The sequence below is a fragment of the Meles meles genome, chromosome 2 (assembly GCF_922984935.1).
Source record: "Meles meles chromosome 2, mMelMel3.1 paternal haplotype, whole genome shotgun sequence".
NCBI classification, from domain to species: Eukaryota; Metazoa; Chordata; class Mammalia; order Carnivora; family Mustelidae; genus Meles; species Meles meles.
Genome location: NC_060067.1, coordinates 150669844 through 150738062, shown reverse-complemented (window position 1 = coordinate 150738062; position 68219 = coordinate 150669844). Strand labels below are relative to the sequence as shown.

Below are 68219 nucleotides of genomic sequence, written 5' to 3'. Positions count from 1 at the left end.
ACTATATCATTATCAAGATCCTAGCTGTGGACTTGGAATCCAAAAGGTTGAAAGGATGAGTGGATCAGTAACTTCCCATATAACTTTAGAAAGTTAATCTTAATTTGCTCAGGTGAAAAATGACTATGCTATATCAGAGAGCTTTTATAGCTTCAAGAACTCATGAAGTACTAGGCATAGGGGCACGTGGCTAGCTCAGCTGGTAGAACATGGGACTCTTAATCTTTTTTTTTTTTTAATTTATTTATTTGACAGACAGATCACAAGTAGGCAGAGAGGCAGGCAGAGAGAGAGGAGGAAGCAGGCTCCCTGCTGAGCAGAGAGCCCGATTCGGGGCTCGATCCTAGGACCCTGGGATCATGACCTGAGCCGAAGGCAGAGGCTTTAACCCACTGAGCCACCCAGGTGCCCCGGGACTCTTAATCTTATGGTTGTGAGTTTGAGCCCCATGTTGGGACTTAATTACTTAAAAATGAAATCTTAAAAAAAAAAAAAAGTGCTAGCTGTAAAACAAAAGACTAAAGGATAAAATTGTTAACATGAATCCATGTTTGCATGCTGATAGCAATGGTCCAGCAAACAAGGGGGAAGATATCTACGATATTGGAAAAAGGAAGAATAACTGTAGGAACAGAACAACCTCCTTGACATGGCTACAGATGGAATCCAAAGCCCAAGTAGACTTCAGCAGGAGTGGGGAGACTTCACATAGACATAAACTTATTCAACATTTCTACCTCTATTTCTCCTTTTGTTGGTTTTGGATTTCATATTTTTTCAAGAATTTGTCCATTTCAAATAAAATTTCAAATTTATTGTCAAATGTTCACAATATGCTTTAATCATTTTAATGCCCTGTGGCTCTGTAGTGATGTTCTTTTTTCATTCCTGATATTTTATTGGTGCTTCTTTTCTTGATTGACCTTTTCAAGGATTTATCTATTTTTTTTTAAAGATTTTACTTATTCATTTGTCAGAGAGAGAGAGAGAGAGCACAAGCAAGTGGAGAGGCAGGGCGAGAAGCAGACTTCCCACTGAGCAGGGAGTCTGATAAAGTCTCGATCCCAGGATTCCGGGATCATGTCCTGAGCTGAAGGCAGACTTAACTGACTGAGCCACCCAGGCATCCTGAGGATTTATCTATTTTATCAGTTTTCAAAGAACCAATTTCTAGTAGTGCTGACATGTACTGAACAACTCTTTTCTCTTTCATTAATTCCTAATATTATCTTCATAATACCCTTCCTTTTAGTTGAGTTTAATTTGTTGTTCCTTTCATAACTTATAGAGGTGAATGCTTAGGTTATTGATTTTAGCTTTAGCTATATCCCATGTAAGGGCCTGGTTAGCAAAAGAAGTTACTTAAAACCCCGGATATAGGGACCGGCCAGGCCAGATAGCCGTATTCAGTCAGAGGGGTGTGCATATATTAACTCTGGTAGGTTGAAATCCGATTGGCCACCTGTGTGTGGGCTGGGCTCAGCCACCACTATAAAAGATGGTCTGTGAGGCTGGAGTGGGGAGTTTGTTTTTTTTTTAGCAAGAGCCGTGCATCACCGCGCGAGCAGCACCACCGAGAGCAGCAGCGGCAGCGGCAGCGGCACCACAACGAGCGGCGCCTCCCGTGCACCAGCGCGAGCAGCAGCAGCAGCGGCGCCACAGCGAGCGGCATCGCCCGTGCACCGCCCAGAGCAGCAGCGGCAGCGGCGCCACAGCCGCGGCATTGCCCTGTGCACCGCACCGCCCAGAGCAGCAGCGGCATCGCCCCGTGCACCGCCCAGAGCAGCAGCGGCAGCGGCGCCACCGCGAGCAGCAGCGGCAGCAGCGATGCCGGCGAACGACACCACCCTGAGCCAGAGTATCAGCAGCAGCAACAGCAGCAGTGCTGCGGCAAGCAGCCACGCCGCCTCGGGCAGTGCCGCCATCAGGAGCAGCCTCTCAGGAGCCAACGGTGCAGCCACGCTGGGAGTGGGTCTGTGGTACAGTGAGGGTGAGGCAGGGAGCCTCCAGCGATTGGGAGGCGGTGGTCCCCAGCAAGACTTGGGCACCTACCAGTCAGTTTGGTTTCTAATGCAGTTTGGTTTCTGATGCAGTTTGGTTTCTGATGCATGGCGCGAAATAAAACTTTGCTTAATTTTCGCTTTGTGTCAGTCTCGTTCCTTTGATCACGGACCCTATCATCCCACAATTTTGAAATGTCATATTTTTATTATTATTTAGTTTGAAATATTTTCTAATTTCCATTTTGATTTCTTCACAATTGTATTGATTAATTTCCAAACATGAGAAATTTATAGTATCTTCTTAGCTACTGATTTCTAGCTCAATTTCCCTATGATTGGAAGAAATGGTCTCGTTTCAATTATTTGAAAAAAAAAAGATTTGTTAACATTTGTTTAATGACTCAGCATAGCATTAAATTTAGTAAATGTTCATGGCTCTCGAAAAGATTGCGTATCTGCAGTTGGTAGATGCCATTTTCTTCATATATTAATTAGGTCAAGTTTGTTAATCATATTCACTTATATATCTGTACTGATTTTTTAAAAAAGATTTCATTTATTTATTTGAGAGAGACAGAGAGTGAGCGAAAGAGAGAGAGCATGAGAAGGGGAAGGGTCAGAGGTAGATGCAGACTCCCTGCCAAGCATGGAGCCCGATATGGGACTCTATCTCAGGACTCCAGGATCATGACCTGAGCCAGAAGTCGCGTAACCAGCTGAGCCACCCAGGTGCTCCATACCGATGTTTTTTTAACTGCTTGTTCTATCAGTTTCTAAGAAAATAATGTGAAATATCCCACTTGATTGCAGATTTTCCTAGTTCTCCTTATAATTCTGTAAATTTTTGGTCCTTATATTTTGAGGCTTTGCTATTAGATACATATCAACTTAGAATATTTATATTTTCCTGGTAAGTGACCCTCTTATCATTATGAAGTATTCCTTTTTATTTCTAGTAATGCTTCTTGTTATTATAATGATACCAGTTTTCTTTTGGTCAATATTTGCAAGAACTATCTTTTCCTCTTCATTTTCAGCCTTTGAGTACCCTTATATTTAAGGTTTATCTCTTACAAGCAGCATATAGACTAGTTTTGTTCTTTTATCCAGCTTGATGCTCTTTTTTTTTTTTTTCTAACTGGAATATTTAGTCTCTTTCTTAATATCTGCCTTGGAGCAGAGTCAACATGTCCTTGGGGATATGCTTGGTTTTGAGAATTTCTCTTCTGAGCCTGTATTTTCCCCTCCTTTTTCTTGGGCTTGAATTTTTTCCTTATCAAAGTACTGGGAACACAGCTTCTGCTTCATCAGTTCTTTTTTTTTTTTTTTAAGATTTATTTATTTATTCATTTTATTTGAGAGAGAGCTTGAGCAGGAGGGGCAAAGGGAGAGGGAGAGAGAATCTCAAGCAGACTCTACAATGAGTAGAGCCTGATGTGGGACTTGATCTCATGACCCTGAGATTCATGACCTGAGCTGAAACCAAGAGCTGGATGCTTAACTGACTGAGCCACTCAGGCACCCCTCATCAGTTCTTTCTAAATCTGTGGAGCTGGGGCCATGGACCATTCAGCCTGATTAGACCTCTGCTTCCCAGTGGGGTAGCACATGCTTGCTCCAGCGGCCTATTCTTCTGCCAATAAGAGAGATCCTAACAGCTTGTTGAGGAACTGAGAAAAGGTTTTTCATCTTCAGAAGTAGTCATTTCATATCCTCCTGTCTTTCACTGAAGAGGTGTCAGGGGACAGCCCCAAATTCTAACCCATCAGTCTTCCCCATCCCTGCAACCACAGAAGCCACAGACTCAGGGCAGGCTCACAGGCTTTTCTTTTTTCTTTTTCTTTTCTTTTATTATTATTTTTTTAAGATTTTATTCATTTACTTGACAGAGATCACAAGTAGGCAGAGAGGCAGGGAGGCAGGCAGAGAGAGAGAGAGGAGGAAGCAGGCTCCCTGCAGAGCAGAGAGCCTGATGTGGAGCTCAATCCCAGGACCCTGGGATCATGACCCTATCGGAAGGCAGAGGCTTTAACTCACTGAACCACCCAGGCGCCCCTTTTTCTTTTTTTTTTTTTAAAGCAATACTCAAAAATTTGGTGGTTGGTCGTTTCTAGCCATGTGCTTAGCTCCTGTTTCTCTCTGCCTACAAAAGTAACCCTTACTTACACAAAATAATATCTGATATAGAAAATAAATAATGTAATATTTTGATATAGCATCTTAATAAAATTTTATTTCAATATACTTAAGATCTCTGGCTCACCCTGGGAATGTGTGAAACTTCTAATTATGAAGTATTTTCACCAAACATTTACCCTTTTCTCTGGACAGGTGACATGCACATATTTATATACAAATTTTTAATAGAATTTTGGACACCTGAAAAGTACCTTTTGTTTTCCATTAAAGGGTACCTGCTCCATGTAGAAAACTCATTTTTTTAGTATTTATCTCTAAGTAACATTTTTCTGCTTGATCTCAATTAGTTTTAAAAAAATCACAGTTTCAAAAAAACCCACAGTTTCAAGGCCAGAATTCTACACAAGAGTAAAATTAAACATTGTATTATTGAGTATAGATTAGTGGAGTGTAACATGGGCTCAAAATAACAGTGGCTTACACAAGACAGAAGTTTATTTCTCTCTTATGTAAGTGAAGCATGAAAAACTGCACTCATCGCTCACTTACATGGCCACCCCTGGCTGCAAGGGAAGATGGGAAATACTGTCTTCACTTAGCATGACCATATAAGCAGCTAAAATGAGAGTACTGGAGAATGGTTTTTGGAGAAAATTCTGAGTCTATCCTAACTACACATTTTGAAATGAACTTTCTCAGGCCAAAATAAATAGGAACTACTAGAGGTACTAACCTTTTCATTTCTTTTAGAATTAACCTTCCCTTGTGAAAAAAAATATATCTTTCATACTATTTATTTCTCTTTTTACTACAAGAAACCTCATGCTGTACATATATGGAAGGATAACCTAAATAACATTTTGTCAGCATTACCATTAAACAGAAGCACACTACTATTAGCAGAACTAAGATAAATTAGGTGACATCTTTTTCCTCTTAAGAGACTAAGTATACAAACTGATAAAATACGATAATGGGATTCTGACCCACAAGCTCTATAGCAATCAGCTGGAGAAGCTAAACCACGACTTCTACAGCAATCTGCCCAGAACGGTCAGGACTTGGTCCATGACTGACAACTTCCCTATTTTTTTGCCTCAAACTCAGGACCAACCAGAGAAAGCCAAATATTCTCTCCAATCGTATAAGATGTCCTGCTTCTAGTTAGTCCACCTCCAGCTTTGCCACACTGACAGTTTCTGATCAAAACATACCACTGTAAAGCTTTCCCACTCCCCACTCTGCCAATTTTCCACCGTGCCAAGAGAAAGTGATGGTACCTAACTCCCTTGGTAGAGTGAGCTGAATAGATAGCCTCCGGGTGTTCTCATCTGGGCGGCCTTCATTTATGTCCCCATTCATAATAAGCTACCAGCCCTGAGCAACAGGTTCCATCTTTTCCTCTTATGAAATCTGGTCCAATTAATCTGCCATATCACACATTGTACCACTGGTGGTATAATGCTCTGCAAGCCACTCTGCCTTCTGTCTGTTTCTCTTTCTGCAATATGGTGACAAGTATTATCCATTTCACAAGGATTAATGTGAGGTCCAAATAAGCCAGTGCATGTAAAACACCCAGAGCTCTATGTTTGTTGTCATCAGCATCAAAGTCCAAGTCTTGTTTCATTTAATTTTTTTTTACTCTGAGTACGTTGGGTTTTTATGAATCCAAATACAGATTCAATGATAAGTTTATGTTTTACTTTTGGGCCCTGAAGATTGTGTAGTGTGTGTGTAGTGTGTATGTAGTATGTGTGTGTACAAAAGCAGTTGAAATTTGTCCACTAAATTGGGAGACAAATTTGCTAAAAGTACATATTGTTTCCTTTCCAAAACATGTCATATATATTTGTTGGTGCCTGGAAGGAGGAAGAAGTTCTTTTTCCTTCTACCTCCCACGTTCTCTGGATGGAGCCTTGCAAAAGAGAGATTGACAAGAGAAAACCAAATAATTTATCAACATGCACGGTGCACGTAGTGCAGGAGAAACCCCAATGAAGAGTAAACTCGAAGCAGTGGCTAGAACTTGGGCTTATATCACATCTTAACAAAAGAACAATGTATTTGTAGAAAGTGACAAGACAAAGAAAAAGGTTTTCAGGCTCTTAAGGGTGGTAAGTTGAGAAGGTTAATATAGGGGGGAAACCAGTGGAGGAAGGCTTTGTGCAGATTCATCTGGATGCTGACTTTCAGTTTTATTTATATTCATAACACTTTCCCTGGGAGAGGAGATTTGTGGCACTCCTTATTTTTCAGAAGTTTCTGCTTTAGTCAGACAAGAGAAGCCCCCATGGCTTTTTTCTGCATCTCTTGAGTCATATTTACCTTTAGCTCAAAATAATCTTCAGGGCAAAGTTGCATATTTCAGAGTGACAGATTCTGGCCCCCTAAACCACCATGAATCTGTGACCTCAGCTCTGCTATGGTAACCCCAGGCTCTGCCCCTGTGGGTCCATCTGCAACCCCTCCATCCTCTGCTCACCATCAGCTCCCCTCCAAAAAAAAAAAAGAACATCAACCCTGTGTTCCCCTGTGTTCTTCTTAGGGCACACTTCTTCTGGGGTGTCCCAGCAGACAGTGGTACTGGAACAGGAACATTACCATAGGACACGGGACTAATCTGCAGGAGACAATGGCTGGAGGTCTCCACATAGGTACATAGCTTTTTTAGAGCTCTGCTGTAAATTGGGATTCCTCCTTCCCAGCCCTTCATCTTTTTTTTTAAGATTTTATTTTTATTTACTTATTTTACAGAGAGAGAGAGAGAGAGTGAGTGAGCATGGAGAGAGAAAGAGAGAGAGAGAGGGTGCACATAAGAGTAGGGGGAGGGGAAGAAGGAGAGGGGGAGGGAGAGAGAATCTGAAGCAGGCTCCCTGCTGAACACAGAGCCCAAGGTGGGGCTCGATCCCAAGACCCTGAGATCATGACCTGAGCCAATACCAAGAGTCGGAGGCAGAATCAACTAAGCCCCCTAGGAGCGCCTGGCCCTCCATCTTTACCCTCTTTATCCTCCTCTTCAGGAGGAGCTCGACATCTCCTCTTGAAGGAGCTCTCTGCCTGCTCCCACTTCCTCCTGTTATCCTTAGCAGGCTTTTCCTCACCAATAAATCTTTTGCTTGTTTGGCCCTGTCATGGTATCTGCTTCTGTGAGGACATGGACACATTATGTAAACAAAATGCCAACCAGCTGTAAGGTACCATCACTATCACACTTTCCACCTTAAGATTTTGATTCGGAATCTAAATGCCTAGGATTTACTGGTTTAGAGTAGGAAATTACAGCATCATAAATAACTACTTTCTTGTGACTTTAACTAAAATCCAGAATTAAACTTCAGTCTATTTCCAAATATACTGACACATCAGTTCAGAGTACTGAATGCGGGAGAAGAAAAGTCAATGGTAAAAGAACTTAGATTTTAAATGGTCATCGAAAGGAGTGACTAAAGTAATAAGCAGGAGCATCCTACAAAGATTACAAAGAGTTACAAAGTTCTTACTGCCAAGGTCCCTGTTCTATGATTCCAACTCTCTTGCAAAACAGTTAGTGGAAGCCTCCTTTGACTTCCCTCCTTCTCTTTTATTTCTGAATGTGCAACTTACACAATCTGCACTTCCTTCCACTAGCTAGGCTCTGAGGTGGCCCCATCTTCTTAGGGTAGGACCTAAAGTTGTGCTATTTTCTTAAGAATGCAACTCAGTGGGTCTCCTGGCTGATAACAGAGACTTACAGAATATTTCCACTTACATGCATTCTGGAACATTTACTATAGACAAAAGAAGAAGTTCAACACTTATGAAGAGCTTCTATTTTTTTTTTTTTTGGTAAAGATTTATTTTATTTATTTATTTATTTATTTATTTATTTATCAAAGAGAGAGATGAACTGGGGGAGCAAGAGGCAGAGGGAAAAGCAGGCTCCCTGCTGAGCAAGGAGCAGAGATGTGGGACTTGATCCCAGGTCTCTGCGGTCACGACCAGAGCCAAAGGCAGACACTTTAACTGATTGAGCCACCTAGGCATCCCGAAGAGCTTGTATTTTGAGACGTGTTAAAAACCAGAAAGATTTTTTTCAGAATTTATAATATACTAAGTTCTTATCTTCTTTCATAATGAGTTATTATAGAATAATTACTTCATACCTAAAAAGGTAAGAATCAAATTTTTCTAGTGAGTGAAATTATCCTCTCTAGCTCTCACAAAAATATATTTCAAATACAATTTAGCTGAATGTATTTCAAGCATAATTCAGCTTAGAGTTGATACCTTTGATGAAATTGAAACTGTGAATAAAAATTAAAAAGTGCTATGTAGTGTACACACACACACACACACACACACACTGAAATATTACTAAGCCATAAAAAAAAAAAAAGATCTTGCCATTTGCAGCAACATGGGTGGACCTAGAGGATATTATGCCAAGTGAAAGAAGTCAGTCAGAGAAAGACAAATACCATATGATTTCACTCATATGTGGAATTTAAGAAACAAAACAAAAGAACAAACAGAAAAAAAAAGACAAACAGAAAAACATTCTTAAATACAGAGAGCAAACTGGTGTTTGCTAGAAGGGAGGTGAATGGTGGGGGGAGGTGGAGGATGGAGATTAAGAGTACACTTATCATGATGAGCACTGAGTACTGTATAGAATTGTTGAATTGTTATATTGTACACCTGAAACTGATACAACATTGTGTGTTAATTATACTTCAACTGAAAAAAAGAAAAATAAATAAATAAAAGTTTATGTAAAAAAAAAATTACAAGGCTGGGAACATTAATAGATTTTTCTATAAAAAATAATTTACTTTCTGTAGCATTGACCATAAACATATATTTAGTCAATGCTTTCTGTCCACCAGTCTTCTTTTTAAGAGAAACTGCTTCCCATCCTGGCTCCTGGTCAAGAGGTTTGTACCCAGTGGTCTTGCCCCATATTAACACCTATGAATCTAAGATGGGCACTTGTTCTGAACTGGACTAATCTGTATCCTAACACTAGGAATTTGAAATTCAAATAGGGATAGTAATTTATGAGGTACTATAATGCATGACCAGTTGGAATTGGGGTTGACCAAACACAATGCACTTTAACAGGGGACAGAGAAATCAAGAGAAAGTAGAGAAAGCTATTCTAGACAGACATGAAGAATGACAAAAAAAATATGTACTAGAGTGGTTACCAGCATGGATTTAGATTTCAGTTCTTCCATTTAGTGCAAAAAAGAAGAATTAACCAGTAAGGAGACTACTTAATAGTCCAAGTGAAAATTATTTGTAATAATCTAGGGCAATGGTGTGTAGGGAAAATGTGCTTCAGTGAAAATTAGAAATTATCTAGAGCATAGAGCATACCACTCTGGTATACTGATTTGCAATTCTAAATTACAAATAACTGATACAAGTACAAAATAATTTTTGTGTATAGAAATGCAAATGTTGTCCTATTCAGTAGAGAGTAAATGGACTTCCTTTTCCTACTGTGGAAACCCCATTTGCACGTTCCTTTCAACATTCTTTTACTCCATATAAATTTGTGCTTTCTTGACTTCTCCTTTGAACTGGTTCAAACAACTTATTAATTTCTTCATTGATGAGTTAAACAAAGCATGCATCTAACATGAATTCTTTTCCATGAGAGTTCATTATTTTATTTATTTTTAAATGTTTTTAACAGTTTCAGAAGTTTCTAATATCTAATGGAACGGAATAGAACCAGAGAAGTGCATCTCATGGGTAGTTGAAGCCCATATCTCTTTTCTTGGCCCTTAGAGGTGAATCCAAAGCAGAAAATTTGTGATGTTGTTTTTTTCTATTTTAAATTTTCCTCTCTACTAATTTTGTGCTTTGTTTTTGGTTCTTCTATATCGATCAATTATTTTCCATTGGTGGCAGCAATGACTGACCATTTGGTTTTATGGTCTGATCACGTGATGATTTCTCTTAAAGAATTAGGGTTTTATAGAGACCTAGTCTCTGCTGGGTGAAAGACAACAGAGTATTAGTTTTGTTGTTGTATTTTTGTCTATAAAACAGTGTATTTTATCTGTAGTGTTCATTTAGCTATTTTGAGCTCAAATCAATTAAGAATTTACTGTAGGAAAAATAGCTCTTTGTTATCTGGACCAGAGACTTAGTGTTATGTTGTGTTTACTCTTGCTTTCCTTGTGGCTGAAATTTTATTTATTTTTCTTATTTTTTTTATAAACATATAATGTATTTTTATCCCCAGGGGTACAGGTCTGTGAATCGCCAGGTTTACACACTTCACAGCACTCACCATAGCACACACCCTCCCCAATGTCCATAACCCCCTCCCCCTCTCCCAACCCCACCTCCCCCCAGCAACCCCCAGTTTGTTTTGTGAGATTAAGAGTCACTTATGGTTTGTCTCCCTCCCAATCCCATCTTGTTTCATTTATTCTTCTCCTATCCCCCAACCCCCCATGTTACATCTCCACGTCCTCATATCAGGGAGATCATATGATATTTGTCTTTCTCTGATTGACTTATTTCACTAAGCATGATACCCTCTAGTTCCATCCACGTCGTCGCAAATGGCAAGATTTCATTTCTTTTGATGGCTGCATAGTATTCCATTGTATATATATACCACATCTTCTTTATCCATTCATCTGTTGATGGACATCTAGGTTCTTTCCATAGTTTGGCTAGAATTGAAACTGTAAGGGCTCTCTATTTATGTTTATAATTCAGAAAGATTTTTACTTTTCATTGTGTGAGTATGTAATGCTCTTTTCCATCTCAGGATGCTATTGTCAGATTAGATTATAAATTCTTAAGCAGTCCTGTTCTGATTGGCTGATAGGGTAAATAAGCACTAACCTGGATTGAATATTCCTAAAATTCCCAGAAAACAATGAACTAATACTTTCAATGTGCTAGAATCTAAAAGGAAAGAAAAATATTCTTAGCAAAACTAACAGGTAACTTTTGAAGACAAATTCAGAACATTTAAGTGCATCTTTAGCAAACAAGACTAGTTCAATATTATTGGTTTAATAAGACTAGCTACGTCTTCTCTGTTTTATCAGTGTTAAGTGTAATGGAAGCTTATATCTTATTCTGGTTGGGAATGTTCTTCCTAAATTTACACTAGTTTATTAATCAAATAAATTAACATTACTTCCACTTAATGTTTAAAATTATTAAAAATATGAATTTGTGTTTACCCACATTGAATCCGTTTCATTTTCAATAGTAGTTACATTTTACAGTATGTTGGCTTGAAGATAATTTCTCTAGGTGACCTTGAACGTACATTAATTTCCAGATATTTCATTGGATGTTGAAATCATTTCTACATATGATATGGTGCTGCAACATTGATTACTAAGTATAATTTCAGATTGTAGGCTTTTATTTTGTATTTTAAATGCTACAAACAGGCAATCACTGCGGGCCTATTAATAAACGTGCTTATTTTCACTATTTTGAGAAATCATATAAAGGATGTGTTCGGCTGTAAAACATTGTGTTATGTGTATTGATGGGTTTTGCTAGTCTGCTAAAATGGCAGTGTATGACATGTAGTTTACAATTGCTTGCCCTCTAGTTTTGTGTGACATAATAGTTACTTTGGTTAAAAGTTACAATTAATACAAATGACTGAGACTATACTTAGGAGCAACAGTTTCAGAGAAATAAAATTGTGCAGATGCTTTTGCTTTTTGAGGAAAAGTGTAGTCTTTTTTGAAAACAGCCGTTCTCAGTGTTTTTTAATCTATAAACTCTATAATACATTTCCACCAGCGATGTCTGAATCAGTGTCTCTCTATCCTCACCAGCATTTGGCGTTGTCATTATTTTTTATTTTGGCCATTTTGTCGGGTGTGAAGTGATATCTCACTGTGGTTTTAATCTGCATTTTTCTAATGCCCAATGATGATGAATATCTTCTCATGTGCTGATTTGCCAACTGTATATCTTCTTCAGTGAAATGTCTCTTCATTTTTCCCCATGTGTTCTAAATAGACTCTTTGCTTTTTTACTTGTTGAATTTTGAGGGTTCTTTATGTATTGTAGATATTCATCCTTTGTCTGATATGTGTTTTGCAAATAGGTTCTTCTACAATTGGCCTGTCTTCTCATTTTCTTCACAGTTTTTCACAAGAGCAGGTATTTTTAATTTTGTGATTCAGTTGGTCAGTTTTTCCTTTCACTAATCATGGTTTGGTTTCAAAGGTCAGGAACTCTATGCTTCGTTCTATATCCTTAACATTTTTCACCTATTTTTTTTCCTAAAAGTTTAATAGTTTTTCTGTTTTACATTGAGTTTATCATCCATTTTGAGCTGGTTTTTGTACAAATTGTAAAACCTCCTTCAAGGTATTTTGTTTTTTGTTGTTTGTTTTTTGTTTTTTGCCTATACATGTTTCTCCAGAACCATTTGTTGAAAAGTCTATTTGCATTGAGTCCACAAGTTCATTCCTAATTTATAGAAATACAGTTGATTTTTGAATGTTTATTTTGTATCTTAAACCTTGCATAATTCACTTATTAAGCATTAAGATGTTTTATGTAGATTTCTTGGGATTTTCTATGTAAATAATCATGTTATCTGCAAATAGGAACAGTTTTAGTTTTCCTTTCCAGCTTCATATTGAATATCAGTGATGTGAGAATTCTTGCCTATTTCTGATCTTAGAGGGAAAACATTGTCTCATTAAGTGTAATGTTAGCTGTAATACTGTCAATGTTCTTTACCAAGTAAGTGGTTATTCTTGGTAGATTGACATTTCTTGGTAAATTGACGTGCTCTCTTTGTAATTTTCTTTACTCTGATGTCTACTTTCCCTGATAATGACAGAGCCACTCCTGCTTTCTTTTGAATTATGTTTGAGGCATATATTTTTCCATCTTCTTAATTTCAATCTCTTGAGCAAAGGAACCCCAAATTTCTTCACCATAGCTTTGGCCATAGCTAACTCTTTTGAAAGTATTCCAGGAGTGGTGGTAGTTAAAATTTAAATTTGGATTATAATGTTTGGATTCCTAGGAGTATTTTACCTAGAACCAATTCAATAAAGAAGAAAATGTTTTTCAGGAGTGGGAAGGAAAGGCACAGAGAATTTGAATTTTTGACTTGTATATATTAAAGAAAAGGCAACTTTAAATGATTACATAAAAACATGTATAAACATCCAATAGATACAAAGTCACATGCTGATGTGAGTTGGTGACCAAATGTAAGGGGAATATTTTTAAACCTCTTTTTTATTAAGAGCTTGGTTAATGATTTTGTTTACTTGCAATGCTCTTACATGGCAAATGACCCATGTAGGAGAATTCTGAAAATGATACATACAAGATGTGATCACTGGTATCTACTGTTGGAAATCTCCATTCACAGATACTCACGAACTCTACACTCCTGTATTATTGTCATGTAGTTACAGACTATTTTCCTAGGCTTTCACAAGATAAAATAAATATGTGCTGAAGAGAGACTCCGCATTCCTCCTATGTTCTTGATAAACTTAATTAACTCCCTCTCTTATCATTCCAGGATAAAATGCTGTGGGCATCCTTTGTCCTCTGGCGACCTCTGGCAATGTCTGTTCCGTCTACTCTCCAGCAGAGCATATGCTGTTCTGGCACACTATACCTAACAGGAAATTTTAAGTGTAAACAATATGTATTTGCATATTTGAGATAGAATACTAATATGTTTTTACATTGTAACGTTCTATTTCTGGGAACATGGTTAAAACAGGAAATTTTTTCTAGCATTTTCTTGACATGATTCTCCTTACCTTCCTCTTTATTAAAACAACAACAACAACAACATTAGATTATCCTTCCTCCAACTGGACTGATGATCCTTCCTCCAGCTGGTTTATGATTCTTTAGGATTAGAATATCTAATACTTGAACCCAGAGCTCACTCCATGTCAGACACTATATTAAACACACTACATGCACCATCTCCTTGATTTTTTTGATGTCATTATAAGAATATTAGCCCCAAATAAAATTGAGATCATAATAAAAAGACACGAAAATGGATTTCAAAGAAGTTCTTGAGCCTGCCCTGAAATCTATGTTTGCCTGAATCTTGGGTTACTCTCCTACCACTACACTAATCCTAATTATACTATCAATTCCAGAACTAGCTATTATTGTAACCTATTAGTCTTTGAAGAAAAATAGGTCTTTGTGATTTGGCCACCACGTAAGTATTTATATGCCTAACTTAGCTACTATCCCTATAGTTCAGTTGCCAGGCATCCTGTGTTTTCTGTAGTTTCTCCTCTTTCTCTCTGCTTCTAGACCCTGCTCAAAATTTCTTTATCCTTAATGTCAATGAGAGGATTCAAACATTCTGTCTTCTCTTCCTCCTTTCTTCTAAGTATCTTCCCTCTACAATTTTTAAGATTCCCATACAGGTTTCATATGCTCACATGAGAAACAGTATAAATGCATACGTTAAGACAATTGTCATTTTAAAGACAATTTTATTTCTTGCTTCTCTTGCTATTTATTGCTTTCCTTAAACAGTTCTCAGACTTAAGACCTTTCCATTTATATACTTACATATATTTTTAGGGTTTCCAAACCAGGACCCATCACTATAAAGTGGTGAAGTATTCTGAATATTAAATAAATGTTATATTCTATTTAACAATGTCAATATTAAATAAATTTTTCTCAAATAACTATTGGAGTATCTATACGTTAGACACCACTCTAGACACTACCTTTTACCCTTCCACCCAAACTTTTTTAGGTAGAAGAATATTTTTTAATATTAAAAATAACTTTTATCATATAATAATATACAAATTCATTTTAGAAAAATTAAAAATACAGGCAAAAGAATTAGGAAACAAACACTAGCAAGACTTTCAATATTTTCATGAATCCTTCCAATTTTTTTCTTAAGATTTTTAAGATTTTATTTATTTATTTGACAGAGAGAGAGCACAAGCATGCAGAGCGACAGGCAGAGAAAGAAGAATCCGGGACTTGATCCCAGGATTGAGCAGAAGGCAGATGCTTAACCGACTGAGCTACCCAGGTGCCCCAATATCCTTGCAAATTTTATATATATTTTTGAACTGTTATATTTTTTTCAATTAACACTATGTAATAAACATTCTTCTACATTAATGGTTGTTAAAAGGCTAATAATAGTTCATTTTGTGGGTGTACAATAATTTTAAAATCATTCGTTCGATGTTGGATTCAGCCCATTGGTAGCTTTTCGAGTTACATGTGAAGACCATGTTGAATGTCATTGCAGGTGTTTTTCTAATGTAGCCTTAGGCAATTTCTTAGTCTCCGAAATAGCATTTCTAATGGGCTGATGGACGTTTTCCAGATCTCAAAGAATTATCATTTGATTTGTTAAACGTTTGTATTCTATACATTCTAAGGAGATCCTTTGTGTATGAAATTCAGCATAATTAAATAGTTAGCTCAGGGACGTCTGGGTGGCTCAGTTGGTTAAGCGGCTGCCTTCGCCTCAGGTCATGATCCCAGCGTCTTGGGATCGAGTCCTACATCCCACTCCTTGCTTGGCAGGGAGCCTGCTTCTCTCTCTGTCTCTGCCTGCCACTCTGTCTGCATGTGCTTGCTCTCTCTCTCACAAATAAACAACAACAACAAAAATCTTAAAAAAAAAAAGTTAGCTCAAACCTTTACTTAGCTCTTGAAAAGTGTGTCTCCTTTATTGAATAAACATTGATAGAATAACTGACATTGGATGCAAAGATGAGTAAGAGCTTGTGCAGTGCAGATAACAATTTGCTGTAATATTCAGATTTGTTATCAAACAGCAAACAACGTGCTTAAATTCCGCAGTAAACGGATGCACGTGACCCTTAAGCTGCGTTGAAGAAAGCCCAAGGCAGTGCACAAAACAGTGATTACTTGCCACATATCTTACGGAGAAAAGTACTTTTTATTTAATATTTAGTGGTTGAGAAAAGATACAACCCACCGTGTCTCTTCCTTGATTACTCATGTTTCTCACTCACATGGCCGGCTGCAGTTTGCTTACTTTTAGTATATAAACCTGGAGGAAATACAGTCTAGCTTTGTATCGAAGTAGAAAAATTTAGAAACGACTAATACAGCTAACATGAGAAGACAAAAGAAAAAAAAATCACACTAACGGAAACTTGTTCTGAGACGACCAAAAAAAGACGTCACTTGGGCTAACCATAACGTCAAAGCTTAATGGCATCACCCCTATAAGCGGAGGTGGTAAAGTGTTAAGGTCAGCATAGGCCTCCATATTTCAGTAGGCGGCGCAAAACCTGGGCGAGTTTTCAGGTGGTGCCAGCGAACCCCTCCCGCCCCAGAAGACAGGAGCGACAACCACAGCCGTTAGGAACCGCGGTCGCGTCACGCCTGAGAGCGGACGCACAAGCCTACGTCCCCAAGCACTCCCCTGAGGCCCCGCCCACTCCTCGCCCCAGAGCCCACTAAGGGCCCGGGGGGCGTGGCCAAGGGCGAGGCGAGGAGAACGCGCAAGCGCACCAGAACCCAGTCAATTAGCCAACTATTAATCTCGCGAGGGTTGAAAGTCGGTGGCGTAGGTGGTTGTCCTGGATGCTGGCGAGATAGGTGATTCCTCCCAGAGGAAGAAAAGGAGGCGGCGAAGCTGGTTCCTGCCGTCGGTCTCTCTTTCGCTTTCCTTTCCCCTAACTCCAACTCTCCGCCCTCCCGTAAATCAACCCGCCTTCCCTGACCTCAGTGACCCAGGTGGCCCCGCCCACTCTCGTGGACGTGATTCCCGCCGTGAGGTAAGCGCCGGTCGAATCCCGAGCCCGGCGGAAGAGGAGGCTGACGAAAGGGGGAGGCTACTGGGCCGGCTGAGGCTCGTAGCGGAGCCGCAGCGCCGGGGGGCATTCGGGTGGTCCTCTCGCTCCTCCGTCAGTCAGCTCGTGGCGACGTAACCACCGAGGCCTAGGCCTCCTCATCTCTGCCGAGCCGGGCCTCAGGCAGCAGCGGGTGACGCAGACGGAACATCATGTCGTCCGCGGCCGAGCCTCCGCCACCCCCGCCTCCCGAGAGCGCGCCTTCTAAGCCCGCAGCCTCGGCCGCCAGCGGCGTGAGCAACAGCAGCAACAAAGGCGGCCCGGAGGGCGTCGCGGCCCAGGCGGCTTCCTCTGCGGCTGGCTCCGGCCCCGCGGACTCCGAGATGGAGGTGAGGGTGGCTTATGGCGCGGGGAGAGGGCGCAGTGGGGAGGAGGAGCTGGTTCCCTCGCCCGGATTTTAGTGCTCAGACGCAGAGCCGTACTCTACCCCTCCAGCATCCAAACTCGGCCTCAGACCCTTAGGATCAGGAATGATTCACTCTTGCGTCCTTGTGCTTATCCCTACCCACGCCGACTCCCATGGATTTCTGGCACTTCACATTTACATTATTTGTCTCTTCGGCGAATCTTGCCAAATCTTCTAGCGCTATTATTAAACAGATGTTATTGATTACTGAGGCCGAGCGGGACGTACCCGGTTTTGTGTGTGTGTGTGTGTCTGGTAGACTCCCATAATTCCCTCACCCATCTCTGATTCTAGCTTTTAGTTTCCACTAAACTTGCGGGAAGGGAGAAGGAGATGCCCCTTAGTAGGGAGGGAAGGATGCGCGGGGTGGGGAGGGCATTTAAAAGCTGCGCGTCGGGGGACTCAGGCCTCCTTTTCTTCATCCCGGTCCTTGCGGGGGCGGTATCTGTTCTGGGCAGAAACAATGGCTAGAGCTGGATGGCCGAATGCGCAGTGGGGATAAGCGGGGCGCAGCTGCTCCAGTGAAGGGAGAGGAGGCTCCTCCCAGGCACTGTTCCTTAGGGAGGAAAGCGACCAGCGCAGCAGCAGCTGTCTTGTCTTGGGCCCCCATCTAATTTGGGTAGGGGAATGGATGAGTGAAAGGATGAATTAGTGAGTCTGGGGCGGTTGGCTTTCAGTCTAGCGCAATTCCTCTTTTTGGGCCTTCGCCTTTTTTTTTTTTTTTTTTTTTTTTTTTTTTTTTTTTTGAAAATTGGTACTGCTCGCTTGCCGATCCTGCCTTCAAGGGCTGGGGTTGGCCAGAGGATGGTGACAGTGATGCGGGGGTGGAAAGTTTGGGGAGCTGCCAGGCGGGTCTCTTGGGTGTGCTCCAAGACTTTGCGAGGTCTGGGAACAAAGTGATTGCTTGCTCCTTCCAAATTTTATTCTTGGCCTTCGATCTGTTTTGAGATATTTTATAGTCGCAGCCCAAAGACTTCTGGGATTTTTCCATCCTTAGCTAGAAGGGGTGAAGGTAATACTGCTCTAAAAAAGGATCCTTGATGCAGAATTAACACAATAAGTTAATGGAAGTGCAGTTTAACATTGAAGCGTTTGTCGCACCAAAGTTTTACTTGGGCACCAGAGGTCTAACCTAGCGTGATCTAACATTATGCTAATAGCTTATAAGAGAATTTTTTGGTGATGGTAGGTTTTAGTGCAGTAGGACATTGATGTTCTGTACTGTTACACTTAACAGTACTGATTTTTATTTCACATTCTTCTCTAGTGTTGCCTATTTTTCTTAAGGTTTTAAATGGCTCTTTTGGATTACCATGGCTGTTTAACTTGAATTCCTGCTCCCTGGTTTAAGGGGGTTTGAAAATCTTTGGCACTGAAAGCAATTGTGTGTAAATGGACAATTCTCTGCAAAATGCCTTCCGTAGTTTTTATCAGCTTTTTAAAAGGGTCTGTCATTCAAATTTTGGAATAGTAATCACTGTCTCAGTAGAGATGTTATTTAAATATCAAAGAGTAAAGCCTAAGCTGGCTTTCAGTTGCTATTTTTAAATATAAATTTAAAATTTAAATATAAAAAAATACTTAAATATAAATAAAACATAATTTTAAATATAAATATATAAATATAAATATGCTTATACTTAAAAATGGATGTTGATGTATGGATGTATGATGTATGGATGTTGATGTAATAACGAGTACCAAATGAAGTCCACACCATATTTATTTGCCAGATGAAGAAATTGAATCTTTTGGTAAGAAGAATCTGTGATAGGACCCAGGTCTGTGTCTGAAACTGACCCATTTCCCACATTTCTACCATGTCGTATACTTAGAGGAAGGATGTTTTACAATTTTATTCCGTGAATAAACTAAGAATGACTTAGTTATACTTTTTTGGTATAGGAACATGAGTAATTTCATCTTTTATCAATTTCTTCACTGACTAGTTTTAGTTTTGATTGTTTTTTCCTTCATGTTATGATTGATTTAAAAAAATTTTTAAGGTAAATGTACATTTAGTCTTTTTTTTCATAACTGAATTGGGAAATCATTGAGGTTCACTGATAAATACTGGGTTTAAGAGTGTATATGTAATACATCTGACAATCTTAAATGCGATTTTCTTGTTTGAAAGTTGAATTTGAGTTAGGTATTTTGAAAATTAGAAGATAAATGAAAGCTTGTATTCACAAATTGTTTCTGACAGGACAGACCTTCCCAGAGATATTAGTTAGTTTTCTAATGTGTTCAGCTAAATTTTCATTTTCTTATTTGAAAGTAGAATTTAAGTTGGGTATTCTGAAAATTAGAAAATAAATGAAAGCTGCATTCACAAATTGTTTCTGACAGGGCGGACCGTCCCAGAGATACTAGCTAGCTTTCCTATGTGTTCGGTTAAATTTTCATTTTTGCTTGGTACTGATAAGGGAGTAATTTCATTTTTTTGTTTATTATGATTTTTTTTTAGCAACGTTGATGGAACCTGAATTTTTGTCTTTCACTGTTGATTAGACTAATAGGTGACTATATGCCAACAGAGTAGACTGATAGATAGGCACACTGTGCCTATAGGATAATCATAGGACCTCTGTCCTGGAGTCCAAATCCTTTTTTTTTTTTTTTTCTAACTGTGAAAGAAATAATGACTACTGTTGTTTATTATGGCATATTTTGACCTTTTATGATATCTGGTACCATTTCGTGAAGTAGGCTAGTAGGTGGCTTTATCATTTTTATTTGTGAACGCCAGAGATTGGCGATGAGCTTGAAGGTAACACAGATGCCTGAAGATCTTAGCAATGAAGTTAGATTAGAATTTAGGTAATTTGACCCTTCAGTTCTGGTACTGTACCAACTCTAGTCCCCCAATTTTTAAATCATAGATAACTTTATAATAGTACATATTGCCGAAGCACGGATTTGTACATTGTTAATGAAAATTATACTTTTACCAACTGTTTTTTAGTTGTTTTTTTGACAGATGAGTAGAAATTAGCAGAGTAGTTGTTGCTGTTTTTGTTTGTGGCATTTTGAATGTCAGAGTGAATAAATTTGCAAGAAAGGATATTTGTTACTAATATGTAGTTAAGAAGTATTAGATTTAGGATGCATGATAAATTTTTTGTATTGTTCCAGAAGATGGAAATCAGGGTGACTAATGATGGTAATTTCTAGGTGTATATTTATGTAGAAGCACAGCAGATACTGAAGTTTTATGATTAAAAGGAAACATGATTTCTTCACATTATATACTGTTTAATTTGGTTTCATAATATTTACTGAATAGAAAAGAAACAGATTTGTTGAAAGTTATTCTATTCTAGGATGATGTAGCTAATAGTCTTGTGCTTTACTCTTGGCCAAAGCCATGCAGTTTATATATTTGGGTTAAATAGGTTGTTATCATGGCATTTAGTTTTATCAAAATACTCTGCCAGATTAGATTCTAGCCATTTAAGTATCTAGCAAGTTTGGTATAGAAATGTATTACTTAGAATGTGGTTTGAGCAGAAACTAGTTTAATGATGGTGTGTTAACTATTTTTGAAGAACAATCCATGATTTTTCCCTCCTACCAGGAAGTATTTGATGACGCATCTCCTGGAAAGCAAAAAGAAATTCAAGAACCAGATCCTACCTATGAAGAAAAAATGGTATGCTCTAGGTATATAAATAGAGTCTGTAACAACTTTTATTTAGGTGATTGAATGGACCAAACTTCTGCATTTAATTTTTATAGTTGAATCACAAATATCCAATGGAAATATGTGTAACATGGGATATTATAATTTTTGTTACTTGCCTATGTAAAGCAAATAGAGAAATATTACATGAACATACATAGTAGTATTATATAAATGTATGGGGTATGTTACTCCCCTTTATTTTAAGATTTAGTGTCAGGGAGTGAGGAGAGTAAAAGACCATACAGGTAGTTATTCAAGTTGTATTCTGCCTCTGTCCTTCTAGTACAAAGGGTACAAAGACGATAATATATGCTCCTTGCCCACAGCTTTTTTACAATATGGGTGAGATCTTTTCAAAAAAAGCACATGATGGTGTTATACTTAAATCCTCAAAGACCCAGCTCACATTTCATACCTTAGGAAACTTTTTTTTACCATGACTTAACCATAACCTATGAAGAGTTTTAAACTTAAATTCAGATTCAGTAATCATAATGGCTAATAGCAAATGCTTACTATGTACTAGGCCCTGTTCTGAGTGCTTTATGTGCATTAAACTCATTTAATTGTACTGAAATCTAAAAAGTTAAAATAACATGTTAAATAATAATATCACTGCAATATAACTGGTGTGCTCTTTAAGAGTAAAAAGTGTCTTTATCTATCTTTATCTAGATCAATATCTGATATCTAATATATTTTATCCAGTATTTTTTGAAACTTGCTTTCTTATCAACCTTTGATCTTCTCTTCAAGATCAGTAGATATTTTTGAATCTCTTACATAGTTTCAAAATCCTAAAAATATATGCATTTTTGAACACATGATATGTATATGCATACGTAATGTGCCTGATAAACATAGTAATATGTAAAATATAAATGTCACTATTTTTATTTTTTATTTTAATTCCAGTGTAATTATTGTATAGTGTCATATTAGCTTCAGGTGTACAATACAATTACTCACTAATTCTGTACTAATTACTTAGTTCTTATCAACTATTTCACTCCCTCTGGTAACCGCCAGTTCTGTATTTTTAAGAGTCTGTTTTTTTCTCTTCTGTTTCTTAAATTCACATACAAGTGAAATCATAGGGTATTTGTCTTTCTCTGACGGTTTATTTCACTTAGTATTACACCTTCTAGATCCCATTCATGTGGCAAGATTTCATTAAATGACATTATATAGGATTTCTTTTATATTTTATATATGTATATATCTGTAATTGTCCTATATCTTTTTTTTGCTCTCAGACTTACTTAAGAAAAAGATGTATTTGCCAGCTCCACTTTTCCCATCATTTCCTCATACCCTTCACAATTTATGTTCTGTTGTTACCACTGTATTAGTGGATCTAATTTCCAATTTATAGCTTAATTTTACTTTCATTTTTCATCTCAGTTGTGTCTAATATTGTCGACCACTCCTCAGAATTTTCACTTTCCTTGAGAGATCTTTTTTTCCTTGATGGTACCTTATTTACTTGACTGTTCCCTTGTTCTCCTTCATCATATCCTAAACATTTCTTCTCAGACAGTTCAATCCTTGTCATTGGCTTTCTTTTTCCCTTTTTTTTTTAAGATTTTATTTTTGAGTAACATGGGGTTCAGATTCAACTCCAAGATCAAGAGTCACGTGCTTCGGGGCACCTGAGTGGCTCAGTGGGTTAAGCTGCTGCCTTCGGCTCAGGTCATGATCTCAGGGTCCTGGGATGGAGCCCCACATCAGGCTCTCTGCTCAGCAGGGAGCCTGCTTCCCCCTCTCTCTCTGCCTTCCTCTCTGCCTACTTGTGATCTCTCTTTCTCTGTCAAATAAATAAATAAAATCTTTAAAAAAAAAAAAAAGAGTCACATGCTTCACTGGCTGAACCAGCCAGGTGACTCTGTCATTGGTTTTCTTTAAACTGAAGCCTTCTCAGTATTCATCTCTGGCCCAGATGCTTCCAGCCATTGTATTACTAACATTTGTTTGTTGGACATTTAAGTCCTTTTGGTATTTCTTAGGAATATCCAAAATTGAATTTATTTTCTCTACTTCACATATGTACTTAGTGTTTTCTCGGTCAGTGTTAATATATACCCAAGCTGTCCATGATGGTACTTCATAATATTAGTAGTCTTGCAAGTTCAACCTCATAAATACTTCCTCCCCCCCACCTCCCATTGCCCTATTCAGTATTCTTTAATTGCATGGGTTATTTTGTTGGCTTCTATATTTGTTTCCTTTTTAATGATCTGGCCTCTTCCAAATCTCTTCATATATCTCTTCCAAGTTTTTCAGTTTCCTAGTTATTTCCTTTTTCACCAGTCATGATCTTGATTACTTTTCTTTTAAGCAAGTTGCCCTGTCATCTGCTAGTTTCAAACCATAGGTAAGTCTCAGTATCCACTTTTCATTCTTAAACCAAGGATGCTGAGTACTACTTGAGAAAACGAAATAATAGTGCTAATTGGTACCAGAATAAATTTATGGTTTTTATACTCCTAGGCTTTCAGTATTTATTTTGCAACAATCCATTTAGCTATTTAAAAACGTTACTACTCTGGATAAACTTGTTATTCCATTTCTGCCACCCTTATTTTCAGGCTTCTTCCACAAATAATTATAGGCCTATCTTCAGTTTATTTCCTATTTCTGAATATGTATGGCCTATACCTGGCCTGTGTCATTTTCTCCTGTCTCAGAGAAAGAAGCTGGTTTTAAGCTATTGATTTTAATCTTTCATTTGATTTTATGATTTATGTCCTTCAGGTTCCTAATCTTATTCTATTGTTTCTACTTTTTAAGGATCTGTTAGTTTTCTCCTTTCTCTTTAAGATCTCGGATCATTTTTATTTTAATATTCTTATTCTAAACCAGGTCTTTGCCTGTTTTTCCTTCAACCTTTGCCACAATTCTACTGAGAGCTTATTCTTTAAATGTTCTGAACTCCTTGGTTCTTTCCAACTAGTTTATAATCCCACTACCATTTGGATGAACCATTGGTGAGAATTTTGAAATCATTGACAGTTGCGTAGAACTGTGGTGAAAGTATACTTAATTCCTTAAGGCAGTAGTTCAAAACTTGATCGTGTAGAAGGTCTTGGATATTTTGTTTTGATGGGTCATGAAGTGCAGTTTGAAAATCCTAGAACATCAAGAGCCATTAAAGGTTTTTGAAAATTAGAGACATGTGATAAGATCTAACAATGGGGGCTAGGGGGCACCCCTTCTCTGTTGAAACATCATGTCTTGGGATTTTTCTGGTCATCCCTATTAAAATTTTAGTGCCATTCCAGTTCCTTTTACCCTGCTTTATCTTCTGAGCATTTATTACCTTTGACACAATCTCAAATAATCCCTAAGGTTTATTTTTGATATTGGACTGTAGTAGAAAAAATGTGCCTTTTCTGGTAGGTACACAAAAGTAGTTGTTGAATTAACAGCTATTTAAGAAGATATTTATTGAAAACTTTTGAAAGAAGTGAAGAATACTTAGTGACTTTTGATACTGCAGAATAGGTTTTGCCTTAAAATGTCTAGCTCTGACCTGTCTGAGTTAATTTCTAGCGCTTACTTATTTTGATCCCAAACATAATTATAATAATTGAATAGACTTTTTTAACCCCAATATCTTATAGTTGTATGTTCTTGGCTTTCTTATTATATATGCATTAAGAAATGAAATTCTGCAAAATACATGTAGGTATCTTAGTACTTTAAAAAAGTTTGTAATCTTCAAAAACAAAAAACTGAAGCATGTCTTCAGGAAATTATCATGGAGAAGCATGTTGATTTCAAGGATCTTAAGTTTTTTTTTGATTCATATTCCATTCTTTCAGTGTGATAATAGGGAACATTTCAAAGTGGCAGATGTTAGACGTGAAAGGAAGGAATAGTATTAACTGCATTGGGTTAATGAATATTTCATGAACTTAATAGATCTTTTTAAAGATTTTATTATTAGAGAAAGCACGAGGGAAGGGAGAGGTAGAAGCAGACTCTGATGTGGGGCTCAGTCCCAGGACCCCGAGATTATGACCTGAGCCGAAGGCAGTTGCTTAACCAGCTGAGCCACCCAGGTGCCCCCCCACTGTTTTTTAAGTAAGCCCAGTGCCTGATGTGGATCTTGAACTCCAAAGCTCTGATATTGAGAGTCATGTGCTGTACCACTGAGCCATCCAGGTACCCCTTAATAAATGTGTTTTAACCTGATACCTTTTTAATATTTAGCACAGCTGAACTGATAAATGATCAGTGCAATTTCCCCATTTCTGAATAACTTCACTTTTATTGAACAATGTCTTAATTTTTTGATATTTTGTGGCCCACTATATTGATGTATAATTGACATATGACAGTTTCAAGTTTAAATCAGTGAGTTTTGGCAGATTCATGCCATCAGCCACCTTATAGTCATGATGTGGAACAGTTCTGTTATTCCCTAAAAAGTTTGCTCTTGTTTTTATCCCCTTGACACTTCAGATCTGCTTCTATCACTAGCTATAATTTTGTGTAAGTGGAATCATAGTATGTAGTCTTTCTCTGGCTTCTTTAACTTAGTATGATTCTGTGTTGTTTTTATAATGCTTTTGCAACTCATCTGTGTTGTTGCATGTCTCAGTAATTTGTTCCTTTTTATTGCTGAGTTCATTGTATAGAGGCATGTTGAAACTTTGATTTCTGAAGTTGTATTAATATTCTGATAAAACATGTCTTAATACTTTTTTGCAGCAAACTGACCGAGCAAATAGATTTGAATATTTATTAAAGCAGACAGAGCTGTTTGCACATTTCATCCAACCTGCTGCTCAGAAGACTCCAACCTCACCTTTGAAGATGAAACCAGGGCGCCCACGAATAAAAAAGGATGAAAAACAAAACTTGTTATCGGTTGGCGAGTGAGTAATAGTTTATACTTCATAGTTGTAACATTTATTTTTGATAATCTTCATTAGAGGCATAAGATCACTTCATTAAAAAAATCGTTTTAGGGGCGCCTGGGTGGCTCAGTGGGTTAAAGCCTCTGCCTTCGGCTCAGGTCATGATCCCAAGATCCTGGATTGAGCCCCGCATTGGGCTCTCTGCTCAGCAGGGAGCCTGCTTCCCTTCCTCTCTCTCTCTCTGCCTGCTTCTCTGCCTACTTGTGATCTCTGTCTGTCAAATAAATAAATAAAATCTTTAAAAAAAAATCGTTTTATTTGGCCCCAGTTGGCTTAACAGGACGTAGCCATACGTGTATAAATAAGAATAATGTGTAATGCTTTAGCTTTTATGGCATTATCCTGTTTATGGAATTCAGGTGTTATCTATTCCTTGGAGAGGAAACAAATGTAGAGGTGAAGCAGCCTGCTTAATATCACACAGAAGTAATCAGAATAATCCAAGCTTCACTTCAGGTCTGATTTGGGGTATTCTGTAGGCATAAACCACATACATGCATCAAGGGGATTGCTTTTATCTGAAGTCCGCTTGTGTATGGAATGTTGTAATGATTTATGCCATGGCAGTTGTTTAAAATTTTTTTAAAAGATTTTGTTTCTTTGACAGAGAGAGACACAGTGAGGGAAGGAACACAAGCAGGGGGAGTGGGGGAAAGAGAAGCAGGCTTCCAGCCGAGCAGGGAGCCTGACGTGGGGCTTGATCCCAGGACCCTGGGATCATGACCTGAGCCGAAGGCAGCTGCTTAACGACTGAGCCACCCAGGCATCCCTAAAATTTTTATTACTTAATTGTCCTTCTACAAATTGAAGTGTCAAGTTGTATGCTGCCCTTAGGTGGTTGTTTAAAACATATAAAATAACTCTTACATGTTCAGTTTATAAATACTTTTTTGGAATTTTTGTGTTGGTTGGGTAATTAAAATGTTTAGTTATAACTGAAAGATTTGATATTAATAGCTGAGGGTAATTTCAATTCCCTGGAATGACCATGTAATTCCCAAAGTGAAAAATGCAAAATAATCAGTAATTAAATCCACTAGATTATCTAAAAGAGGTTATTACAAACTGCTCGCAACAACGTTAAATTTACTATATAGTTTACGGAAACACAGAAGCATGAGCTGTACCTTGAAGGGATTTTCATCAGAAAGCATGAGTATACCTTAATTTTTTTTTTTTTTTAAGATTTTATTTGCTTGTCAGAGAGAGCACAAATGGGGAGCGTCAGGCAGAGGGAGAAGCAGACTCCCTGCCGAGCAGGGAGCCCCATCTGGACTCTATCCCAGAACCCTGGGATCCTGGCCAGAGCTGAAGGCAGACACTTAACTGACTGAGCTACTCAGGCGTCCCATAATACCTTAATCTTAATCTTAATCTTATATGGGGTATTCCACTCATGTGGAATATATTTTATATATTTTATGCTTTATCCATTGTGTATAACCAGAGTGCTTTCGTTTTAATACTTAGGGAATTCTTAAAAGGGACACTTGCACTTCAGATGTATTTAAATTGTTCAGACTTGAGAAGTTTGGTGCTATTTGTTTATATTTTTATTTTTTACTTAAAAATTAAAAAATTTTTCTTGAGAGAGTGGAAGCAGGGGGAGGGGCAGAGGGAAGGAGAGAGAGAGAGAATCTCAATTAGGTTCCATGCCCAGTAGGGAGCTGGATGCGAGGCTCTATCTCAAGACCCCGAGATCATGACCTGAACCAAAATCAAGTCAGCTAAACCACTGGGCACCCCTTGCAGCTATTTAAATGGCATCTGGTCTCCTGCTCTAGAAATGCCAAGTACTGTAGTGGATATTTTTATGATACAGGTAGTTAATTGGATTCCATGAAGAGAAACAGCTTTAAGATTATGTAAGAGAAAGGTATTCTATAGAAAATATATAATAAATTGTTCAGCTTGTTCTTACTGGTGTTATTGGGGGGAAAGGAGTCTTGGTTAGCAGATTTTTTTCTCTATCCTTTAAGCCATCCGAAGTGTAAAGTTAGCTTATGCAAAGTAATTAGGGTGATGGTACTGTCCTTAAGTATAAGAACTATATGTTTTTCTGTTCCTTCTACCATTCAGTGAACCCTGAATTTGAGACAATAAGCTCACTCCAGCCTTTATCTTCAGTTTTATAATCATAATAATACCATCTTGATAATAGACTGTGAGATTTTATTTAACAAAAAAGTTAAAGTTCTTTCCTAGTTTGGGGAGAATAAATGAGAATTGAGGGTCATCTTTATACTAAGTTTCACATTGTTAGAATGTAGAGAAGTATGAGAAATAACATACTAAGACATTCTAATTTGAAGCATATAAAATAAGCAAGAATATTCTTGCATTTATTTACTGTCTTGGTCTGAGTTTCTGAGGAGTGCTTTTTTTGAGATGACTGATTATCCTCTTCCATCAAGCATGTAGTTTTGGTAGAAATCAAGCTATAAATTAGACTTACTCTTTTCTAATTTAAATGAAAATATTTGTTGAAATAATGAAGGTACAAAATTGGAAGCTTCAGAATTGGAGAGTAAGTACTTTTTACTAACCTGAGCCCTTTAGAGATTAAGAAATTTGGGAGTATTAGAACTGCAGAAAATTAATTTTTAAGGGGGAATGTCCCAACTCTCTTGGGATGAAGAATCTGAGCATTTCCAAAAAGCTTTGAGTAATTCTGATAAATCTCTGGCTTAAGAGTCATTGCTTGAAGATGACAGTCCTGCCATTCTGTAGAAAGAGCAGTCCAAAGGACATCTGAGGTAGGGAAGCTGGGCAGCATGTTTAAGCACCTGGATCTAGCCATGCCTGAAGCTGTGAATTCCTAGACTTTCCAGTAACATGAACCAATACATCCCCTCTTATGTAACTGTAAGCTGACTTGAGTGGATTTTCTGCCCCTTAAGAAAGTATCCTGTCTAAATTCCCCGAAGGAATAAATTCTCCCTAGGAAGTCTGTGGTAACTATCTGAGGATGCTTGTAAATTGATTTCTTGGGGCGCTTGGACGGCTCAGTCAGTTAAGCGTCTACTTTCAGCTCAGGTCATGATCCCAGGGTCCTGGGATGGAGCCCCATGTTGGGTTCCCTGCTTGTGGGAAGCCTGCTTTTCCATCTCTTCCCCGCTCATGCTCTCTCTCTCAAATAAAATCTTAAAAACAAAACAAACAAAAATAAAAAAGAATCATTGCTTAAGCATTAAGTATTCTGCATGTTCTGCAGCTTTTGGTGAAAGTTGTAGTTTTTACTCATTTTAAAACACAATACATTCTTAATAGAAGCATGGTTGACACTCAATGTTACGTTAGTTTCAGGGGTACAACAGTGATTCCACAGCTCTATACATTATGCTATATGTTTATCATAGTGAAAGTTTTTCTTTTTTAATTTTTGAGTATAGATGACGTGAAGAGTTACATTAGTTTTAGGTGTACAGCTTAGTGTGATTTTACAAGTTTATACATTCTGCTATGCTCATCACAGGTGTAGCTACCATCTGTTCTGTTACATTGCTGTTACAACATTATTTATACTATTCCTGTCTTCTGCTTTTTATTCCTATGACTTACTCATTCCATAACTGGAGGGTTGTATCTCTCTCTCCCCATTTGCTCAGTGCCTCCCTGCTGCTTCCCTCGGGTAGTCATCAGCTGTCTGTGTTTATAGTTCTGATTTTTCTTTTTGTTAATTCCTTTTTTATTTTACATTTCATATATGAGTGATGTCATCTATTTCTCATTCTCATTCTGACTTATTTCACTTAGCATAATACCCTCTAGGTCCCTCTAGGTCCATCCATGTTGTCTCCCGTGGCACAGTCTCATCCTTTTTAAAGTTGTAGTTCTTAAGAGTTACCTAGATGGCGCAGTGGGTTGAGTGTCCTGTTCTTGGGTTTCTGTTCAGGTGTGATCTCAGGGTTTTTAGATGGAGCCCTGCATTGGACTCTGAGCTTAGTGTGGAGTCTGCTTTTTTTCTTCTCTCTCCCTTTGCCCCTACACTCTGCACTTGCTCTCAGAAAAAAGTTTCGGTTTTTAAAATGTGATTTCTGGAGCTATTTTCTGGCAAAAATACTTAAAAAGGTAACTTTAAATTAGAGATTATGAGATTTTTCTAACTGTAGTTCCTTGAAATGAGATTATTCCATTACCTCAGGTGTTACTCTATTTTAACAATTGTATCTATATCTTAACCATGTAAAATGTTTCAGGTTTAACTTTACTAATAATTTGTACTGTTTCACTTTTCTAGCCTTAATTTAAATGCCTCTTAAACTAGAGGGTATCATGCTTAGTGAAATAAGTCAATCGGAGAAAGACAAATATCATATGATCTCCCTGATATGAGGACATGGAGAAGCAACATGGGGGGTTAGGGGGATAGGAGAAGAATAAATGAAACAAGATGGGATTGGGAGGGAGACAAACCATAAATGACTCTTAATCTCACAAAACAAACTGGGGGTTGCTGGGGGGAGGTGGGGTTGGGAGAGGTGGGGTTGGGAGAGGGGGAGGGGGTTATGGACATTGGGGAGGGTATGTGCTATCGTGAGTGCTGTGGAGTGTGTAAACCTGGCGATTCACAGACCTGTACCCCTGGGGATAAAAATACATTATATGTTTATAAAAAAAAAAATTCGAAGGGGAGGCGAACCATAAGAGACTTTGGACTCTGAAAAACAACCTGAGGGTTTTGAAGGGTCAGGGGTGGGAGGTTGGGGGAACAGGTGGTGGGTAATAGGGAGGGCACATTTTGCATGGAGCACTGGGTGTTGTGCAAAAACAATGAATACTGTTACACTGAAAAAATAAATAAATTAAATGCCTCTTAAAAATTATTGTGGAATCTTGGTCAGCCACTTGACTATTTTGTTGAAATAGTAATTGTAGTTAAAGTTTAAAGTGCTAATCAGTTGATTTCATTTTGAACTTGACAGCTACCGACATCGTAGAACAGAACAAGAGGAAGATGAAGAACTTTTAACAGAAAGCTCTAAAGCAACCAATGTTTGCACTCGATTTGAAGATTCTCCATCATGTATGTTGTATACATATTTATACCTATTTGATTTTTTAAAAATCCCCTTTTGAGACATCCTTTGGTTAAAGTTTTATTTGTCTTGGCTGTAATTTATAAAGGGAACTTTTAGTAATCTTGAAATTTATTGATTGTGAAACCAGATTTTTTTTTTATGGAAATGGTAGTATAATTAGTATTATAGCGGTGCTGTATTTCAAAGGGACATAAAATGCCTTTGTATTTTTATTGTTGCCTGAATGTATATGTAAAACTAGTAATAGTTTTTGCCTTATATTTGCCCCTGATTAAAAAAAAGTAATGTTTAAAAAAAGCATTTCATGAAGACTTCTGTTAACTGATGTCAAGATTTTGTATTAGTTTGTTTTAAATTTTTTTCTGAAATATTTGTTATTAATGGTTTTCCAAAAGAATACCTGAGTAACCAGGTTTTTGAGTTTTACTTCTGTATAATCTTGATAGTCTGGCAGCACATTTGTCTTTACTGCAGCCTAGCATTTTTTCCCTAATTTTCCTCTTTCTTACTTGGGATTTGATTTGTGTGATCGAAGTGGTTGTGAACAACAGAAATTTAGAAAGGTCAATATAGGACATACAATTTCAACTTGTTTAATTAACTGTAACTTTAACTCTTAACAAGTTGAACTTCAGGCAAGACAGTATCTTGGTTAGAAATTCAGCAGTCTGTTTAAAGTATTTATCTTCAGATGTTTTTTGGTTATGGGATACCCAGTTTCCATTTCCTTCATGAAGTTAGAGACTAAAGCCAGGTATATGGTACAAAGGAAGAAGGAAGTTTGAATTGTTTGGATTACCTTTTTCTCACATTCCTACATTGTAACTATTTTTCCTAGTATTGGTTACCTTTTCATTTTAAAGCAGTGTTTTTTGAAGGGTGATGGGGTTGGGGTATAGGCGTGCATGTTAAAAAAAATCTGGTGATTGTGATGTATATACTTAGTAATTATTCTGAGGTGGGAAGTGTATAGTAATTCCAAAAGAGATACTGTTTCTCTTTACAGGACCTGTTGAACTTAGAAAAGTAAGTAATTAAGTTCTAGTTCTACCAAGTTCTTAGTAACTTAGAGAAGGTAATGGAAAAACAGTCTCTATATATCCTGTCTTATTTCGCCTTTGTTAGGAGGAAGACTAAATCCCCAGAGAATGTCTCTTTGGATTATCATGGAAGGTGGAAACACTTGGTTTAGAACCACTTGGTGGGGTGCTGGGTGGCTCAGTCAGTTAAGCATTTGCCTTTGGCTCAGGTCATTCTCCCAGGGTCCTGGGATGAAGGCCCATGTTGGGCTCCCTGCTCAGTGGCGAGTCTACTCCCTCTCTCTCTGCCCTGCTCCTGCTCTCATTCTATCTCTCAGTAAATTACAGTCTTAAAAAGAAACTTGTGATAACATTAAAAAAGGATACAAAGAGGTGAGACTCTTGGACCAGTGTATGGGTAACATAGGAACCGAGTGATTGGGGTGGGTAGTCTGATGCTTTATAATTGTGGGTTCCCCCCGCCCCTTCAGTTGGTTATTGTCCCTATCTGTTCACTTCTTCCCTGCTCCAGATCACAGCAGTTGCCTCTAATGACTTGGAAATTGAAGACAGAAAGGTCAGAGTAAACCTGTGTAGGTCCAAGTTAAAACTGCAATTATCAAATGAAGGGGACTGCCTTTCTGTATTTCTTACGTCTTTAAAATGTGCATTGTGTTTTTTCTTTTATTCTTAGATGTTAAATGGGGTAAACTGAGAGATTATCAGGTCCGAGGATTAAATTGGCTCATTTCTTTATATGAGAATGGAATCAATGGTATCCTTGCAGATGAAATGGTATGTTTGGTAGTTTTTTAGAAGGCCATATTTTGTAGTTTAAAGTATTTTGTACCATGAAATTTATAAAAGTTAAGATTTGATTATAATCCAGAACTGTTAGCAAACTAATCTTCTGTCAAACCTGCTTTAGTTGCAGAAGCAGAATCTGTACTTCAGTTGTAAGGAATTTATTTATGAAAGTGTGATAAATTTAAAAGTAATAAATACATTTTGAGAAACATACTTTTGGTAGACTCTCATAATACACTGTTTTGGCCATTTCCCTTCACTTTTATAAAAGACAGGAGAGATTAATTGATTTTTCATCAGTGATTATAGTTCTGTCTCAAAATATTTGTCTTTGTTTACTGTTCAGCAAATATGTAGTCAGTGTTACAAATTTCGATATAGCTGAAGTGCTAAAATACTTAGTTGCTTGAAAAAAGTATGGAGTCAAAAGAAATGGGTCTTAATTTTAGCCCTGCTTCATGACTTTGGGAAATTCAAACTTCTGGGCCTTATGGATATGGTTAGTAGTACCTGTTTGTAGACATGGGAAGATTAAAAAGTATAACACAGCTAAACTTGAAACATAACAAGTTTTTGCCATTTGTTAGCTATCATAAACCATGTAGGTGTTTTTTAAAATGTTTTTATGTATCAGGAGAAAACACAAATATGGGTGTCTATTTTGTTTTGATTTTCATTGTTTTGTGATTCTTCTTTCAGGGCCTGGGAAAGACTCTTCAAACAATTTCTCTTCTTGGGTACATGAAACACTATAGAAACATTCCTGGTCCTCATATGGTTTTGGTTCCTAAGTCTACTTTACACAACTGGATGAGTGAATTCAAGAGATGGGTACCAACACTTAGATCTGTTTGTTTGATAGGTGATAAAGAACAAAGAGTAAGCTTCTCCTGTTTTGTTACATTTTTTTATATTAAAGAATTTGAATTTAGCTGAGGAGGTATAAAAGAGGAGCCCAGTAATAATCTTTGTCTTCACAAACACTAGTAATTTACAAATGTAATATTGTCTTAGTGGTGAAGAATCCTGGAGAAAGGAGTTACAGACTGTAGGATGCCATACAAGTGTATAGTTTGTTTCTTTTACTTTGGAATTGGTTGTATAAACTCAAAGGCTATATTCTCATTCTGGAAGCAGCATTTTTGTTCTTAAAAGAAGTTTTGAGTGTATGAATTGGTTGGAAAATTGAGGAGCCAGATTTTTTAGATTGATGTTGCATAATGCTAATTAATAGCGTAATTTTTAAAGATGGACTGGGTCGGTTGCAATATTTTGGTGAGTTGGTATGGTATTTATTGAAATAAATTAAAATGGTCATGACATTTTTGGGAAGGAAATAATGAAAATAATAATACTTTTGAAAATACAAAGTTCAGATTTTAAAGTGTAATATATTGAAGAATAATGTATTTAATTTTGTTTTTTTATTTAGCTATCATTGCTTTTCTCCTTTTACAGTAACTTTGTGTACTTTAAGTTACTAAGTTGCTTTTTATGTTTTTGAGCCCAATTTAAACCACTTTTTGCTTTAGTTTCTTTACTTGTAAAATAAGAGTAATAATAACAAAGTTTTATTAGATATGTAAACATGAAAGGAATGAAAATGCTTAACTGCAAACCATCTTTGAGTTTTCACTGTATGGCAGAAACCACCCTCTCTTTCTAAACCTGTTTCCTGAGAATTTCAGCACCTGGTAGAAATGAAGAGAAGACATTTAAGAGATAGTTTACTGAACTGTACACTGATCAGTTTTGTCGCTTGTTTTTTATTAAATGGCTTTGACACTTAGAAATGATTAGTGAAGTTAGTTTGAGCTGGTTCTAGATGCTTACATAGTATAGAAGAGTATCCCTTTTTAATATTTTCCATCCCATTTTTTGTGTTAGATTGCTTGTCATCAATGTGTTTAATGTGTAGTTCCTTTCTGCATGATGTAATTTTTTTCTCTTGCTACCTACACAGGCTGCTTTTGTCAGAGATGTTTTATTACCAGGAGAATGGGATGTATGTGTAACATCTTATGAAATGCTTATAAAAGAGAAGTCTGTTTTCAAAAAATTTAATTGGAGGTACTTAGTTATAGATGAAGCTCACAGGATCAAAAATGAAAAATCGAAGGTAATTTGATATTTGGAAGTAAAAATCATTTGTGCCTTCATTTAGAATTTGATCATTGTGTAGAATATTCTAATGATGACTATGGTTCTTTTAGTTGTCAGAAATAGTGAGGGAATTCAAGACTACAAATCGACTATTATTAACTGGAACACCTCTTCAAAACAACTTGCATGAGCTCTGGTCACTTCTTAATTTTTTGTTGCCAGATGTCTTTAATTCAGCAGATGTAAGTATGTCTTACTGTTTTCTGGTTGGAATATTAATGTTTCTGTTTAATGCTATACATTTTTGTAATAAAATTGGCCTCTCAGCACTGCTTGAGATAATTGTTAATTTTTTACTTTTAAGTATCCTGATGTAATGTACCAAGTTTTTTATGTATCCTGAGAGTTTACTTTTTTGCCTTTTGATTTCAATATCATTTTATGAATCAGTTGTTTTCTGTCTCTGGAATGTCATAGACTCACATACCAAATAGGTAGTCACATTGGCCTGAATTTCAGCAGCTGTACGTGGATTGCTTGTGTCCTTACGGTATTGCTCAAGTTATTTCCTAAGTGACTTTGTTGTGAACTTCACATAGCCTGTGTTTCCCCAGGATGGTCTTCAAATTTGCTAAAGTCTGTCTAGCCATCTTTTTTTTTTTTTTTTTAAAGATTTGATTTATTTATTTATTTGACAGCGAGAGAGAGAGATCACAAGTAGGCAGAGAGGCAGGCAGAGAGAGAGAGAGAGGGAAGCAGGCTCCCCGCCGAGCAGAGAGCCCAATGTGGGACTCGATCCCAGGACCCTGAGATCATGACCTGAGCCAAAGGCAGCGGCTTAACCCACTGAGCCACCCAGGCGCCCTAGCATCTTTTTTTTTTATGGCCTAACAAACGTAGAATCTAATCTTTACCTTTTAATAGATTATTTGTACTGATAAAAATGGCTGAGTAGATATTCAAACTATTGGTTATTCCTAAGCACATAATATATATATTAATGTCTGTTACCGGTAATGAGAATTTTTTGCGGAACCAGCATTCATTTTTGAACTTTGTTTCCATGGGTGGAGAGAGAGAAATGTAAGAGCCTGTGAATGTGTGTGGCTTTTGAAGAGCTCAGTAAGTTCCAAAAGGGTTAATTTTGGGTTGTTGTGTTAAGGATCATTGTAAAAGAATAGACATTTGCGTTCTTGGAAGACATTTAATCAATCCACTTTAGTTCAGCTTTTGTGTATTTTGATGTTTTTGTTTTAGAGATTTTTTTTACTGCATTGTCACTCCAATTTGTTTAGTGATCTGTGAAAGCTTTGTTGTAGTTAACATAATTAATTCTAAGATAATGTTTACTAACAAAGCACAAATACAAACCAGATGTGCTGAGGAGGTAAGAATATGGAAGTTATCCTTGTTCAGATCCTACCAAATACTAATGAAATGCTGGTAATTTAGTAAGTTTAATTAAAATTCACACTGCTCTGGAAATTTCATGTTTGAGTAATCTGAGTAGCCTTGGAGAACAAACTAAAGTGATTTTTTGCAGCTCTTCTAAAAAAAGATTTTTCAAGAATATTAATTTTCACATTCTATAGAACAACTTTCCAACTATTCATTATGAAACTTGTCATCTTGATGTTTTTAATCTAATTCTCAAGGTAGTTCTAATGAATTGTTAACAATGACACATGAAAAATACAGAATTGAACCAAATGATTTTTGAAGTTCACAGCTCAAATACTAATTCATTGTTACATCTAACATAAATAGGGTTTTTATGTTTAATGCCTGTAGTTAATATTTCTGATCTTTATTTCTTGTTTTTTTTAACCAGGACTTTGATTCATGGTTTGATACAAACAATTGCCTTGGGGATCAAAAACTAGTTGAGAGGCTTCATATGGTAAGTGTTTTTGAATAAGGTTAAAGCAGGGACCCCTGGGTGGCTCAGTCAGTTAAGCGTCTGCTTTTGGCTTGGGTCATGATCCCAGGGTGCTGGGATCAAGTCCCACATCAGGCTCCTTGCTCAGTGGGGAGCCTGCTTCTCCCTTTGCCTGATGCTCCCCCTGCTTGTGCTCTCTGACAAATAAAATCTTAAAAAAAAAAAAGATTAAAGCATATTTCTAATGGGAAAAATGATAGAGGGTTAAATTAGTGAATTATTTTTTTGTTAAAAAAAAACATTGACAAGAATTAGATCTATTTGAATCCTGTTACTTAATTATTAACCTTATACTGGGGGCTGGGGGTTGTGGAGTGTGCTTTTAGTATTAGAACCTAAGATGAAATCCTAACTTAGTGAGTGGAAAAAGTAATCTAAATCTAAGAGATTTGGTTTTCAAAGGCTAAAGGGGTCCATCTTTTGCTCTTAAATCCTGCAGCTATGTATAAGCAACTGGTAGTAGTGCATTGTGAGCAGAGTTGCTAAGTTCTTGCTGTGATACATAGCTTTTTTTACTTCTTAATGAAGATTCACAAGTGAAAGTTGGTTGGTAGATAAATTTCCCAAACAGAATCCAGAATATGATAGTCTGACTAGCAGAATAAATCCAGATCTTGTAAGCATGGCATATAAGGCTTTTCATGACCTAACGCAAAGGTTCTTAACTTTTGACATTTTGGTTTAGATGATTTTGAAGGGCACAGGGAAGGTGGTTTTCCTGTTTAGCAGCATTCTTGACACCTCTACCCACTACATGCCAGTAATATGTCCCGTTTGTGACAACCAGATATGTTGCTGGGCATTGCAGTTGTCCACTGGGGTGTCAGTCTCTTCCCTAACCCTCATGATTTAACTTTTCTGACATTATCTAACTTTTGTTTCACTTCTTAAATCAATGCAGTTTATTAGAATTTCTGACCCTATTAATTTTCTGTAAACATTGAACTAATTTCAGTCTCTTTGTGCTGATCCTTTCTGCCACATCTGGTATCCCCTTTCCTGCTCTTCACTGATACTTAGTCCAACACTAGGTATAGGTATAGGTAATGTCACCTTTTCCACTGAATATACTGGATGAATCCAGCTTAGAAGCTTCTTTGTATCCCATTTTTAATTTTCAAGGCAGTCTAACATAGGACTTTGCACTGGGTGTTGAAATGTTTAATTTACAGGTTTTTTCCTGCTGCATTGTAAACACAAAAGCAGGAAACTGGTCTTAGACATTTGTATCTCTAGCACAATGCCTGGTTCATAGTGGGTCTTTGAACAGGGGAAAAGTTAAGCCTGAATGCTTAAATACTGGTTTCTGTATAAATTAATTATAACCTACTTTAAAATTCTCATGTACTGAAATTTTATTATTTTAAATTTTTGAAGCTGATAATCTCTTAGACATCTTTGTTTAAAATTAGGTGGCATTTAGGCACGTAAGCATTCAATTTAGAGTATAGAGTGTGTATGTAGACTTTGCTTTATTAAATAGGTACATGTATGTAAAGCAAACTAAAAATGATCCACATAAGAGAATCAGCCACTTCTGGCATCGCCCTTTATTTTGTTCAGAGTAGTATGAAAATGATTATCAAATTGGGGAAAAGAGGTCTGGTAGTTAACCTTTCTGATTCTTTATGAAATTCCCACCTTAGCTCCCTGCGGTCTCATGATGAAAAAGGGTATTCAGAATTAGCATAGGTATACTTAGGAATGAGATCATTTTTACTTAATGTATCAGTTATCTGTTAATGCAAAATACTCCCCTCTCCCACCAAAAACCCTTAATAGTATCTATTTTTAGTAATCCTAGAATTTACGGATTGGTTGGGTGGTTCCTTTGCTGATTTTAACCTGGATTTATCCAGCTGCATTTACCTGGACAATTCTGGAAGAGGGCCAGTAGACCTGAAGGTCTTTACTAACATATCTGGCAGTGGATGCTGGCTGTCAGCTAAGATTATCCATACTAGCTTCCTTACGTGATGACATTAGAGAAGTGTTGCTGATTGTTTTTCTCACCAGTTTTTAATTTCTTTGTGATCGTGTTTTTATAAGCTAGTGTAAAAACATTCTAGGAAGATACAAATAGAGAATCTTTAGTTTTGTAGATACTCTAAAATTTAATGAGAATGAACTATATACAACATGGGTAGGTTTTACAAACATGTTGAATAAAAGAAATGAGATGAAATGGGTATATATTGTATAATTCTGTGTATGTAAAGTTAAAAATAATAGGCAGAACTAATCTATGATGTTAAAATTTAAGGGCGGATGGTGGCTGGGAAGGTTCCAAGATGGGTTTCTGCAGTATTCTGTTTTTATCTAGGTGATAGTTGATTACGTGGGCGTGTTTACTTGATTGAAATTTATTGAACTGTATAGTCATGATTTGTTCTACTTCCATAAGAAAAGGGTAGTACAATTTTTATTCTTATTTTCATTGTTTTCTTGTTATTTATTAATTTCAATATAGTTACCATACAGTGCTGTATCAGTGATTGAACAGTTCCATACATCACCCTCTGCTCATCACAAGTGGACCCCTTAATCCCCATCACCCATTTCATTCATCCCCCCACCTACCAGAAGAGTAGTAAATTTAAAAACTAACCATAAAAACATTTTAATGTGGACCTAGCTTTAAGTACCGTTGGACAATCTACATGAAAGCACAGTAGTACCCCCCCCCCCACCCCCGCCCAGCCCCCTGGCCCCTTCTCTGCAGGTGAAACATTCCAAGATTGCCAGTGGGTGCCTGAACCCACGGATAATACTGAACTCTGTATACACTTCTTTTCTTATACATACATATCTATGATAGTTTAATTTATAAATTAGGCAGGGTAAGAGATTAACAGCAATAATTATAAAATAGAATGATTGTAATGTTTTATAACATAAGTTTTATAAATATGGTCTCTCAGCATTACCTTATTGTACTGTACTCCCCCTTATGATTATGTGAGATGATAAAATGCCTACACAATAAGATGAAGCAAAGTCAGTGATGTAGGTATATGATGTAATGTTAGTTTGCTGTTGACCTTATGATATGTTAGGAGGAGGATCATCTGCTTCTAGACTGGTTGATGCAGGTCACTGAATCCATAGATAAGGGAGGGTGATAGGTAGTTTTAAATAGAAAGACAGTGAATGTTGAAAGCATCAAAACTTACTGTTTATAGGGGTGATTGGGTGGCTCAGTCAGTTAAGTGGCTGCCTTCAGCTCTAGAGTCCTGGGATTGAACTCCGCATCAGGCTCCCCACTCAGAGGGGAATCTGCTGCTGTTTCTGACCACCCTCTACTCTTTCAAATAAATAAATAAAATCTTAAAAAAAAAAAAAACTTCTAGTATCTTATGACAATATAGCAAGTGTATATTCACTACATGTATTGAATAAGTGATGATCTTGTATTACCCTTCGGGAATTCAGTAATAATAAGTTACATTTGGAAGGGTGAAATTCTTTTTTTTTTTTTTTGACCCCACCCCCAGGAAGGGTGAAATTCTAAAAACATAAATTTCAATGTATTTATTAAAGAATTTGAGATCCTGAAATAATATAGATAAGATCATTTCTGTTTCTTTTTGATCGTTAAGGTTTTGCGTCCATTTCTCCTTCGTCGAATTAAAGCTGATGTTGAAAAGAGTTTGCCTCCAAAGAAGGAAGTTAAAATCTATGTGGGTCTCAGCAAAATGCAAAGGGAATGGTATGTGTTCTTGGACGTTTTAAAATCACTGTTGATTCCTCATCAACTTTCATTTATATTGTTTTCCTTAATTGTGTCTGCAAGGAATTGCCATCTGCTTTGCTGAACTCAACCTTAAGAGTTTTCTGGGGCGCCTGGGTGGCTCAGTGGGTTAAGCCTCTGCCTTCAGCTCAGGTCATGATCTCAGGGTCCTGGGATGGAGCCCCACATCAGGCTCTCTGCTCAGCGGGGAGCCTGCTTCCCCTTCTCTCTCTGCCTGCCTCTCTGCCTACTTGTGATCTGTCTGTCAAATAAATAAATAAAAAAACAAAAAAAAAATAGTTTTCTGATCATGTAATTTAGGACTTGCTAACCCAGTTTATCATACAGAGTCATAAAACTTACAGCTTATAATCAGGATGGGAAGTGTATGAATCCAAGGTTTAAAGTTGGCATTTAATTAAACAGGGATATTTATATAAACCTCTCTACTTGGGTTTTTTAAAAAGGAAGTGGTGGCACAGATGCAGACATACAGTTAACTTGGTGGTTCCTAAATACTGGATTGTGGATTGGGACTAATCTGATGAAGTTGGAGATGGTAGAGATATGAGAAAATTTAGGTGCTTTCTTTTAGCCCATAAAGCTATTGCATATATTTAATTTTAACGACTCCATTCTGAGTGAATGTTTTATTTTAGACAGGATTCCCTTTGTGAATTTATGGTGGTAATACAAGATAGCTATTTTTAAATACCTCTGTAGGGCATAATAAAAATGTGGAAAACATTATAAGTTTCTTTTTTTTTTCTTAAGGTTTTATGGGTATATGAAATCCAAAAGGCTAGAAACCACTAACTTAATATTAAATTTTTTTACAGATAGAAAGGTCATCATGAAACAACAATGTGAAATGTCTGTAGGAAATGATATTGTTACCTTAGCATATATTAACATAAGTGTAGTGTTCAAAAAAGAGAAATAAATAGCCATACTTACTCTTAACTGGTTATACTGCATTTCAGTGTATTTAATTCCATACTTGATAAGTATATGCAAGGGGCTGGAGTTGTTGGTGAAAAGACAGAAAGGACAGAATGTAAAGAAATGGGCACATTATCTAGGAAAGAGATGACCTCTGTAGATGGTGGTCCATCCTAAGTGTCCTTAAAACTTTTGAAAGGCTTTTATAAGGTAGCAGTTGTATGGCTCTTAAGTTAACAGAGCTGTGTTGTGAGTCAGTGTTAAGGGAAGAGAAATCTCTTCTAGGTTAACACTGGTGAACTTTTGTCAGAATTATATGGAAAGGTCTGCCTTGAATAATAATTTATGCCTTATTACTGGAGTTAGGTATATATTGCTTAGGTTATTGACGTTATTTTGTTCAGAGGATTCAAGGTCTTGAAACTTTGGTATTTAGATAGATTACACTTTCCTGTAGGATGTTTACATTCTTGATAACACATTCAAGGCTTTTCACAATCCATCTTTAGCATATGGCTATAGTTTTACTAAAACTAAAGATGGATTGTGAAAAGCCTTGAATAATTATTATATATATGTGTGTGTGTTTGTCTATATATAGACACACACGTATACATAGTTTTACTGCCCTCATATCTCCCCCTACCCCCATGTACTTTTATTTATATTTAAATTACATTGATTGCATTTTATTTTCATCATCATGCCTTATCCTGTCGGGATTTTTCCTCCTTAGATTTTCCTGTTCTTACCCAAATGCTACACTAACTACATTGAATAGTAACACTCTTCCATTGAAAAAGACTACAAATTAAAATTATGTTTAAAACTTAACGTTTTGGGGTGCCTGGCTGGCTCAGTCAGTAGAGCATGTGGGTCTTGATCTTGAGGTTGTAAGTTCAAGCCCTTTGTTGCGTGTAGGGATTACTTAAAAATAAAAAAATTAAAAACTAAAACTTATATTTTAAGTTTTGCTTGATTATTTAAAAATGTTACGTTATGCTGCTTTGTTTACTTGATCCCAAGGAGACATACTGTTTTGGACCTTGAGGCCCAAAGTATAATTGTGAACATTAGAACAGTGGGGGCAATAAAGAAAAACAAGGAAAGAGAAAGATGTTACAATACATGGTAAAACTCCTAACCACATCTTAGAAGTTGATGGGTTCTTTACAGGTATTTTTGGATTGGGGTAGGGGAGGAAATTAAGTATGGAAAATAACAGGGATTTGTCAGGGCACATTGAACCCTTTTAAAATATTTTTCTTCTCAATAGGTATACTCGGATATTAATGAAGGATATAGATATACTAAACTCTGCAGGGAAGATGGACAAAATGAGGTTATTGAATATCCTTATGCAGTTGAGAAAATGCTGTAATCATCCATATCTCTTTGATGGAGCTGAACCTGGTCCACCTTATACAACAGATATGCATCTAGTTACCAACAGTGGCAAAATGGTGGTGTTAGACAAGCTGCTCCCTAAATTAAAAGAACAAGGTAATTATGTTACCGGTAACAAATTGAGAAGTGATGAAAACTTGTAAAATTCTGATGTAAAATAAGGGACCACTACAATTTGAAATTACTAATCATGGCATTTTATAATAAAGTTGAAGTGTGGGACATTTAAAAACTTCTATCCAGGGGCACCTGGGTGGCTCAGTGGGTTAAAGCCTCTGCCTTCGGCTCGGGTCATGATCCCGGGGTCCTGGGATGGAGCCCCACATCAGGCTCTCTGCTCCGCGGGGAGCCTGCTTCCTCCTCTCTCTCTGCCTGCCTCTCTGCCTAGTTGTGATTTCTCTCTGTCAAATAAAAAAAAAAAAAAAAAAACTTCTATCCATTATCTGAGCTTCATTTCTCCCCCCAATTTTAGGCTTATAAATCTTCTTAGGGATCAGTAGTTAGGGCTGATATACTCCTGGATTTTGGGGGAGAGTTCTCATTTTATATATGCTTTCTTAGAATATGTCAGCTTTTTGTTATAAAGTGCCAAGAATGCTCTTTCCACACATACACAGTTCCCAGATGCTTTGGTAGACAGTGTTGTGTTCGTAATATTGTTTTTAATTATTTATGTGTACTTATTTAAATAACAAATTACTTAAATTTAAGCAATAAAATTAAGCAATAATTTAATTATTAAATATGTACATGGACCCAAAGTTTTGTTTATAACATGCTGATTTCTTTTTTTTTTTTTTTTTTTTTTTTTTTTAAAGATTTTATTTATTTGACAGAGAGAGATCACAAGTAGATAGGCAGGCAGAGAGAGAGAGAGGGAAGCAGGCCCCTGCTGAGCAGACAGCCCGATGCGGGACTCGATCCCAGGACCCCGAGATCATGACCTGAGCCGAAGGCAGCGGCTTAACCCACTGAGCCACCCAGGCGCCCCAACATGCTGATTTCTTAAGTGAAAATGAGTATGTAGTATGTTTAGAGACGTGTTTAAAATACATGAATGTAGAATGTATTTAGTGTGATGCCAGCTTCAGTAATTACAGACTCATGGCAAAACTTGTTGACATTTATACCATACCTGCTTTCCTTCTCCCAGATTAATTTGAAGCAATTCCCAGACATCAAAGCTTTTCATACACAAATTATTAATTCTGTAATATGAAATAATATAGTCAGATTTCAGATTTTTCCATTTTTGTTTCTTTTGTGTTTTTCGGTAAGAATGACTTGTACCTTTAGGATATTGATGATCAGCCTTCTAAGAGAAGATTCTAAGAGAAGGTTCTTGCTTTTACACCTTTTGTGGAAATACATTTTCTAAAATGCTTTTCTTGAAAGCTAAGTAGTAAAGGGAATAGCAAGAACTTGGTAGAAATACTCAGATATTAATGAGAGCTATATTAAACTCTGCAAGGAAAATGGGGACTGTTGAGCATCCTTAGGCATCTTGGTTACAAGAAGGTGAGACACAGCAGATTATCAGCCTCAGCTTTCAAGAAGAGATAATTTCATAATTTTTATTTTTTTATAATCACTCCTTGGTCTTCATACATTCTGCTGTGAAGACATTGTGTAGCTGGCTGAAGAAATGGAAGGCAGTTGAATAACTTGGATCATGGCATCAGTGAAAGGTGACCATGTAGATGTGAGGTCACATTTATGTTATGATATTTCTGTCTGGAATTGGGGCTTCAGAACCAGAATGAGATGGGTTTTGGGTATGTGTTGGGGATGTTCAGGGCCATCCACATGGGAGAATTGTGGTGGGGGTGGAGGAAGGTTATTTTTAAATGCATTGGGAATAAAAAGACTGATTCTCTCAGCCTTGGGACAGACCTAGGCCAGAACAAATACTCTTTTCCATTTATCTTAGTGTGTTGTACAGATACTACCCTTTTCTCTTTGTGCCATGATGAGAAAAATGGGGAGAATAACTGACTAGGATAAATAAATAATGTATAGTTTTTTTTCTTACAACCAACTAGGTAACCTCGAATTAAGGGGTAACTGATTATTCTTAGTTTTGATTAGCCTTAGATTTTTAAATGCATTTTTTTACTTTTGAAGCTTCTGAAAATGAGCTGTTCTATTTGCTAACAGGTTCACGAGTCCTAATCTTCAGTCAAATGACAAGGGTATTGGATATTTTGGAAGATTATTGCATGTGGAGAAATTATGAATACTGTAGATTGGATGGGCAGACACCCCACGATGAGAGACAAGTAAGTAAAATCCAGGGAGGGAAGGTCAAAAAAATTACCAGATAAAATAACTTCCTGACATTTGTTTTATTTTGTATCTGTAGGAGTCCATCAATGCATACAATGAACCAAACAGCACAAAGTTTGTTTTCATGTTAAGTACACGTGCTGGTGGTCTTGGCATTAATCTTGCTACTGCTGATGTAGTAATTTTGTATGATTCAGATTGGAATCCCCAAGTAGATCTCCAGGCTATGGTAAGAGATAACAGTAAATATATTTTTAATATTTTCTTAGAGCTTGATATTTTCATTAGAGCAAGCTAGTGGTCTGCAAATACCAGTGACTTAACCCAGTAGAATTTTTTCTTTGAACCTAATAATTCACAGAAGGTGTTTTGTAAGTGATCTCTCATTCAAAGCAGGATATCTGTATCTTACAGCTTTGCCATATCTTAAGACCTTGGAGTCTAGCTATATCCTGTGAATTCTGATGGCAGAAGGGGGATAGAGTTGAGGATTGTCTAGGAAATTTTTTATGGGTCAGATCTGAAAGTGTCCCCACAGTCATCGGCCAGCACTCAAATCACATAGCAGCATAACTGGGTGCAAGGGAATTGGTAAATTACAGCATAGTTGTGCCTTAGGAGAGGGAGATAGGTTGGTGAGCTACCAACCTGCCTATCATGTTGAATGCTTAAAATGTATGCCCCTGTGTGGGAGTTCTTTGGCTAGAAGAAGGAAGATCATTCTTAGGTTGAGAAAGTGTATGATCTGTAGATTAATATGAAAACTTACAAATTCTTAAGTTTGATATTATTAATGACTTGACCCATGGTATTGGTGACTATAACTCTGGTGTTGGTTGTTTCTATCCTATATTAAAAGTGTGGTTGAGGAAAATTGATCAGTTAGAAATAGGGATGTTTTGCGAACTTAACAGAAGTTAAACAGAAATGGAATTAAGATTAATTTGACTACTTGTATGTAGTTATGTGGGTGACATTTAAAGACTAGGATTTTTATATATGTGGAGTTCTTTTATTTTTGTCACTTTTTTCCCTGATAGTGAAATTTATATATGATTTAGGTAGAAAAACAACTTAAATTTAAAACCTAAGTAAAACAGATTTAGGAAAAAAAAGTTTATCATCCAACTTAATCATAATTTTGTCTGTCTTATTTGGAAATGTGAATTTTATTTATTATTTACTTATTTTCAAGATTTTACTTAGTGAAGGAGAATGGAAGGGGCAGGGGAGGAGTAGCAGGCAGAGGGACAGGCAGACTCCACATGTGGAGTCTGACTCAAGGTTTGGTCTCAGGACCCTGAGATCATGACCTAAGTGGAAATCAAGGGTTGGATGCTCAACGGAGCCACTCAGATGCCCCTGGACACATGGAATTTATATCAGTATTACCTAGTAAAAGTAACTGGATAGTTTCTCATGGATTCAACCATCTGTTGTGTTCCATACCTCCTAAAAGTTTTACTTGTGAGATAATCAATTAAATTGATTGAAATGGAGAAACTTTGAGAATCTAAGAAATACTAATCTAATAACTTTTTTTTTAACAAATTCATTTTTAGAATAGTTTTGTTATATTAAAAACTTTTACACTTGAGAATATTTTAATTTTGCTTTTCAGTATACACAGTCAAATGCTATTTATGTAATTTTTAACTGTATCAAAACAACATGGTTGTTTGCCTAGGACCGAGCACATAGAATTGGACAAACCAAGACTGTTAGAGTGTTCCGCTTCATAACTGATAACACTGTGGAAGAAAGAATAGTGGAACGTGCTGAGATGAAACTCAGATTGGATTCAATAGTCATTCAGCAAGGTGAGCCTTAGAACTTTTAAGAAATTTACCAGGTTGGGTAAAAAAATTTTTTTTCTTAGATTTATTAGGTTCTTGTTATTGAGGATCTGTGGAATCAAGCTGGCAGCCTGAACAATAATTATATTCCAGAAAATAGTAAGCTTTAGTTTTAATAAGAGGATAGGTGTGGGCTATAGGTTGAAGTTTGCATATTTGCATATTTGCTTTGCCAATCAGCAGTTCTTTTATACTATCTAAGCCTGTTCCCTCATCTGTTAAATGGGGATAAAGAGAATTAAAGTTTATTTTTAAGGATTAAAGGGGAAAATATATATAAAATACCCAGCATTCAGTGTGGTAGATATTAAGTAGAACTGTGGTGAGTATAATTTACCTGTTAAAAAGCACTCTATTAATTATGTTGGTAAAATGAAGAAGTAAAAATGAAACTCAGAGAATCTGATATTGTTTTTTTTCTAGTCTGCAGCTGTTTACTGAACAGCTACCAGATGCCAGACAATGTTCTTAGTGCTGAGAATACAGTGGTGAAAGAAAGCAACAAATGTTCTTACTCTCATGGAGTTATAATTTAGTGAGAGGGAGAATCAAAATAAACATTTATGTAAATAGGACTAGAGGGTGAGGGTAGGAATCCTCAGTAACCCCAGGCTCATACTGGTTTCTTTCAGCCTCAAATTTGCATTATGAGCATGTACTTTTTATCTGTTATGTAGAGATAGAGAGATACACTGTTAATATTGTTCACTGATCATTCCATATTGTTTGACTTCATTTTGTTAACTGGCTTTTAATTTCCAAGTAAGGGAGTGTTATATTTCTTTCATATTCTGTTAATGCCAACCGTAGTGTTAGCACGTCTCTGAATATGTGAAGACAGTAAATGAAGGCTTATTAGTTATTATTATCAAGTGCTTACTTTATGCCAAGCGATGTGTTATATACTTTGCATCTATTATTTCCTTTAGCCAGCTTAAGGTTGGCATGAGAAGTAGAGGCAGGTCACTTGTTTACCGTTCATGTAGCTAGGAAGTGACTCATCTAACACCAAGAGCTATATTAACTATTAGAGTGAAGTATTTACTTATGAAAGTCTCTGGAGCCTGCCAAAACAGTAAGGTTTCTCATGGTAATGTAATGGCTAGTTCTTTTCCCCCTCACATTCTTCATCCATGTTTTTAGAAAAACATCTGCTTTTGTAGTATTTTTAATTACTCTAATCAGTGAAACACTTTTTTAAAAAAGAAGGAAAATTAATTTATAACCAACTTAGAAAAGCTGTTTGAGTTTTTTTACTTAGTTTTTTGGTTTTGGAGGGGCAAATTTTAGAGCTAAGTATTGTGCTAGTAGCTTTGTATTAGTCAAATAGCAAGCTTTAGGTGTATACCTTTGTATTAGTGTTTTTGGAGTGTAAGGGATTGTAATTAAAAATAATGAGAAATCGTAGAACTGCTTTATATCTGAATAGCTTCCCCTCTGTCCAATGGGGAAGTAGTTTTAGTAGACTGAGAACATTTTGACAGCAGTGAGATGGCTTTCAAACCAAAGAAACATGTTCCAAAGTTAAATCCTAACTTTGAAAGTCACAGGTGTTATGTTAAGGATCCAAAGCCATGATACACAAGCATTGAAGATCCAAGAGAACAACTTGGGTCTGTATCCACTCATTTGTTACAAGTTGGTTGGAATAGAAAAATTGAAGCTTTATGAAAGTGTATGTGAATGACCCTTTAGGGTAGAAATAATTCTTTATGGTATGGTATTTTGGTTTGTTTTGATTCCTATATTTTTGAAAACACAAATTACAGGGTTAGCCAAATTCCTACCAATTGAAGATCATGATCTTAGTTTTCTTAGGTTGAATGTCTTCTTTGATCAAAATAAGCTTTCAGGGGTTTCAGTTCTTAAGATTAGGAAATTTTCAGAAATTGATGTATATTTTAGTCTTTAGCTAAAGCTTGGTAATATGAAGGGTTTTTTGTACTTCATTTTTTTTAATACTTTCCTAAGGAAGAGCTTGATGATGGAGTATTAGTATTAATGTCTTTCTGCTTATTAGAAACTTCTTGTCTTTATGATCTCATCATCATCTTTAGCAAGATTAAAATATCTCATCATAATCTTTAAAAAATCTTGCTTATAATTTTTATTTTCAAATATCCCAAATCTATTATTCAGCCCATATAAGAATACATTTTTTTGAGATGGTATACATTAGGCTTCGTTATGTAATAGATTAACTTTAGAATACTTCGAAGGTTACAGCTAAGATTCTGGCATTGTTTTATGTGAAAATGAAAATTCTCAGAAGTAAATAAAAAGAAATAATTGATGCTTGAGGCAAAATACATGATATTACATCTAACATTTAAAATTCCAAGTTTTCAGTAAAACAAACTTTGTTCAATTAATAGTATACAACACTTTTTTTTTTTTTTCCAGGAAGGCTTGTGGATCAGAATCTGAACAAAATTGGGAAAGATGAAATGCTTCAAATGATTAGACATGGGGCAACACATGTGTTTGCTTCAAAAGAAAGTGAGATTACTGATGAGGATATTGATGGTATTTTGGAAAGAGGTGCGAAGAAGGTAAGGAATAGGTTAAATGATGTTTTTAATATATAAAATGTTTTAAATCAGAACCGAGGAAATACTTGTTATGTGAACCAGAAAAAGAAGCTTTTGTGTATTGTAAAGCCTAATTTATTTTTAACATAGTGCTCAAAAAATTTTTTTTTATTCTCAATCTGATAAGCTGTTTTTTTCCCCTGCAGACTGCAGAGATGAATGAAAAGCTCTCCAAGATGGGTGAAAGCTCACTTAGAAACTTTACAATGGATACAGAGTCAAGTGTTTATAACTTTGAAGGAGAGGATTATAGAGAAAAACAAAAGGTAATTTTTGAAAGACATTTTGGTTACTTGAAGACTTCATTTTACTTGAAACTTGGAATTTTAAGTGTTAGATGTAATGCTTTGTAAATTTGTTTCAAAGCAGTCATTTCTGTATATTCACATCTAAATTATTTTCATCTTTATATTTTTATACATTTTTATATTCTTATATGTAATATGAAATTGTTACACCCTTACTAGATTTTTTTTAAACAGAATTGACTGGTAATGAAGGGAAAAAACATCCTAATTTCTTAAGTAATATTTGTTAGTTTGTAGAGAAATTAGAAAATACAAGTTGGAAGAAAAAAATTAGTTCTACTCAGTGTTTTTTCTGTTAACATTTAGGCTTGTATATCCTCTGAATTTTTTCTAGGCTAAATACATATCTACATTTTTCTCCTAGTTTGAGTTATAGCATACATTCTGTAGGTTCCCTCTCTACCCTCTCACTGGTTAGAATGTTCTCCATTTGGGCAAGAAATACTTACTGTATATCCATACTATTCACCACTGTTCTTTGTATTAATTACATAGTTTTGAGCAAAGTAGCATAGTCCTGTTCTCGTAAAGCTTATTGTTCAGGATTTTACGACTATCTTATTATTTGCAAACAGTAGTTGTAATGATGTACACAGTATGAGTTGTGTTCAACTGAGATTTGCGACTGTAAATAAAGTTGGTGATACGAATTGTTTCCCATATGCTAGATTGCATTCACAGAGTGGATTGAACCACCTAAACGAGAAAGAAAAGCCAACTATGCTGTCGATGCCTATTTTAGGGAAGCTCTTCGTGTCAGTGAACCTAAAGCACCCAAGGTGAGTTGATAGAGCAGTAAAATATCCAAAAATATTGGAAATGTAATTTTCTAAAATTTTTTTCTAAAGTATTTTATCTTTTTAACTTATTTGTCAGTGGGGGAGAGAGCAAGGGCACAAGTAGGGGGGAGAAGCAGGCTCCCTCCTGAGCAAGGAGCCTGATACGGGACTCGATGCCCAGATCCTAGGATCATGACCTGTGCTGAAGGCAGACAGTTAACCAACTGAGCCACTGAGGCGTCCCTTTTTTTCTTATATTCTTACAGTTAAATCAGATTAAGAATTAGAATCTTTTGTGGCTTCTTATGGTATATTTCCTTAACTCTTCTAAAAATTAGTTGTGAATGTATGCATTTAAAAGTTTTTAAAGTTCATTATTAATGATAGATTTAGTTGCTTAGAGAATTGGCCATCATAGCTTAAGGAAAAAGGAAGATTACAATTAATTTAAAGCAAAATAATTTTTTTTTTTATGGATGATACTCTTTTTTCTCTAGGCTCCTCGGCCTCCAAAACAGCCCAACGTTCAGGATTTCCAGTTTTTTCCTCCGCGTTTATTTGAGTTACTGGAAAAAGAAATTTTATATTACAGAAAAACGATTGGGTACAAGGTAATGGAAATAACACTATTCATAAACTAATCTGGTTGGTTTTTAATTTAATAAATGGAGGACATTTCAGTATTTTTTTTTCATGGTTGGATTAAAACACACAACATATTTGGTTGCTTAAGAAGTTAGTTCATCACATACTTTCTAAAATCTACTGATGGATGACCTAAAGTATTTTTTTTTAGGTGCCTCGAAATCCTGACCTACCAAATGCAGCACAGGCACAAAAAGAAGAACAGCTTAAAATTGATGAAGCTGAACCGCTTAATGATGAAGAGTTAGAGGAAAAGGAGAAGCTTCTAACACAGGTATATATATAGTCTTTATTCAACATAAAATTTAGTAACCATCACTTTGTAAGGTACCGTGCTTGGGTCATGTTGGGGTATACAGAGAAGTACAAGCTTTTTCTTCCAAAAATGGAATAATTGGAAATGATAAAGCATGAGCATATGGATGTATGCTACATTTTGATTGTCACTAGTTGTTGAGGTAGTTGAGAAGATTATAGATTTGCACCAGCCTTGGTAGCGTAGATATTTTTTTGATTACCTTTTTTCTGTATTTTCTTTTCCTGTGACTTTATTGCATTGGAACAGTACTAAGTTACCATTCTCTATTACATATCTCTATTTGGTACTCTTTTGTTTAACAGTCTTTATGGTTTAATTAGGGTCTTTTAGAATCTGGCCTTAACCTATTTTTGAAGATTTTCTTTCATTTTTTCACTTTATGCATCTTAGCTCTTTAGTCTATGTTTATTGCTGTTTACAGACTCCTGCTAATCCTTCAGAGTCCAGCAAAAATGTTACTTTTTCATGCAGCATTCCTTACTTTCTTTCACTGAGATTTATTTCCTTGTTTATGAAAGCAGTATATGATGTATTGCTGAAAATGCATGTCTAAGTGTATGAAAAGTTAACCATTTTAAAAGAACTAAAATCTAGGAGTAATTGAAAATGTCCTAGTACTTTAGAAATGTTGGTACATGTAGTAGTATCTTGTCCATGTTCAGTGTGCTGTTGTTAAACGTTTTGTTTCCATTGTCTTGAAGGGCTTTACCAATTGGAATAAGAGAGATTTTAACCAGTTTATCAAAGCTAATGAGAAGTGGGGTCGTGATGATATTGAAAATATTGCAAGAGAAGTAGAAGGAAAAACTCCGGAAGAAGTTATTGAGTACTCAGGTAATTTAAGTATTTTAATATAAGAATGTTCTCAGATTTCTGGATAGCTATTGAGGATTTCAGATTTTGTAATTCTGAATTATGTTTTGATAAGCTAAATTTTGCCACTACTTTTAGGGCCTTATTTTTTTGTGTTTTTAAAAAACTGAGTTGGAAAATGTCCTCTTTTTTAAAATGGCATAGTTACTTTTTTACCCTAGTTAACTGGGTATTGCTGAGAAAATAATAGGTTACTGAGTAATGTGCTTTCATTTTATGCTTCTCAAGCACTATGTGCCTGTGTTTCCTTAAATCACTTGGATTCTGAGGGCGCCTGGCTGGCTCAGTGGGTTAAACCTCTGCCTTCGGCTCAGGTCATGGTCTCAGGGTCCTGGAATCAAGCCCCGCATCAGGCTGTCTGCTCAGCGGGGAGCCTGCTTCACCCCCACCCCGCTTGCCTGCCTCTCTGCCTGCTTGTGATCTCTGTCAAATAAATAAAATCTTTTTTAAAAAAATCACTTGGATTCTCAAGCGAGGAGGTATAGCTGTGGTGCTGTGAGTGTGCTTAGAATTCAAGAACAGAAATTTAAGAGTTGGGAGATACTTGTATTGCCTATTTTATCTTATTTTTTTTTTACAATTAAGGAAACAAATTAAATAATTGACTTATTTATAGTACTAGATGTGAGCGAAATGGAAATACATTTCTTAATCCATAGCAAATTATTTATGATGAATTATTTCTATTTTCCCCCTTCCTGCGTCTGTCCCATCTGTCCAACTTTTACTGTTTTACCAGCTGTATTCTGGGAAAGATGCAATGAACTCCAGGACATAGAGAAGATTATGGCTCAGATCGAAAGGGGAGAGGCAAGAATTCAAAGAAGAATTAGTATCAAAAAAGCACTTGATACGAAGGTACTTTGTGTATTAATAAATATGGTAATTAGTGATAAAACTCTTACCTGAGAATATGCGAGGTAAAGTAACTTTTTCAAAGGAAATGAGCGTTGTGTATTGTGTAAGACTGATGAATCACAGAGCTGAACCCCGAAACAAATAATATGTTATATGTTAATAATGAAATGAAATGGTGGTTTAAAATGAAGAGTTTCTTTAAAGAACAATATTCAAATGCTATAGATATTCTTAAAGGAATTTATATTAGTACTTCAGTTGATATATCTGGGTTAGAGTCCCTGTGATTAGCTCTTTCCTACAAAGTCTGATCCTGGATTTCTCTTTAGAATAATAAAGACTCTGAAGTTGTTTTATAGCAGAGGTTGTATAATGCAGTTGAGGTACCTTTGGGTAGAAAATTCTGATTTGGAATGGAACATTTTCAGCTACTCTTACTAAAGCTAAGTTTGAAATACAGATTATATAGGATTTATATTTTATATAAAATTTGACTTTGATAGATTGGACGGTACAAAGCACCTTTTCATCAGCTGAGAATATCATATGGTACTAACAAAGGAAAAAACTACACTGAAGAAGAGGATCGCTTCCTAATCTGTATGCTTCACAAACTTGGATTTGACAAAGAAAACGTTTATGATGAATTACGACAGTGTATTCGCAACTCTCCTCAGTTCAGATTTGACTGGTTTCTTAAGTCCAGAACTGCAATGGTGAGTCCCTGGGCCTTTCTGTGTAATGTAGCAAACAGTTCAGAATACGTATTGATTAATATTCTTTAAGGCAAGGTAACTAAGAGAAAATTGTGGTTTCTCCCCATCTTTGGAGTGCATTTTTGTTACAATACTGTAAGTACCGTGGGTTAAATCAGTTCCTTAGAAAATAGTTCTCATCTACAATTAACAATCTAATATTGTGGATAACTTAAAAAATTTCTTGGTCCCATCCTCTTAATATCACATATCTTTTAACATCACTACATAGGATAGGGAGTTTTTTGTATTTCAAGAAGGTTCTAAATAGAAGGAAATATCACCATCAATTTCACCTTCTGAATTTGATGATCCTAATTTAAAACTTGTATTTTTCAGATAATTTTGGTTTTATAAATGAACACATTTCTGTGTGGAAAGAACTCTCATTCAGGCATCTGCCTGTCTGGATTATTTTAATATAGCTTAAGGTAGTAAAACACTTTTATTTTCAATACTAAGGTGTTTCTCATAAGCAAGTTCCATTCCTAATGACCTAAAGTTATAATTCAGGAAAGTTTAGCTTCAGTAAATAGCCCTTTTTATTTATGCATTTAGCCATTTTGAAGCTTGTAACTTCTATCTTGTGTTCTTTTTGATGATAATGCCCAAAATGCTCTGTAGTCTTAAGTTTGGGATATACTGGTGTAAGCAAAGTTTAAACATTTTATGTAGTGAGATTTCTCTCAGTGTATTACCAGTCTTCAAGACAGGAGACAGTGCACAGTCTTTTCATGTTTCACCACAGGAGGATTATTTTTCACTAAACATCAACTGGCTACTGTTTGTGTATCCTTGTTTGGGAAATGTTGCACTATAAAATGCATTAAAGATAAAATTGGGGGAAAAACTGATTCAGTTGCTTACAGCTCTGTCTTCTGTCTTTAAGTGGGAACAATTTATATAGTTAATAATGATTTTTTTAGTGAATGAAACAAAATACAGTATCATATTGATTTATCAGTATAATATCATGGTCTTAATCTGTTATTTCCAAACATGTTTTATGTTAGAGCACACATGAGAAATGATTCTATGTGTATGGCCCCTTCTGATAAATACTCTTGCCTTAGAGCCAAGAGTATTCAGACCTTAGCTCATCTGTACCACATTCTGGCATGTGTGCCACAGTTCACCTGTTAAATGCAGAAGTTTAATGTAGTTTATTACCTTCTGTCTCTAGATTATATTGCAAATATTTCTAAAACTTGTATATTCTATAAGCTGTATTTTTAAGTGATTTTGTTGTGGTTTATGTAGTATCACTTTTTAGAGGAAAACCCTTACTAAGTAGTCAGCAGTAATGAAAATAGACTTCCATTGTCTTCAGGGTTATATAGTACTGTTACACTGCACTTTATACAACCTCCACAAAGGATTTTAGGTTGCTAGAGAGAGATGTAGATATCATAGACTTCTATGGCTATTTTTCCAAAATTGGGAAAGCTGGCATTTGGTACACTAATTGCCATAATTCTAGTAACTGTACCTTTTAGGGAAAGAGGACGTACACTTAAGTTCTGGTTGATTTTGGCCCTGAAATGGGTGCACTTGAAGTTTTAGATACGTAGTCTAGTTCTCAGGCATAGATATTAAGTAGCAGTATAGCATTTATTATTTTTACTGCTTGAATTTCTAAGGGAAGGAAGGATTTAAGAGAAATAACAGTATGATTTTAAATAATGAAGTAAAAACATTGATATCTTTATCCTCATAGCATGGATTATATATGAAAATCAGTTCCTTTGGCTGTTTTAGATTTTATCTGGGAGAATGTATAATTATGTAGTACACTGTTAAAAAGTTACAATTTAAAAACCTAGGTATCATGAAAACTTGTTGATGGAAAATACGTGTTTACCATATAAATTTATGTTTATAATTCAGGAGCTCCAAAGGAGGTGTAACACCTTAATTACCTTGATTGAAAGAGAAAACATGGAACTAGAAGAAAAGGAGAAGGCAGAGAAAAAGAAGAGAGGACCAAAACCTTCAGTAAGTATTCATGAAAGTGTAAATATTTTCTTGGAAGACTTTTCTTTGTAAGAATTTGAACATTACGGGGCGCCTGGGTGGCTCAGTGGGTTAAAGCCTCTGCCTTCTGGGATCGAGCCCCGCATCGGGCTCTGTGCTCTGCAGACAGCCTGCTTCCTCCTCTCTCTCTCTGCTTGCTTCTCTGCCTACTTGTGATCTCTGTCTGTCAAATAAATAAATAAAATCTTTAAAAAAAAAAAAAAAAGAATTTGAACATTACTTGGCTATCATTGAAATATTAGTCTTTTTTGCAAATATAGCCTTGAGTTGCTTTTAAAAGTATAAATTATATTTGACAGCATTATGTGGGGAATATCACATAATGATGGTATTCCTTAATTTGGGGATTCATGAAAATCTGGGAAGGTATGTCTTGTGAATGCCAAGACCCTACACTTTACCTTGGGAGTGCAAGGTATAATTTTAGAATATGTAAAGAAATATTAGGAAAGTGGTGGCTTTACAACCTTTACTAACTTCTAAAATTGAGTTTATTGTCCCAGTGGTATCTTAGGAATGTGAAAACAGTTACCTTAAGAGGAAGAAGTAGTCATCTTTTTACTTAGTAATAATTTAGAAAATCATGAATAAATGAATACCTGAGTAATGTTTGTCTGGTATTTATGTAAAATGTCATAGAATAATTAATACTGGTTTTCTTGGGTATCAGGGTATGTTATACTTGTTTGGTGTATTGATTTACTATTGCAGATTATTTCATTGGCATTAAATTTTTTTGTGTTTGTAAAAGGAGTAGATAAGAAGTTGGAGAATTAAGATTATTCTGGGTAGGAAGGTCTAATACTTGTCACTATGTAGCAGTTATTAGTAAAGAGCCAATGTATTTTACCTTTAATATTAGTCTTGTGATGAAAAGGAATCCTTCTGTTCATTTGTAGACACAGAAACGTAAAATGGATGGAGCACCTGATGGTCGAGGAAGAAAAAAGAAGCTGAAACTATGAATATATATATGTTCCATAATCACTAACTTTAAACCAGTAGTTCTTTAATTTACGGGTCTTCATAAGATGTACTGTACAATGCTCAATTGTTATGTCATTCAAAGACATCAGGTTCATCTGTTTACTGAGCTTAGAAACATAGTACGTAGTTCCACTTTTTTAAATGCAGCAGCTGTGTTGAAGTTTTTTTTTATCATTAACACTTGAAGTAATAAAACAGGCTTCATTTATTAATAAATGTTTCATTTGATTTATTTTTCTATTATAGTTCCATTTGTGAAGATTGTGACTTTGTTTATCAGCTATAATTTCTACACTCAAAGCTTAAAAAACAAGCAAACGGCTAAAAAAAATTGCAAATGACATTTGTCCCTTTGGTCTTCACTTAGCTGTGTAATTGTTTTAATTCACTTTGCCTTTGCAGAAATTTGGGTATCTTTGTAGTGCTATATAGAGTCTCATCTGGGAAGATTATGTAAATTGCATTCTCCTTGATTATTATATGGGTAGAATGGAACAAAAGGCAAGACAAATTATCATTAAATTCTATGCATATTTCTGTTACTTTGTTTCTATAGTTGGTTCTGAGGTGTGAATATGCCCTTTTCTGTTGGAAAACTGGCCTTTTAGTTATATAGCCAAAGACATTTAGTATTTTCTGGTTCCGTAAAGTGTTACTGTACTATTTTGTAAAAGGAATATTATTTTTAATTGTTTGGTAAATGTTTTGACAAATTACCTTCTCGAAGTAGCCACAGCTTAGAAAGATAATGTCAAAACTAAGGTGGTTTTTGTTTTTTAAAAAGACTCAGCCAAAATAAGGTATGGATTTGACATACTGTTAAACTGAAATTGGTAACAGAATGTGTGTCCCCTTCCAGTTTACCTTTTTTGAGTTTTTAGAGTAATTGAAATTTTTATATTTTAAAATAATTTCTAAGTGTGAACGGCAAGATTGAGTATAATAACCAGTTTTTATTTTCTATGAACAGACTTGATAAACTGGAGACCTTGAAGCAGGATTACCCAAATTGTAGTGTCAGGATTTTAGCTTGTACCAGAGGCCTTTATGTGCTACACATAATTTGTATAAAGTTTTATATGTGCAAATTGGGTACATAAACAGTTCTCCATTTTTCTAAGGGAATGCAATAAATGTAGCATCGTGAATAAATATAACTTTTATAATCCTTAAGTGGTCTTTTCTTTCCATTTATTTGATTTCCTCCCCCTTAGGACATTACCTCTTTCCCTTAGATTTCTTCTAAAATTTCTGTCATTTGTCATCTGCCCACATATAATTGAGATTTTTATTTATAATGGTGATTTCTAAAGTATTACTAATACTGCTTACTTTTCCAAAATGTGGAGTTATTGCTGTGTCAAGCAAAGTCCAGTGTTTATGATAAGTTGATATGATGATCTGAGTTTCTGTTCTGCTCCCCCCAAATTGACCTCATTTTAATCTGGGATTCTGGAAACAATTATGGGCGGTTACTTTTTCATCAAAAGTGCTATCATTCTTAAGAGTTAGTGGCCTAATTTTGGAAGAACTACTTGAAAAAACACAAGGCTGAAGAAAACCATGGAAGTCACCAAAGAAATTTTTTTTTTTTTAATTTAAAGATTTTATTTATTTATTTGACAGAGATCACAAGTAGGCAGAGAGGCAGGCAGAGAGAGTGAGAGGGAAGCAGGCTCCCTGCTGAGCAGAGAGCCCGATGTGGGACTCGATCCCAGGACCCTGAGATCATGACCTAAGCCGAAGGCAGTGGCTTAAACCACTGAGCCACCCAGGCGCCCCCAAAGAAATGTTTTTAAGAGGAAAAGAAACAGCCTAATACCATCTGGTTGGGGTGGGGGGTGGGAGATTTGGAGTAAGAGTAGGAAAACAGAGAGTGGACATGTGTTAAAGGAGTCAAGTACAGTCCGTAGCCCCTGAGGGCTCAGGGACTAAAATAGAAACATATAATGGGAAACAATTGAGAAAAGCATGAAAGAAAAATATCCAAATTCAGCATTGTAATTAGTCAATGTATGAAACATGCCTTTTCCACAAGTCAGTTAGTTGTTATTGCATATTTAAGAATAAAGCCATAACTCTGATTATATTGCTAATTAAGAGAAGGAAAAATTAGCTAAAAGTAACTTTTAGGAAAATGGTAGAGAAGATAGACTCAAAATTGGAAACTAATTTCCAGTTGATACCCTCAGTTTTCAACTGAAGAGGTAGATATCCAAAAATAGGTAGAATGGTGCCTAAAGCCAACTTAGAAGAGGCTAGGTAGTTTATGTGGGTGACCAAGGTTACAGTGATCTGTTACTCAGAGTATTTCATTTAATAAGGTTTTATATTATTTGTTGGAAAGGTTATATTCTGTTGGGAAGATACCAGGTAAAACTAATAAAATATAATCATTACTTTCAACTTCAATATTTTAAATCATAATTAGAACCTTGGATTCCAGTGGCAAGTCTTTTAAAAATTTAGGACATCTCAAACTTATATAGAGACTTAAAATGTGGTTAGTTTTATAGCAGTGTTGCATATGCTCATTACAGTGATAGTTCTATTTACTTAGGAAATCTGAATTAAACAGCCCTAATTTGGGATAGTTGCATTTATGGACCTCTAAATGTCTGTATAGGATGCTCTGTGTTAAGTGTGATTGATAAATGAAAAGTAGCAATATATCGACCAGTTTTTGGTATGTAACACTTAACCAGTTAACCTACCAGTTTTGGTAGTTTCAATTTTTTAACAAATAGAATTAAAATTTTAAAATATTCTAAGAAGAAAATATAGAATATTACTTTTTTTAAGATCTGCATGTCCTTAGAGTGATAGATGGGTTTAGTTCTAGTAACATTTTAAGGAATATTTATAAATTCCATTTCTGAGGAGCTGCCAGCCCTCAACACCTTTGTTAAATGTTTTTGTGGGCAGTTCATTGGGCAGTCTCAAGCTGAAACAGTGTGAAAAGGTTGAATCAAGTGGAAAAAGATGGACTTGCTCTGGGTGTTGAACAGTCTATGACCAGATTCCTAGGACCGTTTTCAAGAAAGGAACAGATCTTACAAAAGTAGTGTAACCTATTTCAGTATAAAGGCATACCTTAGAGATAATGGAGGTTCAGTTCCAGACCCCTGCAATAAAGTAAATATTGCAATAAAGTGAGTCAAATGGCTATGTTGGTTACCCAGTGCATATAAAAGTTAACATTTACTCTGTAGTGTAATAGCATTGTGCTTTAGCAGTGTACATACCTTAATACTTTATTGCTAAAAATGCTAATAACCATCATCTTGAGCTTTCAGCAAATTGTACTCTTTTTGCTGATGGAGAGTCTTGCCCGATGTTCATAGCTGCTCAGAGTGGTGGTTGTTGAAGGTAGGGATGGCTGTGGCAGTTTCTTAAAAGAATGAAGTTTGCCACATGAAAGATTTCCTTCTGTGAAAGTTTCCTCCGTTGCAGGTGACAATATTTGATAGCATTTTACCCACAGTGGAACTTCCTTTAAAATTGGAGTCTGTCTACTCAAACTCTGCTGCTCCTTTACCAACTAAGTTGATGGGATAGCCCAAGTTTGTTTTGTCATTTCAAGTCTTCACAGCATCCTCATGAGGAGTAGATTCCATCGTAAGAAGCCACTTTCCTTGTTGAGGTTAGCACCTCTTTATTCAGTAAAGTTTTATTATGAGATTGCAGCAGCTTGGTCATATCTTCAGACTCCACTTCTGGATTTTTCCCACCTCCTCTGCAGTTACTTTGTCCACTGAAGTGGTGAACCCTTCAAATTGGTCCCAAAGGGTGGTACTCAACTTCTTCCAAACTCCTGATAGTTTGACCTCATTAATCACAAATGTTTTCAATGGCATCTAAAATGGTGAACCTTGAGGCACCTGGGTGGTTGAGTCAGTTAAGCGTCTGCCTTCAGCTCAGGTCATGATCCCAGGGTCCTGGGAGCAGGGAGTCTGCTCTCTCTCCCTCTACCCCTCCTTACCATTTGTGCTCTAGCTCGCTTGCTCTCACCTAAAATCATCAAATAAATAAATAAATAAATAGGTGAATCCTTTCCAGAAAGTTTTCAATGTACTTTGCCCAGATCATCAGAGGAATCATAATGCCAACTATAGCCTTATGAATTCTATTTCTGAAATTTTAAGACTTGAAAGTTGAAATGACTCCTGTATCCATGGGCTACAAAATCAATGCTGTTAGGCATGAAAACAGTATTCATCTCATCCATCTCCATCAGAAATCTTTGGGTGCACCAGATGTATTGCCAATGAGCAGTAATTTGAAAGATCTTTTTTCTGAGCAGGTCTCTAGAGTAGGCTTAAAATACTCAGTAAAGCATGTAAACAGATGTGCTTTCATCCAGGCTTTGTTCTTATTTACGGAGCACAGAGTACATTTAGCATAATTCTGAAGGCCCCTAGGATTTTGAGAATGGTCAATGAACACTGGTATCAGCTGAAAGTCACCAGTTGCATTAGCCTCTAACAAGAAAGTCTGGAGAAAAACGGGGAACAACCAGTTAGGGAAGCAGAACACACATAACCTTTATCCAGTAACTTTGCCCTCTAAGATGGGCATGGTTCATGGCACCCTAAAACAAAGTAAAGTAACATCAAAGATCACAGATCACCATAACAAATATAATGAAGTTTGAAATACTGCGAGAATTACCAAATGTGAATCAGAGACATGAAATGAGCAAATGCTCTTGGAAAAATGGCACTGATAGGCTTGCTCGGTAAGGTTTGCCACAGACCTTCAATTTGTCAAAACAAAAACAAAAACCAGTATCTGCAAAGTACAGTTAAAGGAGTTAGGGCTGTATTTAGATCCAATATACAGGTACACAGGCCCCACATTTAGATTTGTGGCAATCAGGTTTTAGAATTACTGCGTAAGAGGTGGTCGCTGATAGCTGGTAAACTTGCCAGGGGCAGGAGCACACTAATGACCTCACCGTGTGCAATTCTTTCCTGAAGTCACCTTTTCTGCTTAGGTTTCCCCCATCACTCAGGATTGTAAGTTACATTTGACAAATAGTTACACCCTGAGTCTGATGTATTTTGAAAATTGAGATCACAGTAATCTTCAGACAACAGTGATTAGGTGAAGTTTTTTTTTTTTTTTTAAAAAAGATTTTATTTATTTATTTGACAGAGAAGCAGACAGAGAGAGGGAGAAACGGGGCTCGATCCCAGGACCCTGAGATCATGACCTGCTGAAGGCAGAGGCTTTAACCCACTGAGCCACCCAGGCTCCCCTAGGTGAAGGTTTTGAACCTTTAGAACAATTTTGTTAGAAATGTAGACTCTAAAGCCTCATGCCAGGGGCGCTTGGCTGGCTCAGTTGGAGGAGCATACGACTCTTGATCTTGGGGTAGGGAGTTTGAGCCCCACCTCCGGTGCAGAGATTACTAAAGAAATACTTTAAATAAAAAAGGAAGTTCATGCCAGATGGGCTGAATGAGAATCTGCATTTTAATAAGACCCTCAATGGTGATTCATATGCACAGAAAAATTTGCAAAGCACTGTTTTAAAACATTCTGCCAGAGCAAAATGAAATCTTAATAGCTGTTCAATAGATAACTTTTATATTAACATGACATCAAAGTTACATCAGTATTGAATGATTTTCCTCACCTAAACTTGGTCAGAGAAAATGCCTTAATTTTAAATTTTGGAGAGGCAGATGGTTTTACCAGGAATTTCTCTGGTGAGTTTCAATATACTAGCATTTAAGTCATTACATCCCAAATATATTAGAGCAGTGTTGCTCTACTGTGTGGTCTGAGGACCAGCAGCAGCTTGTTAAAAATACAGATTCTCAGATCCCACTCTAACCTACTGAATCAAAATCTCTGCAGGTGGGGCCTTGAAATTTAAGCCTTAAACTCTTCAGGTCATGCCTCAGGCATATTGAAGTTTGACATGCACTGTATTAGGACATCTCAGAATGCCTGTTGGTTGTTTATCTTTCCTTTAAAGGAAATAAATGATTGAACTTGTGATTGTGACTTGTTTTGTCTTACTCAAATTTATAAATCTAGTCATGAGACTGTAAAAGGAATAATGCTGGATGTCTGGGTGACTCAGTTGGTTAAGCATCTGCCTTCAGCTTGGGTTGTGATCCCAGCGTCCTGGGATCAAGTCTTGCTTCAGGCTCCCTGCTTCATGGGGGGCCTGCTTCTCCTTCTGCCTCTGCCTCTCTCATGAATAAAATCTTTTTTTTAAAAAGGCAATAATGCAGAGCATGTAGGTAATTCAGTGAATGACATGTGAGCAACTTCATTTTCATAGTGAGCGCAAGACCCTGGTAGGGCTGTACGCCACCTCTCCTTGCAAGTATGGTGTACGAACGGTGTTTAGAGAACTAGACTTGCTGACAATGATTTTGGATGATTTGGGTCATTTCTTCCATAGGAAGGACAGAACATCAGAACTTGTAAAAGTAATTCTCAAGCACATTTATCTTGCTATATGTTCTTTTAAGATGTAATTTTAAATGGTTAACTGGTTTGAAGTCACAAAACTATGTTCACATGTTGATGCACACACAACCAGATCTGCTTCCCAGGAATGGTCAAGCTCCACTTGGCAGACAGTGTCCTTCAAACTTCAGCAGACAGTGTAGACTTCTGGGGAGTCACCATAACTATATAATGGAGTTACTGTCTGATTGCTCTTTTTTTTCTTTCCATTTTATTTCTCTTCAGGTCTGATTGCTCTTAATGTTGCTTACAGATGGGTTGGAGGCATGTATATGAGCATAAGGGAAGTCCATAACCTGAGGCTGCTCAGTAACGAGACAACACGGGCCCTCTAAGACGGATATGGTGCTGCATTGGGTGTCCACAATTAACAATTTCTAGACCCATTTGCCCATGAGCCTTGTCACCTGGAAATTAGTTTGGAGAATGGTTCAGGATGACGTGTTGAATATTAGTGCCCATTTTTATCAGTATGCACATTTTGAGACAGGGTCAGGCACCCAGGATTGGCCCTTCCCCTGTGTTTCCACATTTTGCCCCCAGCAAAAGAAATTATGGGCGAATGATACTCCAGACTCCTCTTTCCAAATGCTGTTTGCATGCTGTCTTGATCAGATAGTATAAACTGAGTGGATATACCACTCTCTCCCAGTGGTCACCTTTGAAGCAAATAAAACTCTGCTTTGAGGAAGTTTATAAAGTATGAGAAGTGAAGAAACAGGGAAGTTGGAGGCTACTGTTAGCATGAATTGCTTGTCACATACCTGCAGAGGAGAGCAGAGGACAGCAGAGGACTGGCTGAAAGCATCAGACGCGGGCCGGTTCCCTAGAGGCAGTGCTTCCTTGGGCATCAAAATCCACATTGCCACTCTTTCTAACTGGAGTCTCTGGGGTATGAGCTTTATCTTAGAAGGTGACATGAGATATTTGGTATTAGCTTTTTTTTTTTTAAAGATTTTATTTATATGAGAGAGAGAAGCAGACTCTTCGCTGAGCAGAGAGCCTAATGCAAGGCTCGATCCCAGGACCCTACCCTGAGATCAGGACCCAAGCCGAAGGCAAATGCTTAACTGACTGAGCCACCCAGGTGCCCCTGCTTTAGCTTTTTTTTTTTTTTTTTTAAAGATTTTATTTATTTATTTGACAGAGAGAGAGATCACAAGTAGGCAGAGAGGCAGGCAGAGAGAGAGGAGGAAGCAGGCTCCCCGTGGAGCAGAGAGCCCGATGCGGGGCTCGATCCCAGGACCCTGAGATCATGACCTGAGCCGAAGGCAGCGGCTTAATCCACTGAGCCACCCAGGCGCCCCCCTGCTTTAGCTTTTAAACACTGGTATTAAAAAGTGAATGGTCCATAAGTTTCTTTCTGACTACAGTATAAATTTTTCATTTGAAGAATCACCATTAAATAAAGCTCATGAAACTGGGCTTGACATGTTAATTGGCCAGCCACATTGTCCACTGGTAGCAATGATATACCCTGTCATTCCCCTCTTTCCCTAAGGTAGCATGTTACTGACCATAGAGTAGATGCTAACATATAAACAAAAATCATATACCAGGATATTGAACGTGTGGAGTAGGGAGGGTAAGTCAGCCAAGCAGCCATATTTCTTATATTCTGGAATATTTGGGGACACGTTTATCTGTTTCTGTACATAGAACACCTTCTCAATGTTGCAGTGTTGAACTGGGTCCACCTCTACATTACCTGAGATCATTGAACCTGAAAGAAAATACACAAATCTGGTGTCATGCTGACCATAAGGGAAAGTCAGATGAGAGTCATGTGCTAAAGTGTGTTTGTGAGTTTGGCACTTAGATTTTCTTTCCTGGATGCAAAGCTAGTGGTTGCACGTGTTGAAGAATGAAAAAAATCATAAAGACCTAAAGGAGACATTTTCCAGATTTTATTAAGAGCAGCCAATACATCTGATGATGAATAGAAGATTCTCCTGGAATGTCCTCATAAAACTGTGAAATACTATAAAAGTTACTGAGGTAGAGGATGCCATTACGCCCTCAAAGTTTTATTTTTTAAACAGATTACTTACCCCAAAGAAATGACTTTTCAAAGTCTTATTACTGAAAGTGATATTCTTGTGCCTACATTCATACGGACTAAATGTTTTGTTTTTTTAAAGATTTATTTATTTATTTATTTATTTTTTTTTTTTAAAGATTTTATTTATTTATTTGACAGAGAGAGAGGTCACAAGTAGGCAAGTAGGCAGAGAGGCAGGCAGAGAGGCAGGCAGAGAGAGAGAGAGAGGGGAAGCAGGCTCCCAGCCAAGCAGAGAGCCCGATGCGGGGCTCGATCCCAGGACCCTGGGACCATGACCTGAGCCGAAGGCAGAGGCTTTAACCCGCCGAGCCACCCAGGCGCCCCTGTTTTTTTTTTTTTTAAACCAAATTTAAATAAAAATCTAGAAGGATACATGGACAATGGCAGCACAGTCATGGGTGCAGCTTCTGTGGTATTTTAAATCAGAAATAGTATCAGGATGAGTTTTACCACTCACAACACTTCTGATAATTAGAGATAATTGGAGATTGGGGGGTTTTAACAGGAAAGGGAGAGTATAGTTGAATAACACATTTACATCTGGAAAGACAATGATGTCACACTGTTCCTTGGGCCATGTATTTGCCACCGTTAGGCCAGAGACTACAGACGTATGTAACTACGAACGTAACTCTAAATCGTACCTTAGAAATAGAAGGGCCCTCCCCTTCAGAAAAGACCACACTCGAAATCCATGGGCCCATCAGACGTCCAGAGCTCCTTTTTGGAGAAGAGGAACATCTGGGTATCGAGATCAAATTCAGCTGCAACTAGGTCACTGACCTAATAGGAGAAAGACAGTTATGTAATGAAACCCAGATAATTCAAAATAAAAGAGTTATGATCTATAAATCAGAAATAAGTTAGTAAGCAATAAGATCTACTCTAGTACACAAAGCTTACCAAGCAACACGGTGAAAGGAATAGACCAAGTGACCTTGAGGTTTAATGACATGACTAACAGCATCATGTTAAGTATCTGAGAATTCCTATCCTAGTGTGAGTTATAAAGAATAGATACATATTACAGACTAATGTATATTGGAGAACAGAATTTTTTAAAAAGATTATTAGAGAGAGATAATGAGAGAGAGAGAGAGAGAGAGAAGCATGAGAAGGGGAAGGCCAGGGGAGAAGCAGACTCCCTGCTGAGCAGGGAGCCTGATTCCAGACTCCATCCCAGGACTTGGGATCATGACCTGAGCTGAAGGCAGTTGCCCAAGCAAATGAGCCACCCAGGCACCTGGGGAATAAAATTTCTTAAAGAATAAGATTTCTCCAGAGTATGAGTGCTAGTATTCCCACTGATCTAGGATTTTCTGATCCTAGGGTGAAAGGTACTTTTCTAGTCGGTGGAGACAACAGTAAGGAAGCCCTGCAAGTCTTTGGTATGGTATTTTGGAAAGTTGTGTGGATCTGAATGCCTTTTAGCATCTATACATAAAAAGCTAGGCTTTGGGAATAAGTGAGCTAGATAGACACCAAATCCCACGGAGTTTATATTAATCCTGGAGAGATATAGGATTTGTATAGAAGAGTTTCTCAACCTCAGTTCCATGGACCTTTTGGGCAGGTAATTTATGACAGGGCCAGGTCTGTGCACTGCTGGGTGTTCAGTAGCAACTCTGGCCTCTACCCACTAGATGCCAGTAACACTCTCCCGATTGTGACAGTCAAAAACATCTGCAGACACTGCCCAGCTTCCTCTGGAAAGTACGATCATTCCTGACCGAGAGCCATCGATACGTAAGGTTTTCATGAAGTGGTCAACGTTACGAAGAAAAATCAAACCGGATTTAAAAGGTTAGGGAACAAAGGTTCTTCCAGACAGGATGTTTTCTGAGGGGGCCCATTTAAGTAGAGACATGAAGCGAGGGATGGAGCTCTGTGTGAGTCACTGCATGAAGTCTGCAGGCAGAGGAAACAAGTGTAAAGACTGTGAGGTCAGAGGAGGCTAGAATTATGGAGACACAGCAAGCCAGACCTTTGTGGCTAAAAAGGAATAAGGCCGGGGGAAGAGTGGAGCTGAGGCTGGAGGGACAGAGGCTGGATAGGGTAGGGTCTTGTAGGACATGGTGGGAGATTGGTTTGCATTCTGAGTAATATGAAAAACAATTGAACTTTGAGTAAAAGAGCGGTAGGAGTTATCTGTGGTTCTCAAACCAAATTTTTTTAGTCTTCAAAATTAAATCATTCTAAAATAAGTATAATTTATATTTTTTCCTCAAAAACATTTATGACTTCTCAAATTACTAAGATTGCTGCAAAGCCTTAATACTAAAACGGTGATTAAGGACACCTTATATATTGCTTAATTGTACATCTAGCAAAGTAAAGTGCTGGGAGCTACTACAAACTATAAAATATTGTTTTG

At 36.8% G+C, this 68219-nt stretch overlaps 1 protein-coding gene across 1 annotated transcript; it reads left to right on the top strand.

Annotated features, from left to right (window-relative positions):
• Positions 1–16694: 16694 nt before the first annotated feature.
• On the top strand, positions 16695–58468 carry SMARCA5 (SWI/SNF related, matrix associated, actin dependent regulator of chromatin, subfamily a, member 5). The gene is made up of 24 exons (XM_045997486.1): positions 16695–17325; positions 20983–21057; positions 25807–25973; positions 30941–31041; positions 32771–32871; positions 33583–33762; positions 34847–35002; positions 35097–35228; positions 36818–36886; positions 40525–40634; positions 42874–43100; positions 45162–45283; positions 45367–45519; positions 46978–47110; positions 49550–49698; positions 49884–50003; positions 50714–50824; positions 51322–51435; positions 51621–51743; positions 52490–52622; positions 53401–53519; positions 54023–54235; positions 56162–56269; positions 57208–58468. Exons 1-24 carry the CDS (start codon positions 17149–17151, stop codon positions 57271–57273), a joined length of 3159 nt encoding a protein of 1052 aa, XP_045853442.1. The 5' UTR covers positions 16695–17148; the 3' UTR covers positions 57274–58468.
• Positions 58469–68219: the final 9751 nt, after the last annotated feature.

Coding starts and splice junctions, on each gene's coding strand:
- SMARCA5 (XM_045997486.1), top strand. CDS start 17,149: ATGTCGTCCGCGGCCGAGCCTCCGCCACCCCCGCCTCCCGAGAGCGCG. Junction 51,744..52,489: donor AGGAGAAGCTTCTAACACAG/GTATATATATAG, acceptor ATTGTCTTGAAG/GGCTTTACCAATTGGAATAA. Junction 52,623..53,400: donor AGAAGTTATTGAGTACTCAG/GTAATTTAAGTA, acceptor CTGTTTTACCAG/CTGTATTCTGGGAAAGATGC.